Source organism: Myotis yumanensis, unplaced genomic scaffold, assembly GCF_028538775.1.
Source record: "Myotis yumanensis isolate MYYU_CA2020_CCGP unplaced genomic scaffold, mMyoYum1.0.hap1 SCAF_35, whole genome shotgun sequence".
Classification (NCBI taxonomy): Eukaryota; Metazoa; Chordata; class Mammalia; order Chiroptera; family Vespertilionidae; genus Myotis; species Myotis yumanensis.
In genome coordinates this window covers 494,102-561,604 of record NW_027223786.1, presented here as the reverse complement: position 1 = coordinate 561,604, position 67,503 = coordinate 494,102, and the positions used below count along the sequence as shown (strand labels likewise).

General features: G+C 44.5%; 1 protein-coding gene and 1 pseudogene across 1 annotated transcript; one reads left to right on the top strand and one right to left on the bottom strand.

Annotated features, from left to right (window-relative positions):
* Positions 1–15,875: 15,875 nt before the first annotated feature.
* LOC139000855 (nucleotide sugar transporter SLC35B4-like) lies at positions 15,876–54,286 on the top strand. Its single transcript, XM_070402843.1, has 6 exons — positions 15,876–15,952; positions 30,510–30,623; positions 51,559–51,661; positions 53,002–53,051; positions 53,916–53,997; positions 54,173–54,286. Exons 1-6 carry the CDS (start codon positions 15,876–15,878, stop codon positions 54,284–54,286), a joined length of 540 nt encoding a protein of 179 aa, XP_070258944.1.
* A 3,436-nt stretch (positions 54,287–57,722) lies between these two features.
* Positions 57,723–62,393, bottom strand: LOC139000853 (THO complex subunit 2-like; annotated as a pseudogene).
* Between the last annotated feature and the right edge of the window lie 5,110 nt (positions 62,394–67,503).

Genomic DNA, 67,503 nt, shown 5'->3' with positions numbered 1-67,503 from the left:
TGTGTGTGTGTGTTTGTGTGTGTGTGTGGCGGGGGTGGGGGGAGGAGGGGAGAGGGAGGGACCCCGAGAGAAACTCCCCTGTCTTCCTGTTTCTTAAAGGAAGGGTGCTAGTCAGACCCACTACAGATCCTTTGCGTTTTCTGGTCAATGGCCTGGCCTGGCCCGCATACCCCCATGTCCTGTCCTGCCAGACTTTTTTTGCAGAAATACCTCCACCCGAAGAGTTCTTCACCTTTGTTTTAAAAAAGAGAAAGAGAAAGAAAGAAAAAGAAAGAAAGAAAGAAAGAAAGAAAGAAAGAAAGAAAGAAAATGACATCAACAAAGGAGCAAACGGACCCCAGGCCCTCCCCATCCCCTGCAAGCCCCCAGCCAACAAACAGAACTCCAGCTGCTCTCCTCCTACCGCATGCCCTTACCAGAGTCGCTCACTGTCTTAGAAATACGTTGGGGGCCCGCTCAGCGAATGACTCCTGTCCGTCCCCCCGTCCCCCCGACCCCCCCGCCCTCCTGCCTCTGCCACAATTCGGTGCCTGGAACCAAGCCGATCTTCTCCTTTCCTTCCTGAAGTGACTATGCCGCCACCAGCAGCCGCTCAGGCGAGCCAGAGACAATATTCCAAAGTGGCCAGATGGCAAAAAAGACTCCAACTGGACATAAAGATGGAGGGGGCGGGGGTGGGGGGAGAGACGGCGACGAGCGCACACGGGGACTCGTTTTTTGCACTTTAGGCAGGAAGCCAGCTGAGAGGCAGAGGAATCTGTAGGAACGGGCCTCCCTCATCTCTCCTTTCGCCTCCCCGCCTACTAAGTGGCTTGCCCACAATCGCCCCTCTCTTTTCAACCCAGTCTGAAAAAGCGTGGATGCGGCTCTTCCACGGTCTCCTTAGGAGCGCTCCCCTTGTCACATCAGACACTTGAGGGAAAGAAAACGTTGCCCTCATGTCTCCCGCCCCCCCCCCCCCCCCCCCCCCGTGTGTCAGGTGAATTTTTCAGGGCCGCCTCCTCCACAAATCCTAAGAAGGTGGAGGTAAGATTTTGGCCTCGGTGACATTTTCCTCTCTGGCATCTTAGAACGCTACCAGTGACTTCCAAGTGTTTTCAAACACTTTTGCACCGTTTCCTACCATTTGTCAGTGTACTGACTGCACTTTAGCAGTGATTCCCAAGTTTTGCCACACGCTGTTCTGCACAGTTTGTGATGTTGATCAGTGATTTCAAAGTGCTTTCAAACACTTTCATATAGTTTCCAGCCTTTTTAAAAATTTTTTTAAAAAAATATATTTTATTGAATTTTTACAGAGAGGAAGGGAGAGAGATAGAGAGTTAGAAACATCGATGAGAGAGAAACATCAATCAACTGCCTCCTGCACATCTCCCACTGGGGATGTGCCGGCAACCCGGGTACATGCCCTTGACCGGAATCGAACCTGGGACCCTTGAGTCCTCAGGCCGACGCTCTATCCACTGAGCCAAACCGGTTTCGGCAAGTTTCCAGCCTTTTAGAAGTGAATCCCAAGTGGTGTCAAATACTGTTCTACAGTGTATCGCTCTTTAGCAGTGATTCCCAAGTGTTGTCAAACACTGCTCTACACTGATTCCTGATGTATTTTTTTTTTAAATGTATTTCTTTGTTGATTTTAGAGAGGAAGGGAGAGGTAGAGAGACTGAAACATCCATGATGAGAGAGGAACATGGATCGGCTGCTTCTTGCACGCCCCCTTCTGGGGATTGAGCCTGCAACCCGAGCATGTGCCCTTGGCCAGAATGGAACCCGAGACCCTTCAGTCCGCAGGCTGATGCTCTATCCGCTGAGCCAAACCGGCTAGGGCTTGATGTGTTCTTTAAAATATATATTTTTTATTGATTTCAGAGAGGAAGGGAGAGGGAGAGATGGAAACATAAGAGAGGATCATGGATCGGCTGCCTCCTACACACTCCGTACTGGGGATCGAGCCCGAATCCCGGGCATGTGCCCTTGACAGGAATCGAAACTGGGACCTTTTGGCTCTATCCACTGAGCCAAACCAGCTAGGGCTCGTTTTTTTCTTTGTTTGTTTGTTTTTGAGAGCATGGGGAAAAAAAGGGAGAGTGGAAGGGAGGAGAGGAGGGGGGAGGATGAGGGAGGGAGAGAGAGAAGTTGTTTATTCATTCGTCAGTAGCTTTTAAATAAATATAAATAAAAATGCAAATGTTCGTTTGTTCAAAATCTTAAATCTCTGAAAGTTCTTCACCGATTGCTTTGAAATTTTGGCACAACATTGCATTCGAATACGCGTGTGTTTCTATATACCTATATACCTACTATTATATAGATGTCACACCAGTGACAGGTAAAAAATGTTTGTGGAGTTTATTTCTCAGGGTTACCACATAGCTCAGCACTGGCATCCATAGCACATTGCACATGAGAGTGAGGAAAATTTACAGAGCCCATGGTCTGGTTGTAGGAGAGACAAAGCTACAGGTGGAATATCAAGGAAGAGATGCCATCACCTCACTCCATTAAGATATATGTGAGGGTCTTACCTTCAGATGATCCAAGTGCAAATACTTCCAGCATCACTTTGCAGTACAGAAGTCTCTGAGCCTCATCAAGAATTCCCATTCCCCTGGAGAGAAGGCAATGGCCACATCCTCAAAGTTCATATCATGTCATAATGGGGACAGTTCAGTCCATTGTCAGCTTCTCTCCTAGGATTTTACATTTATCATACACCCCAACTTCCATATCCATCTGCTCCCTAGACTTCTGACTACAGAGAAGATATCAGGCCTTTGTTTCATCAAAGACACTTACTCCTTATATTCCTACTGATGCAGTGTCTTCCGATGACAATAAGGGCAAAGAGCATATAGATCCTACCTGCTCTCTAGTACAAAAATGTTGTACACACTACGCCTTTCAATACAGTGGGTGTCATGAACATAGGATATGGATTGATGTTGTCCATAATGAGAGTGTGAGTGATTTGACACTGTTCTCTCAGGCAATAACCCTGTTGTTCCCTAGAATCTCATCCCAATTCCCTGTAAATTTTGGCATCAGACTTTACCCTTTTGAAACCAAGCTTAGGTTGCTGAGGCCATCAATTTGCACTTCCTGCCACACATAACTCTTTGAACAACACTTCTCTCACATAGCTTCATTCCCAGAGGCATAATGCCAAAGGTAACACAAATACGACATGACTTGGACCATTTTTCTTAATCATCTTCTTTTCCAATACTTTAATTCACCCCTTAAGTAATGTATTTCTCTCTTACCCTTCAACCTTCTCAACACTAGCCATGATGCCACTGATATATGCTCTCTCATTCCTATTGATCACTGTAACTGCCCTCCAAAAAAAAAGCCACAACCTCTCCTATTGAGATCCACATCAAATCTCAGATATCCAGAGCCTACCTCTTCTGGTGCTGCACTTGATGTCCCTTCACCAGTCACAGCACTCAAGTCCCATCACCTATGGCCCTCTCTCCCAGGTCCGGTGTATCTCACATATGACCACTCATTCCCGTATGTAAACCAGTCAGACTACTGACCACAAAAAGGCTCTCAACACAATCCTGGTGTGTGATTCACAAGCAAAGATGCAACAGCTGCCGTCTCATCTTGTTTTAATTTCTCTTTGCTCTCCAATTAAACAGAAAAAAAAGTTTTTAAGAAGATGATCTACAAGTCTACCCGGGTCACTGCACTCCCAACTTTAAAGACATTTTCAACCTGAACTTCTCCTCAGAGTTCCAGATGCTTATGAAGTGCTCTCTGAAATATCGCACACCAAAACAGATAAAAAATAACAATTTTGTATCCCCAATGAACATTACACTTCTACTCTGAATATCTGCATCTCAGTTGACAGTGCTTCCATACATGCAGCTGCCAAATTCAAACTTTCAAGTCATTCCTGGCTCTTACCTCTCTCTCAGACTCAAAATTAGAAAATCCAGTTGGCCACACATAAAACACCAATCCAGAAAACAAAAGCTTATTTCACCCCCACAGTCACCATCATGGGTCACTTACCATCATGCTCACCACAGCAACCTCCAGTCTAGACTTTCTACCACCTCCCTCACAGCAATATGGTTGGTTATGCTTCAGCCACAGGAAGTCTAATTAGACCTGGTTCAGATCACCTGCCTCTGCTGCTCCAAATCTGCCATTACTCCCATCACCTGCAGACCAGACTCCAAAGGTTTCACAAGCTCCTCTAGACCTCATTCCTGTTCAAGTGTCACCAGTTCCTATTTTAAAAAATGGACACAAGCTCCAGCTTGTTTGGCTCAGTGGATAGAGCACCAGCCTGTGGATGCCGGTTGGTACCTGAATGAGCTCAGTCTTCACTCTAAGCCTTTGCACATAAAGGAACCTATGACTGGAAGGTCGACTCACATCTTATTCCATTGTTTGCCAAAAACAGGTGTCATTTCAGACAACCTTAGACATGTACTTAGAATTCTGGGCTTGGTGTCTCATCAAGGTCCCCAGATATAAGGGCTAGAACAGAGGCAAGACAATCTCAGGATACCACTATCACAGAAGTTGTAAGAGTGTGAGGCCCTGATATGAGTTCCACAAAACAAAACCCTTAAACCACTCTGCATTTGCAGGAATCTGTGTTCAGAGAAAGATCTGTTGAGACTCTGGCCACCAACCCCAGGATCCATGGGCTCAGACTGCTCAGTACCATTTCCCAGTCAATAGGCCCATGTGTCCTGGAGATGACCACTTTCCTTCAAGACTCACTCCTCAGTGCACAATCTTTCCAGTTACCTTATCTTTTATAGGACTTTTGCCACCTGTCCCCAGCTTCTATCATCTCTCTTCTAGTCTGTTCCTCTTCTGAGCTGCTTTGGGGAAAGTTTACAGAACTACCTCACACAATGTCCCTCTTTTCGTCAGGACCTTTCATGTCCCCAGATTCCTGAGAATGAAAGTAAAACTCCTTGTGCAAAACTCTGCCTCATCTTCTTTGTTGCCTATATACACAAAACAAGTCCTACGTTTCCCAAATCCTCCTAGTTCAGTCACACCATCATGTCCTCACATGGAGGTATTGTAACCTGTTAACCTCTTTTGCCATCACACCTTTTGCTACACATGAACTCACTGTTCCTGGCAGTGGGACCGGGACTGCAGGACCCCAGAGGTGCCCACACACCAGGCTGGAGGGTTAACTCAACAAGGCATCGTCGAACTCTGTAAGCAGAGAGGTGTCCAGGAGTCACAAAAGCCCAAATTCTGGCGTGTTGGGGCTCAGCAAACCTCAGACACACCCCTTCATAGGGGGATACTGCCTCTGATGCCTTCTGGAGACCTGGCGCTGGGAAGCCTCACTCTCTGTGAACAGACCAAAGAGGTCAATATGACCACCAGGTAGATGCAGGAACTCCCACCCTCAACCATGTACACCTGGATAATATGCCTCTCCTGGGTTGTCATTGGCTAAACCCAGCTATCATTAGGGGCATAGCCCTTTGGGTAATATACCTTTCCAGGCCTCCCAGGTGTAAATAGGATCCCAGTCACTCACTGACCATTGAGAATATAGGTGTTTGGAAGCCAGAATGTTGCTGGGAAATGACAACATTAGGATCGGGTGGCTAGTGGTAGTTTCTGGGGTTTGTTGTCTCCAACTGATTTTTTTTTGGTTAATTTGTTTTTTGAGAGATAGGATGGGACAGGGAAAATAGAAACATAGATCAGCTGCCTCCTGTCAACCCCTCACCCTCCCACTGGGAATCCAGCCAGATTCCTGAGAACAGTGCCTATTCAGAGGCACTAGACTGTGCCTCATGAATAATTTCACCAGAAACCTTTCTGTGCATGGGAAGATTCTAAATCCTCTGGGCTATACCAGCTCTCAGATTTTTTATTTTTAATAAAAAATATGACATTTTTAAGAGACAAATCAGGCTATGAGAGAATATATACAGTACAATTTCATTTGTTTAAAAACAACATTTGAAATGCTACAAAGAACAAAAGGTTAACCCTTTATACAATGTTAGAATGTTTGTATTCAGTACACATTGTGGAACTATGGAGCTAATAGCTACCGAATGTTTACTGCATGTGCCAGACCTGGAATTCAGTGCTTTACATGCATTATTATGTCATTTAGTCCTTTCCGAAAACTGAGATTTTATGAAGAGCAAATTGAGGCTCAGAGGCTTTATGTAAATTGCCTGATAGTAGAGTTAAATAAAGACAGGGCTGGAAGGCAAACCCAAGTGTTTCTAATAACAGAGATCTGACTTAAAACGTTAGACTCTGCTGCCTCCAGGAGAGTAGAATTGTTAAAGCACACCCATTAGGACCAGCTAGATCAGTGGTTCTCAACCTTCCTAATGCTGTGACCCTTTAATACAGTTCCTCATGTTGTGGTGACCCCCAACCATAAAATAATTTTCGTTGCTACTTCATAAATGTAATTTTGCTACTGTTATTAATTGTCATGTATCTGATATGCAGGATGTATTTTCATTGTTACAAATTGAATATAATTAAAGCATAGTGATTCATCACACGAACAATATGTAATTACACATGTGTTTTCCGATGGTCTTCAGCAACCCCTGTGAAAGGATTATGTCGTTTAAGCCCCAATATGGTCATGACCCACAGGTTGAGAAACGCTGGGCTAGATGTTATGGTGAGTAACAAACATTCCCAAAGCTTCAGTGGCTTATACTAAGGAAGGCCTCTTTCTTCTTTTTTAAAAAATAATTTTGTTATTGCTTAAATTATTACTAAGAGTATTACATATGTCTCCGTTTTTTGCCCATTTCCTTGACAATGCCCTGGCCTCCCCTACATCCCAGTGTCTTATGTCCATTGGTTATGCTTATATGCATGCATACAAGTCCTTTGGTTGATCTATTACCCCCCCTTCTGCCCCCCCACCCTCCCTGGCCTTCCTACTGTAGTTTAACAGTCTGTTCGAGGCAACTCTGCCTCTGTATCTATTATTGTTCAAAAGTTTATAATGGACTCTATTATCCATGAATGAGTGAGATCATGTGGTATTTTTCCTTCATTGACTGGCTTATTTCACTTAGCATAATGCTCTTCAGTTCCATCCATGCTGTTGCAAAAGGTAAGAGTTCCTTTTTTTTTTTTTATAGCAGCATAGTATTCCATTGTGCAGATGTACCAGAGGTTTCTAATCCATTCATCTACTGATGGGCACTTAGGCTGTTTCCAGATCTTAGCTATGGTGAATTGTGCTGCTATGAACATATGGGTGCATATATCCTTCCTGGTTGGTGTTTCTGGTTTCTTGGGATATATTCCTAGAAGTGAGATCACAGGGTCAAACGGGAGTTGCATTTCCAGTTTTTTGAGAAAACTCCATACTGTCTTCCATAGTGGCTGCACCAGTCTGCATTCCCACCAGAAGTGCACAAGTGTTCCTTTTTCTCCACATCTTCTCCAGCACTTGTCATTTGTTGATTTGCTGATGATAGCCATTCTGACAGGTGTGAGATGGTACATCATTGTTGTTTTGATTTGCATCTCTCGGATGATTAGCGACTTTGAGCATGTTTTCATATGTCTCTTGGCTTTCTGAATGTCCTCTTTTAAAAGGTGTCTATTTAGGTCTTTTGCCCATTTTTTGATTGGATTGTTTATCTTCCTTTTGTTAAGTTGTATGAGTTCCCTATAAATGTTGGAGAATAGGTGCTTATCAGATATAATGTTGGCAAATATATTCTCCCATGTAGTGGGCTTTCTTGTTGTTTTGTTGATGGTTTCTTTAGCTGTGCAGAAAATTTTTATTTTGATGTAGTCCCATTTGTTTATTTTCTCTTTAGTTTCCAATGCCCTAGGATCAGTATCGGTGAAGAAATTGCTTCAGCATATGTCTGAGATTTTGTTGCCTTTGGATTCTTCTAGTATTTTTAAGGTTTCCCATTGTATATTTAAGTCCTATATCCATTTTGAGTTTATTTTTGTGTATGGTGTAAGTTGGTGGTCTAGTTTCATTTTCTGGCATGTATCTCTCCAATTTTCCCAACACCATTTATTGAAGAGACTATCTTGACTCCATTGTATGTTCTTGCCTCCTTTGTCAAATATTAATTGAGGGCATTGGTTGGGGATGATTTCTGGGCTCTCTATTCTATTCCATTGATCTATATGTCTGTTCTTGTGCCAGTACCAGGCAGTTTTGAGAACAGTGGCTTTGTAATCTGGCATTGAGATCCCACCTACTTTGTTCTTTCTCAGGATCGCTGCAGCTATTTGGGGTAGTTTTTTCTTCCAGATGAATTTTTGAAGAGTTGGTTCTAGGTCTGTGAAATATGCCCTTGGTATTTTAATGAGAAGTGCGTTGAATTTATAGATTGCTTTGGCAGTAGAGACAATTTAATGATGTTGATTCTACCAATCATTTCAGCAGCGCTTGGCGGTGTGGGACTGATGAGCAGAAGAATTCCTGCTGGATGGTGATGGCTCCCCTTGGAGCATCCAGGAGAGCGCCTGGTTCCAGGCCGATGGGCGAGTGCGCCCCCTCTCCCGAGCCCAAGCCCGCCTCAGGGACCAGAGACACTGGCGGGACCGACGTGGGCTCGGGCTCGGGTTGGGGCTCCAGCACCGAGTTGACTCTATGCAGGGCACAGCCTTCAGCCACGACCAGCACTGAGGTGAGCGCATCTGCGGCCCAGGGCACCGGGGGGCCTTGCAGGCTGGGCGCCATCCATCTTCAGAGGCCGCGGGCTCCTCAATTCGGCAGCGCTTGGCGGGCCGGGGTCCTCCCGAGGCCGGTTCACACTGGGGCGCAGCATGGAGGCTGGGGCTGAGGAGGCGGCTGCCTAACATCCCAGTGGCGTTGCGGGCGGTGCTTCTGGAGAATGGCAGAGGGCGAGTGTCACTCACTGCCTGCAACTGGGGGGCAGGCTTGGTGAAGCGTCTGGCGCCCACACCTGTCAGGTGCGGGGGGGCAAGTCCAACTAATCAGCAGCCTAGCCAGGTTCTAGCCAGGTACTCCAGTGGCCTCTATGTCCAATGACCGGGTCTTGACGAGATCTCTCCCCTGAAAGCTTGCTTGGTGAACTTGGTCGCTGACCAAGACAACAAGCCTAGGGCTGAGAAGCTTGGCAGAGTAGACCGAGGTTTCTTTTTTTTTATTTTTTATTTTTTTTATTTTTATTTTTTTTATTTTTCGCTAAAAGTATTACAAAGGGTATTACATAAGTGTCCTTCCCCCCCCCCCCCCCGCCCTTGACAAACCCCTGCCCTCCCTTACCCCCCAGTGTCTTATGTCCATTAGTTATGCTTATATGGATGCATACAAGTCCTTCGGTTGATCTCTTAATCCCCTCCCTCCTCCCCCCCAACCCTCCCTGGCCTTCCCACTGCAGTTTGACAATCAGTTTGAGGCAGCTCTGCCTCTGTATCTATTATTGTTCAAAAGTTTGTAATGGTCTTTATTATCCATGAATGAGTGAGATCATGTGGTATTTTTCCTTCATTGACTGGCTTGTTTCACTTGACCGAGGTTTCTTTTATAGCCCTAGACCGTGGTGGGAGGAGCCAAACCAGCCGCCTGCCCGCTCCACCAATCAGCCGCCCCCAGGAGTGAAAGCATCAACTGTTGGGCGTCAAGTTTCAGGTGCGGGCGAACATGCCCTAAGCTAGGCCCCGCACCGCATGCCCCTTTAGGTGGCATTCACCCAAAGGACCGAAAGGAAAGGTTCCGCTGAACGTGGCTGCGCCTGGCATTCATTCCTCGAAGGGAATGGGCCAGGCGAGGGTGGGGTGTGGGTGTGGGTGGGTGGCGGACGGGGGTAGACCGGAGACGCAGACACACCGAATGAAGCTGGCCTTGGAGGTCATGGGAGGCAGAGGCTGAAGTTGATGTGTATAAACTGTGTATGGTTTTGTATATTAGCGAGCCCCTTGCTTGTCCTTCCCCGCTCAGGTCAAGTCCAGGCAGCGGGCTCTGGCTGCAGGAGGGCGGCTTGCATTGGCGCTTCTCGACCAGCACAGGGCGGGACGGCCCCGCAGGAGCTGGGTCACCTGGTCGACAACCGCCCCGCCACGCTCCCTCTCTGGATGGCTGGTCAAGCCCCCACCTAGAGACCAAGTCCGGGCCAGGCCACATGGGATTGCCTAAGCTTCTGTGCATTGAAAGGCTGGATTGATGTCATTTCTAAGGAGGGTTTTTTTTTTTTTTTAAAAGAGTTTATTTTTTTAAAGAAGGATTTTATAAGGAGGGTTATTTTTAAGATTTTTGTTTGTTTGTTTGTTTTTTTCAACTCCCTCATCGGACACAGCACCCCGCCAGCTCCCCCTCGGTAAGCAGTGCAAGACAACGTCCTGGCCTAGCTCCATGCAGGCACGGACTTGCCGGTGCTTTACCTGGTGGTGACCATTGATCCACAATTCTGCAAAGCAGCCTGCCTCAAAAGAGCATCTGTCTTTATTCATTGTTTTCAGATGTGTGGTAAACTCACAACAGCTATCAGAATCCCTTCTCCTGGTCCTCAGCCCCGTAAGGAGGGATTGCATGCCGTTCATTCCTAAAACAGGCATTTCCAGGCCTTGGGAGCAGGCCCCAGAGCGCGCCGCCAGGGGCGGCGCACACAAGGACCTGGACTGGGGCTGGGGGACGGGGAAAGAGTTTGGAGCGGTGAGGTGGGGAAGGCTCCCACAGGTTGAAGCTCAGGTTGGAGTAGGGCCCAGGCGCGTGTCTCTCTGGACTAGGCGTTAGGGCTCGAGGCCATGGCCCTCGGATGGGGCCGTGCGGGAGTGGGGGGCTGTCTGACCAGGTTCCAATGAGCCAGCCTGAAGGGAGCATCAAGGGAGGCTGGAACCAGGCCGACACCTCCTCGTCCTGTTGGGGGGCCTCTATTGGGAGGGCGATGTGTGGGGTTGACGTGCAGAAGAATTCCTGCTGGATGGTGACGGCTCCCACGGGAGCATCATCCAGGAGAGTGCTGGGTTCCAGGCCGACCGGCGAGTGCGCCCCCTCTCCCAAGCCCAAGCCCGCCTCAGGGAACAGAGACACTGGCGGGACCGACCTGGGCCTGGGTTCGGGTTTGGGCTCCAGCACCCTGTTGGCGCTAGGCAGGGTACAGCCTTCAGCCATGACCAGCACTGAGGTGAGCGTGTCTGCGGCCCAGGGCACCGGGGGGCCTTGCAGGCTGGGCGCCATCTCGTCTTCAGGGCCCGCAGGCTCCTCAATTCGGCAGCGCTTGGCGGGCCATGGTCGTCCGGTGGTGGTTCACACTGGGGCTCAGCATGGGAGCTGGGGCTGAGGAGGCGGCTGCCTAACATCCCAGTGGCGCTGCTGACGGTGCTTCTGGAGAATGGCAGAGGGCGAGTGTCACTCACTGTCTGCAACTGGGGGGGGGGGGCGGACTTGTTGAAGCGTCTGGCGCCCACAGCCATGGGGTGCGTGGGGCAATTCCACTTGATCAGCGGCCTAGCCAGGTTCTAGCCAGGTACTCCAGCGGCCTCTATGTCCGGGGACCGGGTCTTCTCGAGATCTCTCCCCTGAAAGCTTGCTTGGTGAACACGGTCGATGACCAAGACAACAAGCCTAAGGCTGAAAATCTCGGCAGAGTAGACCCTGCTTTCATTTATAGCTTCCTTGTGCTTTTCCCATCGCATTTTCTGGACTCGGAGGATTCACCCCCTTCTCGCGAGGGCAACATTGAACACTGGGAAGACGCATCATGTCTTGTTGGGGGGGGTATTTTACTTATTTTATTTTATGTATTATGCCGTATGAAATGATTTATTCAATTCTGCTGCATATACTTTTTATCCCATACTAATAAAAGTCTGCACAATATGTCGTGCTTGTGATTGGGTTTCATTTCTGATCATGTCAGATCATGTTTGGCATCATGGTTGTGCCACAAAGCTCAGGTCCCTGAGAGGAGAGTGGAGTCTGATGTTCCTTGAAATGACAGTAGTTTGGGCTCCACCTCTAGGTCCATGCCTAATCCCCCTCTCACAATCAAGGTCATCCCCACCCTCAGGGGCACTAAAAGCCCTTAGGAATTCACCCTCCAGAGGTGCCTCTCCCTTGTGGTCCTTCGGCAGCCTCAGTGCCCCTCCCAGAACCTCTCAGTCCATGCCCACCCCAACCCCATCTGAGGATCCCTCCCTGACCTTGACGACTTCAGAACATTTCCAGAATCCTACCCCTGCCCCCACTATGCGGTGAGAATGAGAGCTCTCCACAGCTTCTAGAAGAAGGGTGCCAAGGGCTGATAGGAGTGATGAATTTACTCATAGGCCAGCTGTGTCTCCACATTCCTCAGTTCATGTAAGAAAGAAACCAGATGACAGCCAACATTGCGGAAAGTCACCTGGACTAGACGAATGCCTTAGTAGACACAATGACATGCACACAACAGTGTGACACTGGGATGCCCTTCAGGAGTGTTTTGAACCTCAGAGGGAAGAACATGACGCACCCTAGAGAGAAACCATGTGAACGTCACCTATGAGGGAAAGGCTTTCTGCAACTATCTGGGCTTAGAAACCACAATGAAATGCACAAGGGAGAGAAGTTTTATGAATGTGGTGAGTGTGGGAAAGCCTTCCATCAGAGTTCTTTCCTTAGACAGCATGAGACCAGCCACACAGGAGAGTAACAACATGAATGTCCCCTATGTGACAGAGCTCTCAATCAAAGATCTTACCACAGAAAAGCACGATTTAGTCCATCCGGGCAAGCAATGCTATGAATGTCACTATTCAAACCTCTGGCCTGAACCAGCACCGGAGAATGCACACGGGGCAGAAACCACATGTATGTCCCATGTGTGGGAAGGCTTTCCGTCAAAAGTCTGAGCTGACGACACGTTCCCACATAACACACACCAGAGACAGCCCATGTGAATGCGGGTCAGTGTGGGAACGCATTCAGTCAACATGCGAATCTCTTCAGACACCAGAGTCCCTACACGGGAGAAGAGCCCTAGGCATGTCACTTATGTGGAAAATCCTCCAGTCATGGTCCTTCACCGAGAAAACATGACGGAGCTCAACAAAGGAGAGGGAATCGTGAAAGACCAACACTGTTTACACATTATTCACTCGAATGAAATGATGCAGGGTAAAATCAGGTGAAACCTTTCATTCATCAAACAACACTGGTCATGTACGTGACCATTCACAGAGTAGAAACCACTGTGTCTGAAAGGCGAGGCATTCGCTGATCTCTTACTCCTTACTCAACCTAAAATATCCCACACCAAGGATACAGCAATCCCAAATGGAAACACACATACATAGTTGTTTTTATATTAGAAAATATGAGGGCATGTTTGCTGTGTGTGTGTGTGTATCTGCCTGTGTGAACAGTTGTAAAGAGCCCTTGAACACACAGCTGAGAAAGTAATGAAATGTCTGTGGAAATGAAAGTTGTTTATAGAACTGTGAGATCCATTGCGGCAAGCTAGGGTGATCTGGCAACTTTGAATGTAGAATTTTGTAAGAAATTCATCTTTCAGGTCAGCAATGCTTGCCCATATTTGAACAATATAATCTGTTGCGAAAGAAGCAAAGTGTTGTTGTGTTAGTTTTCCTTATGCAGTTTTGAACACATACATTCAGGTTCACACAGCCCTTTCCCCTATGGCTGCTTGGAAACATGGTAGCTCCCTCCATCTATGTTCTCTTCAACACGATCTGTTAAAGACACAGCCAAAATCTTCTGCCTCAGGTGCTAGGTGCTTCTGCATGGCACGACCCTGCTCAGGAAAGTTCATTCGGGCATATCAAGGGCTCTCACGGAAAAATCTTGGTGGGACATCATTCTCTGTCTCTGCTAAGTGGGGCCAGGAGACAGAGTTCTAAACACTTCTTCTTTTTTTTTTGGTTCTTTACGCACCCTGTTTTTCTCTTAGACATCATGGAGCAGGGGGCCTCCAGTCCCAATTTACAAACCAAGGAATCGGTTGGGTTATCCCTTGTGGATGTCAGGGCCGTCAACCGTCGTGGAGACCAACGTGCTCCCAGGAAACAGAAATCATGTCCAGTTAGGGAGAAGTCACCCTGACACGGGAAGAGGCAGTTCAGATGGCGAGCTGAATCTAGCAAGGAGATCTCACAGTGTCGTTTCCTTTGGCATTCCATCACGCAGGTGATCGTCTCTCACATGGATTCACATAAAAGCCCCCTGGGGAACAGCACACTACCGAGTCCTCTTGAGAGCAGGGCCACGGCTGTCTGGCCACCTATGTCTGCCAGGCCCTAGGACAGGCGCGGGTAGCTGCTGGGTCAAAGGACTAATCAATGATGGCGCCTCCCCGAGGGCCCCGTCCGCGCCCCCCCGCCCCCACACCTACGCACCAGCGCGCGAAAAACCACACAGGCACTCACGCACACACTCTGAGGATATGGAGGCTTTGGCAGCGGCACTCAGGGCTGCGCCCTCGGAGGCAACCGATGGACAGGCAGGAGCACTGGCCGCCATTCAAAGCAACAGATCGCGGCGGAGGAGTTGGACGCCCAGCTGGACACTTACAACTCGATGAGGGGCACCAAAATGTTAGACACCCTGAAAAACGCTTACAACCTGATGAGGGGCACTGAGCAATTGGACACCCAGAAGGACGCTGAAAACTAAATGGGGCGCACTGAGCAGTTGGACTCCCAGCTGGACGCTTACAACTCGATGAGGGGCCCCCAGCGGTTGGACGCCAAGCAGGACGCTTACAGCGCGATGAGGGGCCCCCAGCGGTTGGACGCCAAGCAGGACGCTTACAGCGCGATGAGGGGCACCCAGCGGTTGGACGCCCAAAAGGGCGCTTACAACTCGATGAGGGACACCAAAAGGATGGACGCCCACCTGGACGCTTACCATGCCATGAGGGACACCAAAAAGTTGGACGCCCAGAAGGACGCTTACAGCTCCATGAGGGACACCGAGGAGTTGGACTCCCAGCTGGACGCTGACAGCGCCATGAAGGACGCCGAGGACTTGGACGCCCTGCTGGACGATGACGATGCGATGATGGACACCAGCTAAAGCTCCAGCAAGTCAGTGTGCGCGAGGATGGCCGGGGACCTGGGGCCAATGATGGAGTTGTTTCTTCTGTTTGGAAATAGGATTTAAAACTCCTGGAAAGATTTTTCGTTAACTTGTATTTTATTCAATAACTCTGAAAAAGACCTGTTTTGTGCCGAGTCATTTTCGGGATTCATTTTACCTGTTGCTGTTTTCACCTTGACTATAATCACCCGAAAAGGTGTCGGATAAACAAACACACACACACAGACACACACACAGACACACACACACACAGACACACACACAGGCACACACACGAGAGCACAGGGTCCTGCTAACAGGACATCTGCCGAGTGAGGCACGCCTAGGAGATTTTCCGTGGTTTGTTTCCTTTTGGCCCGTCCTGGGCCCACGGGAGCCTGTCTAAGTATGTATGGTCCCCTGTTCCACCGAGAAAAAACGGCGCTGTGTTTGTTGAGACTGGGACGCTTGCATCCCTCTCTGAGCCCTTGGCTTACTCGCCAGAAACCACCTAGGCAGGGTTGAACTTCACTTCCCAACAAACCCTGCGGCTTCCTATCGCGAGAGGCTTGAGGAGAACGTTTCTGCTCTCTCTTCTGGAGTGGAGTGTCCCAGCAGAGGCGGGACACCTCCCAGCACCGTGTCAAGTGCGCGGGGCATCCTGGGATATGTAGTCTGGCTGGGACCAGATCGCCCCCTCAAATGAATGGGGTCGTGGCTGATAATGAACTACAGCTCCTCTGGCTGGGAGCGTTGGTGGCGGCGCCGGTGAAGAACAGCGCTCTGGGAAGGGACGAAGTTTTGTGCCACCGCGGAGGTAGTGGTCTAGGCGGGCGCTTCCTCCGCGTGCGCGCTCCCCTTCCCTGCGCCAGCCATGCGCCTGCTCTTTGCGGTGGGCATGGTGTTCGCTGGCTGCTGCAGTAACGTGATCTTCCTGGAGCTCCTGGTGAGGTGAGTGCCCCCCTCGGTTCCCGGGGCTGCACCGAGAAAGCCGGAGGGGCGTCCGCACGCGTCACCCCCACGCGCCGCGGGGTCGGCTCTGCGCGCCTGGAACCCTGAGAGTCCACTCCTCCATCCTGCGCTCCGCCCGCTGTCCCACCAAATAGTTTCACAGCATCACTCGCAGAAACACTCGGGGTGTTGCTGGCATCACCCCCTTTTCACACACCGGGGGATTTAATCCGGGGGGATTTCTCACGTGACTGGCCTCAGGTTGGCAGGAACTTGTGGCAGACGCCAAGGTTCCTCTAGCTTTCTTCTCGGGTAATAATGCCATGTTTGGCTAAAGTAAAGCTTTTCGACTTATAATGCAGTCTGGTTTTGCACACGCTGCAAAGAAAGTGTCATGTGTATTAAAGTGCCTCCAAAGCATTTGATTGCTACCCTTACAGATCAGATGGCCATGAGGACTTTGCTCAAACATTACCTCTCAGTGATGTAGGTGAATCAGTTCTTATTTATGTATATGGTCCATCTGATTGACCTAAGAGAGCATTTCCAGCTTTAAGATATTAGTCTTTAAATTGGGAGGCATGTATTTTGAGACCTAACTTTCTGAATTAAGATTGGGGTAGTGGATAAAAACAGCTGTGGTACATTTATACAGTGGAATGCTACTTGGCTGTAAAAAAGAAGGAAATCTGACCTTTTGCAACAGCATGGATGGACCTGGGGAGTATCATGCTGAGTCAAATGAGCCAGTCAGAGAAAGACAAATACCATATGATCTCAGATGTATGTGGAATATAATCAACACAATCATTTGACAAACAAAATGGAAAGAAGCATAGGTACATAACAGATTGACAGCTGTCAGAGGGGAGGAGAGTTGAGGACTGGGTGAAAAAAGGTGAATGTATTAAGAAAAAAAAATATATATGACACATAGAAAGGAACAACAGCATGGTGATAGCCAGGTGGAAAGGAGAAGTTGGGAGGTAGAAGTGGGCAAAGAAGAGGTAAGTGGGAACAGAAATATACTTGACTTTGGGTGGTGAGCGCTGGATGCAGGTGATGTTTTTATTGAGTTGTACACATGCAACCTGTATGGTTTTATTAACCAGTGTCACCCCAATAAATTCACTTAAAAGAGAAAAAAAGAATGGGGGTGACAAATGGAAGCTTCTAGTGGTGAGCAGGAGGTACTACACACAGATGTCAAATTTTAATGTTGCACACCTGATACTTATGCAATGTTAGCTAAACGGAAGGAAGGAAGGAAGGGAGGGAGGAAGGAAGGAAGGAGAAAAGAAAAGAGAAGAAAAGAATATAAGAAAAGAATGGCTTCACCAAAGGGAAACTAGGATGGCATGCAAATAATGTTGAGTAATAATGTACAACATTCAATAGGTACAAACTGTTACAGAGAAAGCACCAGGTGTCCTGAAAAAGGCTCAGGACTGAAAAATCTCAAAATTATGAACTTCATTCTTGGCTCTGTCATACCCAGATTGGGTGACCTTTTCAAATCATTTCGCTTCTCTGGACCTCCTCCTCCTGCTGTAAAATGCTATTTATGGCGCTATCTACCATCATGTTTCTGAGTCTACACGTTATCTCCATTGACCCTCAGGACAATCTGTGTCCAGTATAGGTCAAGAATTATAATGTCTGTTTTACTGAAAATGGAACAGTTCCCAAGAAGTTAGATCATCTTTTACTTCTTGTAAGTGGCAGAGACAAAACTGGAATCCAGGGTATCTAAACTCCTAGTCCAGCGGTTCTCAACCTGTGGGTTGCAAACAATGAAAATACATCCTGCATATCAGATATTTACATTACGGTTCATAGCAGTAGCAAAATTACTTAAGTAGCAACGAAAATAATTTTATGGTTAGGGGTCACCACAACATGAGGAACTGTATTAAAGGGTCGCGGCATTAGGAAGGTTGAGAACCTGTTAATTTTGAACTTGAGCAGCTTATAGGTTTTGGTCACCCAGTTTCTCATGTGGTGCTCACTAAAAATGTATTTTATTTTCTTGATACCGTTGATTAAGTCATTCTGAATCAACCACTTTATTTAAGGTAAACTCTGTGTGGGGTTAATTTTTGCAGTTACTGAGCTTGAAATTTTGTTACGCAGACAATGTTGATAAAGATCTGTCATTTGTCACTCTTTTCTTTTTAAAGGATAAAGTACTTAAAAAAAAGAATAGCTTATTGATTTTTAGAGAGAGAGGAAGAGAGAGAGGAACATCGATATGAAAGTGCAACATCGATCAGCTGCCTCCTGCACGCTCCCCACGGGGGGTCCAGCCCAAAACCTGGGTATGGGCCTTGACCTCGACTCTGACCGGCAGCTTTGTGGTGCACAGGAGGAGGCCCAACGAACTGAGCCACACTGGCCAGAGCCATTTGTCCTTCTTGAGAGTAGGTGGCGAGGGATATAACAATGTATCCTGCTGTAAGCTGGTACATTTCAAAGGAAGATTACTTTGGAAATCATTTTTTTAAATGATTTCTGTTCTTTTCTCTTTTTTAAAAATTTATCTTTATAGTTGAAAGTATTACATATGTCCCCCTTTTTTCCACATTGACCCCTGGCCCAGGCCTTCACTGCACTATTGTCTGTGTCCATGGGTTATGCAGATATGCATAGAAGTTCTTTGGTTAATCTCTTCCCACCCTCCATCCCCTCTAACACCCTGCCTTCCCTCTGAGATTTGTCAATTTTTTTCCATGCTTCTATGCCTCTGAATCTGTTTTGTTCATCAGTTTATTTTGTTCATTACATTCCACATATGAGTGAGATCATGTGATACTTGTCTTTCTCTGACTGGCTTATTTGGCTTAGTATAATACTCTCCAGGTCCCTCCATACTATACCAAAGGGTAAGAAATCTTTCTTTTTTACTGCTGCATAGTATTACATGGTGTAAAGGTACCACAGCTTTTTTTATCCACTCATCTAATTTGGGCTGTTTCCAGATCTTCGCTATTGTAAATTGTACTGCTCTGAACATAGGGGTACATACATTCTTTCTGATTGGTATTTCAGGTTTCTTGGGATATATTCCTAGAAGTGGGATCACTGGGTCAAATGGCAGTTCCATTTTTAATTTTTTGAGGAAACTCCATACTGTTTTCCACAGTGGCTACACCAGTCTGCATTCCCACCAGCAGTGTCCTAGGGTTCCCCTTTCTCCAAATTTTCACCAGTGCTTGTCCTTTGTTGATTTGTTAATGATAGCTATTCTGACAGGTGTGAGGTGCTACCTCATTGTTGTTTTAATTTGCATCTCTCTGTTGATTAGTGACTGAGCATTTTTTCATGTGTCTCTTAGCCAGCTTTATGTCCTCTTTGGAAAAGTGTGTATTTAGGTCTTTGCCCATTTTTTAATTGGATTATTTGTAAGCAATCTATGAATTTAATGCAATTCCTTTAAAATACCAATGGCATATTTCACTGATATAGAACAAATATTCCAAAATTTATATGGAACCAAAAAAGACCATGAATAGCTGCAGCAATCTTGAGAAAGAAGGACAAAGTGCTAGGGATCACAATACCAGATAACAAGTTATACTACAAAGCCACTGTGCCTCAAAACAGCCTGGTCCTGGCACAAGAATGGGCATATAGATTAATGGAACAGAACAGAGAACCCAGAAATTGACCCAAGCCATTATGATCAATTAATATTTGACAAAGGAGGCAAGAACATATAATGGAGTAAAGACAGTTTCTTCAATAAGTGGTGTTGGAAAAATTGGGCAAATACATGCAAAAAAATGAAACTAGGCCAACTTACACCATACACAAGAATGAAGTCAAAATGGATAAAAGACTTAAATGTAAGTCATGAAACCGTAAAAATTCTGCAAGAAACAATAGGCAGCAAAATATTAGATACCTCTTATAACATGTTTGCTGATAGATCTCCTAAGCCTTAGGCAAGGGAAACAAAGGAGAAAATAAACAAATGGGACTACATCAAATAAAAAGCTTCTGCACAGCAAAAGAAATCACCAACAAATGAAAAGCGAGCTCACTGCATGGGAGAACATGTTTGCCACACATATATATGGTAAGGGGTTAATTTTCAAAATATTTAAAGGACTCATACAACTTAACTAATGGAAATTGATTTTAAAATATAAAGATGTGATAAAATCAGGCCAGCCAAATAAAGGTCAGAGAAGAATAGTGTCACATTTGTGTTGAATATGCCATTAAATTAAATCTTCTGAAAGGTTGTGTGAACTCAGTTACGCTAGCAGCTGAAGGTCTTCTTTACTAGTTATGAGCACTCGGCTAAATTACTTGATCTCCCTGGTCTGTTTGCTCAACAGTAAAAGTGGGGTGGGGATGTGATGGCTCCACCTGCCTCAAGTGGATTTGAAGGAGATTCACGTGCAAAGCCTGAAGCACATTCAGGCTTCCCCTCCCATCTAACAACTTTTATTTCAGTGCAGGTCTGCCTTGTTTTATGGGTTTGTTCCTGAGAAGTTGTGGATAAATCTAACTTTATGGAATGTTTTCATGCATTATGGAAGCTTCTATTTAGAATACTTTGAATAATGTGTAAATAAATCGTCACTCATTTATCCCTTTTGTAAATCGAGATTTTTGCATACAGCAGTGGGCTTTCATAAGGAGAGGGGTACATTTATGACTTTAATGAATGGTACATCAGATGAATAGCAGCTTTTTTCCTGATTTGCTTGGGCAACTCACGACTTCTCATGTTACAATAAAATAAGAGCTGGTTGGACTGGATGGTCTTTAAAGTTCTTTCTAGTTTTGGCCTTCTCAGAATTTGCGACTCCGTCTTGGGACATCACAGCTCATAAATCTGTATAGAGCAGGAACTGTGCTTTTTATATGGCTTCCTTGGAACCCTTGGGTGCTGTAATAAATGGAAAGTAGAAACATGGAAATGCTAAAGTGAATTGCAGGGAGAAGCGAACATTTTAAATCATTTTTTCCAAATTGGAAAAACAAATGTAGGTTTTTTCTTTCTGATGTTCATGCCTATATTGAGGATCTAAAATAAAATACAGGCCACAATGCAGTGTAAAGAGAAGATGTGAATGACTGAGGGGATATGCAGCAGCTAACTGAGTAGGCAAGGTACTGTGTGTTTTACATGAGGAAAACACTCTGAAACATTTTCTTTCCCCCATTTTATTCCAATCAAGTGCCTGGTATTGAATCAAATAGAAAAGTTTCCTAAATCTAGACTATGAGATAACAAAAGGCATAAAATATATGCCCAATTCTTTCTGTGGATGAAAGGGGCCACATGCCCCTCAGGAGAGGTCTGCATGACAATTTTGCAGACTCAGAAACCTAAAGTAACCACAGAGAATGGTCTGAAATTAAACCTTAACTAAAAGCAGTTATGGTGGGCAGTTACGTTCTAAGCCGATATCTTCACAGATAAGGTCAACCTTTACCGTAACTGAGCCTATCTGTCTTTTTGCATCTATGATAACATACCCTTGAAATGTCTGGGTAACTCGTAATTTCCCTGTATCTGAAGCCCCTAGGGCACAGCCAGGTGTGCTGGGCCCAGGACAGATACAGCAAATTCTTTCATCTATCATGTTAATTGTTCCTGCACCCACCTAAGTATGTGTCCATTTTACTTTTTATCCTATCACGTAGGTTCCCCCCCCCCCCCCCCCCCCCCGCTTCGCTTAATCCCACCTCCTTAAATCTGTCACCAATGAATTTCACGTATAAGTACGCATGTAACCCTGCCATTCTCTGGAGCACTATCTCAATTCCTTGAGTTTCTGCTTTCCGGCATATGTTGACAGTTTGGCTCAAATAAACTCACAAAAATTCTTTACAGGTTTCAATGGTTTTTTACGTTAACATTTCTCTTCAAAGTTGCCTTTTTTAAAAATAAAAATTTGCCCTGTCCCACATGGCTCGGTTGGTTGGAGCATCATTCCATCATGCACTGAATGGTCATGGGTTCGATTCCTGGTTAGATACATACCCAGGTTGTGGTTTCGATCCCCAGTAAGGGTGCATACGAGAGGCAACCAATCCATGTTCCTCTCTCATGTGTATGTCTCTCTCTAAAATCAATGAAAGCATATCCTCTGGTGAGGATTTAAAAAAACTTTATATAAAAAGTTAGAATGAAATAAAATAAATTTGGATTCTTGCAAAAGAGAATTCAAAGTCAAAGAAACTGCTTGCAATTATGACTATAATTCCCAAAAATGAATTTCAACAAAAGAAGTGATTTAGGGAAAAGGCTCTTAAGTTTTCACTCTGAAGTTTTAAAATGAATTAAGTTAAATAATTCCATTGATATCTACACAACAGTGTGTTCCTAAAAAGCTCTGTAAGATCATTTTTAAAAAATGGAATCATGTGAGTGCAGTAGGGAAGTTTAACAATGCTATGGAAATAGAGCACGGAGATTAGAGTTGTCAGGGGGCTGATTGGATTTGTTGTTGGAGGTGTCCTAAATCCAGATCATGTTTACTTAAAGCGAGGCATCCCCACATTCATTCAGGTGCTTGAGTGAAGGCCAGACACTGCCCAGAGAGTAGGGGCACCTTCCTCTAGTCATCCCTCTGTGGCACTGGGTCCTTACTGTTATGCCCAGATTTCAGGATCCCCAAGAAACCACATCAGGGAGCCAGCCATGTCCGATGCAAAAGCATAAGAGTCTTTATTCGAGCTAGCACGGCTCTCCCACCTTGCCGACACAGCGACAGGAAGCAGAGAGAGAGATAACTCTGTGTGGAGACCGGTTATATAGGGGAAGTTGGAGGAAGGGGAGGAGAAAGGACTGTGCTCTGCCGATTGGTCAGGCACAAGTCTGTGTCTTGTTCCTGGGTGTGGCTAGCAGAGGCTTAGATTTCCGGGAAGAAGCTCCTTGCCAAGCATGTGGCCAAGGTAAGATGGAGCACTTACCCTGGGGCAAGGTGGAGGGTGTAGCCCTTACCCTGGGGCAAGGTGGAGGGCCTAGCCCTTACCCTGGGGCAAGGTGGAGGGCCTAGCCCTCGCCCTTTCATTCCCCCCTTTGTCTTGGAACTTCCGGCTCAATCATGAGACGGACTGCTTTTCTATTCCACCGTTGCTAGAGGTCCGTACTGGGCATATCTTAACAAATGGTCTGGTGGAAGGGAAAGAAACCATTTTAGCTTTAACAACTTCTATTGAAATAGGATTTTTCTTCTTAAAATTCCTCCATGGCTATCAAAAAGCCAAATCAAGATTAATTTATCTACTGTCCTGATGTTTGCATAAACACAACAAGAATGGTAACTGACTACCTTTGCTGGAATCTCATGGTTGAATCTTAATGTGCCCCATAGGGCCAGGAAGCCGTGCCACCCAGCTGCCATCAGGCCTGCCTGCAGTATCTGCTGAGTTAGGTGAATCCCTCACCTGTAGCAACTCCACCTTAGCCCACGCTCTAGGCTTTAAGCCCATCTCAGTAGCCCTCCTACTTGTTGCGGCCCAGAGTGTGTGGGGGTTCCGCAGGAACGCAGAGGCATCCCTACTGCTCCCCTTCTACTCTTACCAACCGCCAATAATGGTAGGGCATGGGCCTGACGCTCCAGCGCCAGCCATCTTCAGGGCTTCCAAGCAGGATACCAGGCTTTCTTCGTGGCATTTTTACTGGCTTCAAGTCTTTAGAGCTCAGACAGGACTCTTTAAAACATGATACTCCAGTCAAAGTTTTCCATTAATAAAACCACTATTAGGTACCAGTCTTATAGAATCTATGCAAAGAAATGTATTGCCATGACTTATTTAGCATTGCCAATATTTCAGAGGAATTATGTAAGGAGAGAAACATACTGATCTGCTCTAAGATTTTTCTGATTTTTCCTTGCAAATTCCTTTTCATGGAGTTATAACAAAACAGTAACTGTTGGCATTAAACTTTCTTTCTATGCATAACCATGCCTTAGACCTTCTATTCCAAACAGGCCTTTCCCAGCTTTCTACAGTTGAGGTTTGTACTACCCCTGACATGGGCATGGTTACGCAGGCCTGCAAGACAATATACAGGCTGCCAACCATCAACTGTCTCTCAACAGAGACCAAAACCTGATGGGCACCCTTCCCTGCCCAGTTGGGCACCTGCCCTCTTGGCAGCCAGACACCCTCTACTCTTGGGGTTCACCCCACACAGTCCCCTTCCAGGACAGTCAACATACATTCAAACCTGGAAGAGAATCAAAGGTCAATATAACATATCAATACAATGAAACATAATATTGGCATCATGGCCGCTTCAGGCAGCCAAATCCTACTAAAGTCTATTCTTGACCTTCCTATAAATTGTCCTTGTCTCTTTGGAGCCATGTCCATGAAGATGCAGGCATCATCTAAGTCTATTACACAGTATTGTGGGGGCTCCCGGCAGCAGGAGTGATCGCGAGCAATGTTACCAGCATCAGGCAGGTCGAGCATGCCGTAGCTTGAGCTTGAGCGGGTTGCATTGATCTCGATCGACGCTCCATTTGATGACGAAGTCTTCCTGGATCACAGATGGACCCAGGTCACGACGCCGTCTACCTTGAGAGCGGTGGGGGTCGTCAGCACCACAGTGTAGGGACCCTTCCAACGTGGCTCGAGGGTCTCCTGGCGGTGCCTTCTGCTGTAGACCCAATCTCCTGGTCTGTGCTGATGAGGAGGAGTTGGGGTTGGGGCTGGTCTCGTACAGATTCTAGGGCCCGTTGCCTTCCTTTCACAGGCAGGGGGAAGGGCCCATGAAATCTCTGCCTTGAGGAACTGTGAGCCCCATCCTTAAATGTCCCAATCAGACTAGAAAAGCCACAAATACCTTTTAAATTTACCCCAGAATTCCAAAATCCCAACCCAGCACAGAATATCACATAGCAAATCAAAGTTCCCAGCAAACAAACAGAGATGCTTACAAACATCAAATAAACATTTACACTTACACCTTTTCAGTGAACAAGTATTTTTACAGTCTTGGGCTCTTGAGCTGATAACAGGAACATCGCCCAAGTCCCCTGATGGGGGCCTGACAGGAACAGATGTGGGGGTCTTCCCTTTCCCACATTCCAGGACAGGATTCTTGACCTATGTCTCATTCAGATAGAAACGGTTTTCATCACAAACAAAAACAAATCCAAAACCAGAAACCAAGAAAACCAAGGCCAGAAGTACCCTCTGATGTTTCAGGGGTACCAAGGAAGGAGAAGTTAGGCAGTGTCCAGCCCTTCTCACAATCCACCACCAGTGACCAGTTCCAGCTTACTGGCCTACCATCCATTCAAAATTTCTTTCCTCCCATCACACCAAAGCCATGCTTTTCAGTTAGTTAAAACTTTTAGCCTTAATTTTTAGGTGACATGTAAATAATTAACATTCCTCAGATTAACAATACATTCAAATTTAACAAGGATACATATTTAAGCAATAAGGACAGATCAATTTACAGAAGCAGACACAGCATGCAATCCAAACCACAGCTGTGGTTAAACAGATTATCTAGAGTCCTTGGGTAACCTAGGTTCAGCATGAAACCACAGTCTCTATCTGACTTTAGAAATTGGATTACTGCTCTCAGTCCCTTTTAAAGACTTTGACATAACCTTTGATTGTCCTTAGTTTAAGGAAAGCAGGATTTTCTAGATTTAAGAGATTAGCTTAAAAAATAAATCCACAAAGCAAGCACATTTGCAGCCCCATAAAACTTTGCCTTAAAGCTCCACCCCTGACTAAATCAGAGGGCGGGGCCTTTGCTGTTTCAAGATGGCAGCCCCCAGGGGAGCGGCAAACATGGCGGCTGCCAAAGCTTGCAACCCAAAATGGTGGCTGTACCAATAAGCAAAGGCATTTAGTTTCCACAATAACACAATTTTCCCCAATTCAATCCGAACCTTAAACTTTTAGCTGGCAAGTCAAAATATTCAGCATTTCTCAATCAGTCTAGAATCTAGCTAGCATCCATTTTTTTCTTTGGGTAAATGATCAGTCTTGGGCACCATCCTGCACATCTGCAAAGAGACTCTAGCTCAAAACTCTATCCAAAATCGGACAGTGTGCGCATTAGTTTTAAGCCAGCTTTTCTCTCTACACATGCACAGAAATCCCAGACGCATTTACTTGGGGAGGGGGTGACCTGTTTTCACAGATCCTCACTCAGATGCCCACCTGACCAAAGTCGTGGAGCCACACAAAGAGGGGGAGAGGGCAGACCCCCTCCCTCCACACTCACACACTTTCACCAGACATTCACTCAGAGTTTAAACAATAACAACTTCCCAACTCCTGAGGGAGCTCTAGAGCCTCCCCCAATCTCCTTGAAATGATTAATCACAATACCCAAAGGAGCAGTCTGAGTCCGTCCCATAACATCCGTCCAGTAAGTCCACAGAAAACAGAAAAAACACAGACACAGACAAACAGAGGGCCCCAAAGAACAGCCTTCCAACTCCATGGAAGCAACTAGACGATGGCCTTACGCCAAACCGGCGGGAGCGACCCGCCTCGTCTCAGATTCTCAGATTGAGGGGGTTCCTACAGACCTTCCAACTCCGCGGAAGCAAAACTACACCCCTCCAGATGGAGGGTCGAGGCGTCCCCCAACTCCTCCCGCCCTTGATCCCCCTGTGCGTCCACTTAGATCATTGTGGGCGATTACAGATTTCAGAAGTGAGCTCACACAGAACAGATACAGAACAAGTCCCTGAACAGAGGCAGTAGAAAACTGCCTAGGAATGCTGCTCTTATACCTTTTTTAAAAGATAGGCCAGATTCGAACCCTTAGCCAGTCCGAGTTTTGACGGTGAGTACCATCTAGAAGCCATTCCTCCAGATACAGGAAAAGTCCCTTAGAGATAACATATATCACACAGAACAGAATACACAACACACAGACACTTACCGCGGCCAGTGTCTTCGAACTGGGGGTCCCTGGATGGTCTTGGGAATCCCGGACGAGCCCCCAAATGTTATGCCCAGATTTCAGGATCCCCAAGAAACCACATCAGGGAGCCAGCCATGTCCGATGCAAAAGCATAAGAGTCTTTATTCGAGCTAGCTCGGCTCCCCCACCTTGCCGACACAGCAGCAGGAAGCAGAGAGAGAGATAACTCTGTGTGGAGACCGGTTATATAGGGGGAGTTGGAGGAAGGGGAGGAGAAAGGACTGTGCTCTGCCGATTGGCCAGGCACAAGTCTGTGTCTTGTTCCTGGGTGTGGCTAGCAGAGGCTTAGATTTCCGGGAAGAAGCTCCTTGCCAAGCATGTGGCCAAGGTAAGATGGAGCACTTACCCTGGGGCAAGGTGGAGGGTGTAGCCCTTACCCTGGGGCAAGGTGGAGGGCCTAGCCCTTACCCTGGGGCAAGGTGGAGGGCCTAGCCCTTACCCTGGGGCAAGGTGGAGGGCCTAGCCCTCGCCCTTTCACTTATTATCTCATACTCCCTCATCCTGTCATCTAGGGGGCAGGGATCAGGTCTCATTCACATGGGAGCTTCCTGGCAGCTAGCCCCTAACTTTTCCCACAATAAGTACTCCCTAATTGTTCTTTAGTTGAATCCTAGGCTTTTGGTAAAGAGAAATGGGAGGGAAAGCCAGGAAGCTTCTTGAGCCCTCGGGCTAAGTCTTGGGCTTGGCACTTTATGTATATTTTTTTCATTACATCCTCATGACAAGGTTAAAAACATGTCCCTTTTGATTTATAGGTGAGAAGAAAACGGTCAATATAAACACATTTTAAAAGGTTACTATATTCAATTGAAGACCTTCTCATATGCAAGATGCAACATTTTGGTCATCCTAGAGTCCCAGTCTGCCTTTTTCCCTGCTTGGCAGGCACTGTGGGAAGTGCTTTTCAGGGACTGGCTTATTTGCTCTGCAGTAAAACCAATGAGATAGTAGGCACTCCTACTGTTCCCATTTGAAAGATAAGAAAACTAGATGTAGATAGGATAATCAACTTCCATGTCACTGGGTAAGTGACAGCTGCGTCTTGAATGTCACTGTGTATTTTTAGCCACTGGAATGCAGTAATTCTCAACCCTGTGTCAGCACATAAAGATTGCCTGTGCATCTTACACACACCTTCACCCCTCCTGTCCTTTCCCCCAGACCTACCTTAGGGTTCTCAGCTCTGGCTGCACATGAGAATCAAGTGGGAAGCTTACAAAAGTACAGGACTTACCCCAGACCAATCCAGTCCAAACTGGGAGGGGAGGCTCCCAGTGCACATGGTTTTAAGGAGCAGCCTAAGTGTGAAGACTGTGCCAGGAACTATCTAGAGCTCAGGTTCCTTCTCCCCTAACTCATAGTGAGGCTAGTGGCTTTAATTAGCTCCTTCAATGAGGTAAATGTCTTACATGATTATTTATGGATTCCTGCAGCCTTTAGCCCTGTCCCTTGAACGTAAGAGGTGCTAAAAGAAATCACCGAATTGAATATAAAGCTGTAGTTTTCATAGGCAGTGGAGCCTAAAGAGTAGCAACAGCTCTGCCTTAGATGTCAGCATAGCTCCATACAAGAAAGGCTTGTGCTTAGAGCTATTTATTTTTATGCCTGATGGGTGTATTTTGGAATTTGTATGCTCAGCACTGCTATTCAATACTAAAACCACTAACAGAGGATGGAGTTTTTTTTAATAGCATTGTATTAATATGTAGTAATATAATTACACCCCTCTACTCAGTACCTGTGGGTAAATGCCTTGGGTGAAGGTGAAGATGCAGGATACGAAGGCTGAATTTTGTAATGTGGGGATATGGGTAGTATGGGCAACCAGGAAGCTTCAGGAAAACAAAGGCAGCTAGCTGCTCACTTTGACCTTCCTCCAATGGTTGAGCAGAGCCTCATGGAGGACAAGCTCAAGAATAACACACACGGTTTGAGTAACTCCTTTCAGCGTGCCTCAGGAGGGATTCCAGAAGGAATTCTTCTCTTGTACATTTTTCCCTAAGTCACCATGAAAGATTCCCCATCCCTTCTAGATCACTGAAGAGCTTCGATTGAATTTCATGAACATTCTGTTATGGACCAATGTTCGCGAGAGTAAGACCACCAACTCCAATTAGGTCTTAAGCAGGATTTATTGAAAAGCTGAGGATTTATTGAAAAGCTGGCCAGCGGCTGCCACAGGCGTGTTCTCCCACGACAGCACTGACCCTGGTTCCATGCCAGCCTTTTATTCCCAAAAGCGGTTGGCTAAACACACACAAAGTTACCTGGGGTACATTAATCAACACTGTCCCGTTTCTCTAGCTACTAATACCAACTTGCCCCATTTCCCAGACTACCCTCGAACATAGTTGGTTCCATTTCCCCAGCAACTGCCAACATACCTGAGAGGGACATTCATAGGTTAAGAGATTTTACAAGGGGGGCTTAACTGTAACAATTCACTGAGTGCCTAATCCTGTTGTATCATAAATCAGCGAGCTAGACAAGACGCCTTAATGAGTCAATTAGTTAGGAGTCATCTTTATTGCGTGCAGGTTCAGAGCAGAATACCGCTGTCAACTTCTGAACCCCCAAACATAGAGGAAGTTCTCTCTATTTATATCTTTTGATCGCTTTGCAGATTTTATAAAGAGCTTTGTGTAGGTGATTTTTGCAGACAGTTTGTAACTTTGGATACATAATGAACAAACACTTGGCATGAGAATATGGGAATCATTGTCAGTATTCACCTATTACGTTAGACAGCTAGCTTGCAAGGTCAGACAGTTAAGTTTTTATCTTTTTCTATTATTCAAACTAAAACAATTCTTTTATAGAAGAAGGGACTATCTAAAAATAACAGAGTTGACCTACACAATAAGAGACTGTCTAAGAATAACAAGTAGTTCAAACAGCAGTTTTCTAAAGGAGGAATTACTATGCTTCAGTATATTTGTGTTAAAGGTTGTGGAGAATAGTAGACTATAGCAGTGTCCTCATTCTTTTCATTATTGCTTCTTACCACTCTCCCCACCCCCTTCTAAACCCCCCTTTTAGACATTTTTTTCCTAGTCATCCCCCCACAGACACACTGTATATGGGTTTATGTACTGTACATATATCTGTACTTTATACTTACAAAATACAAAGCTTTCTCCCACCTTAAGAACCAGTTTTTGCCCCTATACAGGAGCGAAGGCAATGTCCCTGGATATGAGTCTTTGACTGACTGTAGTCTTGGAGATTGCTGGTCAGGAGGATATATAAATGTTTCTAGGAGACCTGAGCATGAGATGTATAGGCTGACTAGGATCCTAAATGAAGTCCTCTTGGTTACGTAAGTGAAGATCTCAAAAAGAACATCTGTCTGACCAACTTCCTATAGTTTACTAGGAAGGTTGTGTCATAGTTCCAGGAAGAGTGTATCAGAGTGGTCCTTCATGATGGCCTGGAAGAGTGAAATAAGGCTTGACATTCTTCTCTGTGAGGTATATTGCTCAATGTATGTGATCCATGGGACATGAAAACTGAGAGGACATTGGGTAATGGAAATCTATCTCCCTGTTACTCTGAACTGTTAATATAACAGTGGCCTTTATCTCAGTCTTTTGTGTCTTTTTCTTTTTGTCCCTCACTATGCAGAAAGCATCCAGGATGCGGGAACATTGTGACATTTGCACCATTTTTATTTATTGCTGTGGAAGGCTTCCTCTTTGAAGCCAATTTGGGGAGGAAGCAGCCAGCTATTCCAATAAGGTATGTACATTGAAGTCTCTTTTAACCTTGTTTGTCTTAAAATAACATCGCCTAAGAATTCAGAAACACCAGTCAGAAAGAATATATCCACCCCTATGTTCATAGCAGTTCAATTTGCACTAGCTAAGATTTGTAAACAGCCCCAATGCCCATCAGCGAGATGAGCAGATAAAAAGGCTGTGGTACCTTTACACTCTGTAATGCTACACAGCTGTAAGAAAAGAAAGAACTCACCATTTGCAACAGTGGGCATGAACCTGGAGAGTATTATGCTAATCTAAGTAAGCCAGTCAGAGAAAGATAAGTATCACATTATCTCACGCATTTGTGGAATCTAATGAACAAAATAAACCAATCAAGAGGCATAAAAGCATGCAACAGGCTGACAAACTTCAGAGGGAAAGGAGGGGGTTAGGGGTGGAAGGGGAAGATTCTCTGGGGAACTTATATGCATTTATGTATAACCCAAGAACACAGACAATAGGGTGGTAAAAGCCTGGGAGAGGTGGGTGCTGGGTGGAGGGGGTCAATGGGGAAAAAACACATACAGGACATTTGTAATGCTTTCAACGATAAAGAGAAATTTTTTAAAAATTAAGAGCTTTTCTGGTACTTATATAAAAGGAATATGAGATCCATTTATAAGATTTGTATCAAAGATATTAGTAGAGTTTATATTCATTTTCTGAATTTAATATGTTGTGAAACTCCAGGAGCCTATATTTAGAATAAAATTGCTGCCACAACACTTTAAATAACTGTGATGGAGACAACAGTATCTACACTAATAAAAGAGAAACATGGTAATTAGCGTACGACTGCTACCCTTCCCATTGGCTAATCAGCGTATCCTTATGCAAATTAACTGTCAGCCAAGATGGCGGCCGACAGCCATGCACTGAAGCGAGCAGGGACGTTTGCTTGCTCCAGTGACTGTGGACTCCAACGTTCCCCGCCTCACTTGCCGGACTCTCAGCTGCAACTCTAAGCAACTATGTACTATGTTGCAAATAAGAAGCTAAACAAAACCCCAGAAACCAGCCAGACTGAAAGCCAGCCGGACCGCAACATTGCATCGATGTTTCCAGCAGCGAGGCGGCCTCAGAGCTAAAGCTGGCCGAGCTCTGAGGCCTCGGCTACAGAAAGCAGGTATCTGGTTTGTTTGGGTTCTATAATCGAAACACTGTTTCAACTTCAGTTATGAGATCCCGGCTGGCTGAAAGCAGGTTTCTGGGGTTTTGTTTAGCTTCTATATTTGTAACATTGTTTCTTAGAGTGCAAGCTCAGAGGCCGGCAGCGGCAGGCGGGGAACGTTGGCTTCCTCCGTCACTGAAGCAAGCAAGCCTCCTGTTCACTTCAAGCTGCCTGGCTGCTGGCCGCCATCTTGGCTGGCATTTAATTGGCATATTGCCCTGATTAGCCAATGGGAAGGGTAGCAGAGTTACGGCTAATTACCATGTCTCTCTTTTATTAGATAGGATAGGATGTCCCTATTTCCCCCCCTTTGCCCCTTCTACCCAGCTCTTGTCCCCCACTTCTCTCTGGCCATCACTATATTGTTGTCTGTGACCAATGTTGTGCATATACTTTCTTTGGGGCTGGGCTGCCTCACTGCCCGGGGTCTTAAGAGCATTTTTTTTTTAACAAATGAACACAGTGAGGAATCACACACCCTTTTTTTTTTTAACATGAGGCACAAAAAAAGATTCTCTTCGTGTGCGCTGTTTTACAGCTACAGGCTGAGGGGAGAATGGCTTCCAGGGAGCAGCCTTGAGGCAGTCACAGCCCCCACCACCTGGGACAGAGGACAGGGAGGCTGCAAAATGGCCTCGTCCGAGCTCAGATGAATGCCTGCTCTGGGCGCTGCCCTGGACGTTCCCTGTGCCTATGGCCCGAAAGTGGGCTGAGCCCTCAAGGGAACTGTTTGCCCCAAGCCTTCCATCTTTTCAGGGCTAAAGTCTCACTCTTCCTATCGACCAAGTGTAGCAGCCACTTAAAATCTAAGGGGTGACCCCAGAACCAAACCTCGTCTGTGCCATGAACGTGAGGCCTGGCTGCCCAGGGGTTGGGCATGACTTTAACAGCCAAGATGAGGGGAAGGGAATAAACTACGTGCAACTACAACATCTGAAGTAATATTTACATTTGAAAACCTGGGCCGGGAAGCTTGGAACGGTGTCGTGGCTGGGCGACCTGCCCTTTTCCTTCACTTGCCAGAAGCCGCACCTCCTGTACCTTGCACTCCTCTCCTGCCTCTCGCATTCTGAGGCGAACACCTGGCCTCAGCAACATTCTCTCCAGACGTAGCGCCACCCTGCTCTGAGCCACGCCCCCTCTCCATATGCAAACATGGTGGACCTTGTGCTTAGCCACGCCCCCTGCCTTTCAGTACAGAAAATGGCACCTCCCACCTTGGGCTTAAGCTTCCAGGTGAAGAGCTGCCTCCTGCTCCCCACGCGGTTCCAGATCGGGTCCCCAGCGGCAACACAGCCCGGCTTCTGGGTCTTCTCTGATCACCAATCTCCAGTGATCAGTAATCGGAGAAGCCAAGCGGGGCAGGGAAGAGGCGGCTGCTGGCGTCCGCCTCTTCCCTGCCCTGCCTGGCTTCTCTGATCACTGGCCGGGGGGCAGGCAAAGGCGGCCCGGTTCTCCAATCATGGTCCTGGGGGCCGCCTGGGTTTCCAATCACTGTCAGCAGCAGGCGGCTTCTTCCGTCCTTCCCCTTTCGCCTCCCAGCATTGCACCTACGTATGCAAATTAACCGTCATCTTTGTTGACAATTAATTTGCATATCGCCCTGATTAGCCAATGGGAATCGTAGCGAAGGTTTGGTCAATTACCATGTTTGTCTATTATTAGTGTAGACTAGAAGCCTGGTGCACAAAATTTGTGCAAGGATAGGCCTTCCTTCCCCTGGCTGCCGGCACCGGCTTCCCTCTGGCACCCTTGACTCAGGCTTCTCTTGCATCCCGGCTTTGTCCAGAAGGTCGTCAGGAAGGACATCCGGTCTAATTAGCATAGTATGTTTTTATTATTATAGATACTAGAGGCCCAGTGCAAGAAATTTGTGTATGGTTGGGGGTCCCCTCAGCCCAGCCTGCACCCTCTCCATTCCAGGAATGTCTGACTTCTGGTTTAGGCCTGATCCCTGGGCCTAAACTGGCAGTTGGACATCCCTCTCACAATTCGGGACCGCTGGCTCCTAACTGCTCACCTGCCTGATTGCCTCTAACTGCCCCCTTTGCCGGCCTGGTCTCCCCCAACTCCCCCCCCCCCCCACCAGCCTGTTCACCCCTAACTGCCCTCCTGGCCAGCCTGATCATCTCTTCCTGCCTCCCTCTGCTGGCCTGGTCACCCCTAACTAATCCCCCCTCCCCCCGCCAGCCTGGTCACCCCAACTGCCTCCTCCCCCGCCAGCCTGGTCACCCCATGCAGCCCTCTGTTCAGTCATTTGGTCATCCCTCACTAACCCCCCCCTGCCGGCCTGGTTGCCCACGCAGCCTTCTATTCATTCATTTGGTTGTCCCTCAGTAACCCCCTTGCCGGTCTTGTCGCCCCACACAGCCTTTTCGGTCGTCAGCCCGGTTGTTTTGGTAGTGAAAGCTTTTTATATATTAGGATATATAATTTTTGCTCCAATTTTTGCTCCAATTGAATGTATTAGGTTGAATAAAATGAAATTACTGACATTCAATCCTTTTTGACCTACAAAAGTATGGTAATTTCATGTGGTTGAATGTGATATGTATAAAAGGCATCTTAATTTTATTTGGTATAACCTGGTATGTATGAAAGGCATTGTAAAAGTATTTTGTAGTTCAAAGTGGGTTCATACAAAAGTAAAACTATTTAATTAATTTGTTTATTTGTATTTATCTCTTTATTTTTCTAAGGTACTAGGGTTACTGGATTTTCTTTTTAGCTTTTGTGTGGTTCTTTTTATCTATAGATCTATAAGTCTTAAAAACCGGGGCCCTGGTTTTTTTTTAAAATATATTTTATTGATTTTTTACAGAGAGAAAGGGAGAGAGATAGAGAGCTAGAAACATCGATGAGAGAGAAACATCGATCAGCTGCCTCCTGCACATCTCCCACTGGGGATGTGCCTGCAACCCAGGTACATGCCCTTGACCGGAATTGAACCTGGGACCCTTCAGTCCGCAGGCCGATGCTCTATCCACTGAGCCAAACCGGATTCGGCAAGGAGGGGGGGGGGGCTGGTTTTTAAAAACATATTTGTACAAGTTAAATGATGTCCTCATTAATTTGGAGGCCACTCCAAATGCGAGATAATTATTAAGAGTTGCTAGGCTGAAAGTAACCTTTGATTTAGCAAATAATTTCTTTAGAAATAGTGAAAATTAATAGTATAAACAAGTGTATAGAAGAAGTATTTGAGAGAATTAAGCATTTTTAAGTTCTTTAGAGGTATATGAAACTTATAAAAAGAAGTGATACAGTAGTAAGAATTATTCACTTTGCCTTAACCAGTTTGGCTCAGTGGATAGAGCGTCAGCCTTCGGACTCAAGGGTCCCAGGTTCGATTCCAGTCAAGGGCATGTACCTTGGTTGTGGGCACATCTCCAGTAGGGAGTGTGCAGGAAGCAGCTGATCAATGTTTCTCATTGATGTTTCTAATTCTCTATCCCTCTCCCTTCCTCTCTGTAAAAAATCAATAAAATATATATTTTTAAAAAGTCAAAAAAATTATTCACTTTTAGTTTTATTTTTGAAATTAAGTATGTTGAGGTAACAATAAATTTGTTATTAATAGCATTATATAAATTTCAGGCATACAAGTTATGACATCTGTATACTCTTTTGTGTGTTCACCACCCAACTCAAATCTTCTGTCACTATATTTTACTCCTTTTACCCTCTTTGTTCTCCCTTCTTACCACTTCCCCTCTGATAATCACCATTCTGTTGTCTGTTTCTAAGAGTTTGGGGTTTGTTTGTTTGTTTTTTCTTATATCCCACATATGAGTGAAATCATACCGTTCTTGTTCTTCTTTGTCTTATTTTCACTTAGCATAAATATTCTGAAGATCCATTCACGTTCTTGCAAACGGGAGTATTTCATCTTTTCTTATGATTGAGTAGTATTCCATTGTATATATGTACCCCATCTTCTTTATCCAATCATCTGTCAAAGGATACTTAGGTTGTTTCCATATCTTGGGTCTTGTGCAGTGAACATAGGGATACACATATCTTTACAGATAAATGTTTTCCAACTTTTTAGGTAGATACTCAGAAGAGGGATTGCTGGGTCATGTGGTAGCTCTGTTCTTAATATTTTGAGGAACCAGTCCACACTGTTTTCCATAGTGATTGCAGCAATTTACATTTCTACCAGTAATGCCAGAGGGTTCCTGTTTCTCCACATTCTCGCCAGCACTTATTTGATTTACTGATATCCATTCTGACAGAGGTGAGATGATATTTCATTGTGGTTTTAATTGTCATTTCCCGGACGATTAGTCATGCCGAGCATCTTTTTATATCTCTATTGTCCATCTATATGTCCTCTTTAGAGAAATGTCTGTTCAGCCTCAGCTTATTTCTTAATTGGATTGTTTGGTGTTTTTTTTTTGTTGTTGTTGTTGATTTGTATGAGTTCTTTATGTATTTTTGGTATCAGCCCTAATCAGAGGTATCATTTGCAAATATCTTCCCCCATTCAGTTGGTTGCCTTTTTGTTTTGTTGATGGTTTCTTTTGCTATGTGGAAGCTTTTTAGTTTGATGTACTAGTAGACATATTCATTTATTTTTGCTTTCATTTCCCATGCCTTTAGGGTCAAGTTCACAAAAGCCCTTCTGAGACCAAAGTCCACAAGTTTAGTGCCTAGGTTTTCTTCTATGTATTTTATTGGTTCAGGTCTTATATTCAAGTCCTTGGTCCATTTTGAGCTAACTTTTGTTTATAGTGTCAAATAGCAGTTTAGTTTCATTCTTTTGGATGTGGCTTTCCAGTTTTCCCAGCACCATTTATTGAAGAGACTTTCTTTTCTCTGCTGTGTGCTTTTGTCTTGTTTGTCAACTATTAGTTGCCCATAGACTAGTATGTGTGAGCTTATTTCTGGGCTCTAAACTCTGTTCCTTTGGTCTGTATGTCTCTTTTTCTGATTGTTTTAGCTTTGTAGTATAATTTTAAGACAGGCAGTGTGATACATCAGGCTTTGTCCTTTTTTCTCTAGGTAGCTTTGTCTATTTTAGGGTATTTTGTGGTTCCATATAGATCTGAGGATTTTTTTGTTCTTATTTTGTGAAAAATAACATTGGGGTTTTGATGGGGATTGTGTTAAATCTGTATATTACTTTAGGTAATGGTCACTTTTAACAGTGTTTATTCTTCCAATCCATGAACATGGGATATTTTTCCATTTCTTTGTGTCTTCTTCAGTGTCTTTCAACAATGTCTTATAGTTTTCAGTGTACAGGTCTTTCACCTCCTTTGTTAAATTTCTCCCTAGGTATTTTATCCTTCTTGTTGCAGTTGTAAATGGGATTGTTTTGTTTATTTTTCCGGTATTTTGTTGTTAGCATATAGCAGTGGTCCTCAAACTATGGCCCGCGGGCCACATGCAAATACAAATATTGTATTTGTTCCCGTTTTGTTTCTTTACTTCAAAATAAGATATGTGTAGTGTGCATAGGAATTTGTTCATAGTTTTTTTAAAACTATAGTCCAGCCCTCCAACGGCCTGAGGGACAGTGAACTGGCCCCCTGTTTAAAAAGTTTGAGGACCCCTGGCATATAGGAATATAGTGGATTTTTATGTATTGGTTTTTGTATCTTGCTACTTCATTGTATTTGTCATTGTTTCTAATAGTCTTTTGGTGGAATCTTTAGGGCTTTCTATATACAGAATCATGTTGTCTGCAAATAGTGACAGTTCTGTTTCGATACCTTTTATTTATTTTTCTCCCTTAATTGCTCTGGCTCGCACTTCCAGTACTATGTTGGATAACAGTGGCAAGAGTGAGCATCATTGTTTTGTTCCTGATCTTAGAGAAAAAACGTCCAGTTTTTCACTGTTGAATATGATATTAGCTGAGAGTTTGTCATATATGGCCTTTATTATGTTGAGATACTTTCCTTCTATATCCATATAATTGAGTATATTAATCATAAGTGGATGTTGTATCTTGTCAAATGCTTTCTCTGCATCTATTGATATGATTATATGATTTTTATCTTTTATTTTGTAAATGTGGTTTATCACATTGATTGATTTGCAAACATTGAACCATCCTTGCATCCAGGGAATGAACCCTACTTAATCTTTCCAATTTGTTTTTACTAGAGGCCTGGTGCACGGATTTGTGCCCTGGTGGGGTCCCTCGGCCTGGCCTGCGGACATCCCCCGAGGAGTCCCAGATTGTGAGAGAGCATAGGCCAGGCCAAGGGACCTCACTGGTGCACAATCGGGGCTGGGAGGGACCACAGGAAGGCTCCAGGGTGTGTTCAGCCCACCTCACCCAGTCCCAGTCGGCCAGACCCAGCAGCAAGCTAACCTACTAGCTGGAGTGTCTGTCCCATGATGGTCAGTGTGCATCATAGTGACTGGTTGAATAGTCGAATGAATGGTCGACACTTAGCATATTAGGCTTTTATTATATAGAAATTATTTCTGAGAGAGGAAAGGAGAGGAAGTGGGGGATAGAAACATCGATGAGAAATATTGATCTGTTGCCTCCTGCACGCCCCCTGGGGATCTGTTAGGGCTGACCAGCACACCCTGAGTGACAGATGAATGATTACTCTTACACAATGTTTGCTGTGAAAGAGAGGACTAAGGGACTGCCTGGCTAAAGGAACCAGACAGCCTGGATCACCTGTCTCATTAGGCTTTTATTGTAGCAGCAGTTTGAGATAAAGTTTATCTTTTAGATACAATCAGTAGGGTAAGTAATCTTGGGAGGACACATGTGTTTGCAGTGTCCTTTAAGCAAGGACACCCAAAGATTAAGCATAAGGATTCCAGTAAACATCCAGGGGTCTGCACGTGCACAGACTTTTTGTTTGGAAAGGTCAAGGAATAATTAGGGGTGTGGCCTTTGGCACTCCCCTAAGTCGTAATTCCAATAAACAGGGCAGTCTGCCTTCAGCACACTTTTTTTCCCCTCTCAGAATGTCCTCCTTACAAACTTTCCAACCAAGTCTCCTGTGCTCCCCAACAGGGATTGAGCCCACAACCCTGACCAAGAATTGATCTGAGACCTTCTGGTGCATGGGTCATTGCTCAACCACTGAGCTACACTGACTGGGCAACCTCACTTAATCTTGATGTATTATCCTTTTAATGTATTAAATTATATTTGCTATGTAGCAAATTATATTTGCTAATATTTTGTTTAGAAATTTTGTATCTATGTTCATCTGAGATATTAGCCTGTAATCTTCTTTTTGTGTGTTGATATCAGGGGAATGTTGGTCTCATAAAATAAATTAGGAAGTAGTCCCTCCTCTTCAATTTTTTGGAAGAGGTTGAGAAGGATTAGTATTAAGTCTTCTTTGAGTGTTACTGTTTCATTTTCCTTACTAGTGATCACTCTCTTTAGGTTTTCCAATTCATGGTTCAGTCTATGTTGGTTGTATATTTCTAAGAACATTACCATTTTTTTTTTAGTTTTATAGAATTTGGTGGTGTATAGCCTTTCATAGTGTTTTTGTATAATGATTTATATTTCTGTGATGGCCACTGTAACTTCTCTTTCATTTCTGATTTTGAGTCTGTTTACATTTTTTTGGTTAGTGTATCTAACTAGAGGTTTGTCAATTTTGTTTATCTTTTCAAAATACCAGCGATTTCATTGATGTTTTTTTCTATCCTTTTTTTGTTCTCTATTTCATTTATTTCTGCTTGGATTATTATTATTTTTGTTCCTCTACTGACTTTGAGCTTTATTTGTTCTTCTTTTTCTAGATGTTTTTTCTACTTGCTAAGATGAATTTAATTTTTAAAATTTCTTTTATTTTGAGACTTGAGGTCCGGTGCACAAATATTTGTGCACTTGGGGGAGGGGGGGAGAGGGTGTCCCTCAGCCTGGCCTGTGCCCTCTCACAGTCTGGGACCCCTCAGGAGATAATGACCTGCTGGCTTAGGCCTGCTCCCGGGTGGCAGAGGGCAGGCCCAATCCCTAGGTGCAGCCCCTGGTCAGGCTCAGAGCAGGGCCAATTGGGGAGTTGGGGTGCCACCCCCTGTCATGTACAGAGCAGGGCAGGTCGGGAGGTTGTGATGCCACCCCTAGTCATGCTCAGGGTAGGGCCAATTGGGTCGTTGGGGCACCACCCCCGTCACACTCAAGGCAGGGTCGATAGGGAAGTTGTGGCGCCACCCCCTGTCATGCACAGAGCAGGGCCGATCGGGGTGTTGGGGCACCACCCCCTGTCACACACAGAGCAGGGCCGATCAGGGGGTTGGGGCGCCACCACTGTCACAGTCAGGGCAGGGCCAATGGGGAGGTTATGGCTCTACCCCGTCACAAACAGAGCAGGGCCTGTGGGGGGGGGGGGAGTTGGGGCGCCGCACCCTGTCACACACAGAGCAGGGCCGATCAGGGTTTGGGGTGTCGCCACTGTCACACTCAGGGCAGGGCCGATGGGGAGGTTATGGCTCTACCCTGTCACACACAGAGCAGGGCCCGTGGGGCGGGGGGTGGGGGTTGGAGCGCTGCCCTCTATCACCCACAGAACAGGGCCGATCAGGGGGTTGGGGCCCTGCACCCTGTCACACACAGAGCTGCAGGGCGATCAGAGGGTTTGGGTGCTGCCCCCTGTCATGCTGATCCCGGTGCCCGGAGGCCTCGCGTCTCTGCTGATCCTGGTGCCGGTAGATCCTGGTGACCCTTTTACTATATAGAATAGAGGCCTGGTACATGGGTGGGGGCTGGCTGGTTTGCCCTGAAGGATGTCCTGGATCAGGGTGGGAGTCCCCACTGGGGTGCCTGGCCAGCCTGGGTGAGGGGCTGAGGCCCGTTTTCAGGCTGGCGGGTGACTGAAGCTCCCAGTTGCCCCTTTCTTTCTTTTTTTTTTATTCTGGGCCAGCTTTAGCTCTGAGGCCTCGGCTGCTGAAAGGAGCTTTCTGGCCTTTGTTTACCTTTGTATTTGATACAATGTTGCGGTCCAGCTGGCTGAAGCCCGGCTGAGTAAAGCAGGTTTCTGGGGTTTTGTTTAGTTTCTATATTTGCAACATAGTTGCTTAGAGTTGCAGCTGAGAGGCCGGCAAGTCAGGCAGGGAACGTTGGAGTTCTCCATAACTGAAGAAAGCAACCCTCCCTGTTCACATCAGCTGCTTGGCTGCCGGCCGCCATCTTGGCTGGCAGTTAATTTGCATGTCTCCCTGATTAGCCAATCGGAAGGGTAGTGGAGTGACACCAATTTGCATGTTTCTCTTTTATTAGTGTAGATAGGCCTTTAATAAGCTAAACTTCTCTCTTAATATCACGTTTGCTGCATCCAAAAATTTTTGGTATGTTGAATTTTCATTTTAATTTGTCTCTATGCATCTTCTGATCTCTTCTTTTTTTTCTTTGACCCAATAGTTATTCAATAGCTTGTTGCTTTTTTAAAAATTTAATTAAAAAAAAAATTTACATCCCCCTCTCACCACCTTCCCCAACCCTATTTGGCAACCATCAGCTTGTTCTCTATATTTATAGGTCTGTTTGTATTGTTTTGTTCATTCTTTTGGTGTGGTTTGTTTTTAGATTTCACACAGAACTGAAATACAGTATTTGTCTTTCTCTTATTTCACTTAGCATAGTACCTTCTAGGTCCCTCAATGTTGTTGCAAATGGCAAGATTTTATTATTTTTTATTGCTGACTAATATATCATTGTATATGTTCACTACATTTTTTTGCTCATTTATCTATTGATGGGCATCTAGGTTGCTTCTATATTGGCTGTTATTAATAATGCTGCAGTGAACATTGAGGTGCATATTTCTTTCAAATTAGTGATATTGTTTTCTTTGGATAAATACCTCCCCCCCAAAAAACAATTTATAGGTCCTATGGCAATTCTATTTTTCATCTCTTGAGGAATTGCCATACCATTTTCCATAGTGTTTACAGTAATTTATAATCCTACCAGCAGTGCATCTTCACATCATCACTAGTACTTATTTGCTGATTTGTTGATGATAGCCATTCTAACAGGTGTGAGGTGATATCTCATTGTGGTTTTAATTTGCATTTTCCTGATTAGTGATTTTGAACATCTTTCCATATATCTGTTGGCCATGTGTATGTCTTCTAAAGAAATGTCTATTCAGGTCCTCTGCCCATTTTTAAATTGGATTAGTTTTTTTGTTTTGTTTTGGTGCTATGTTGTATGAGTTCCTTAAGTACAGTATTTTGGATATTAATTCCCTATAGGATGTATCATTTGCGAATATCTTCTTCCATTCAGTAGGTTGCCTTTTTGTTTTGTGGATTGTCTCCTTTGCCTTGCAAACATTTTTAGTTTGATGTAGTCACATTTGTTTATTGTTTCTTTTGTTTTCCTTGCCTGAGGAAACATATCCAAAAAGAAATTGCTAAAGAAATGTCAAAGAGTTTACTGCCTATGTTTTCTTCTAGAGTTTCATTGTTTCAGGTCTGATATCTAAGTCTTTAATCCATTTTGAGTTATTTTTGTATGTGGTATAAAAAAGTGGTTTAGTTCTCTCTCTCTTTTTTTTAATGTGTTCATTTTTCCTGATACCTCTTAGTGAAGAGAATGTCTTTACCCCATTGTATATCCTTGCCTCTTTTATTGTAGATTAAATGATCATATAAGCAAGGATTTATTACTCGTTGCTCTATTATATTCCATTGATGTATACATCTGTTTTTATGCCAGTACCATACTGTTTTAAGTATTGTAGCGTAATAATAATAGTTTGATATCAGGTAGTGTGATACCTCTCACTTTGTTCTTTCTCAAAATTTCTTTGGCTGTTTTCAGTCTTTTGTGGTTCCATATAAATTTTAGGATTCATTTTAATTCTGAAAGAATGCCATTAATATTTTAATATTGGTTACATTGAACCTGTATCTTCCTTTAATAAGGACATTTTAACAATATTAATCCTTCCATTACATGAGCAAGGTGTATTCTTCCATTTATTTGCCCTTCAATTTTTTTTCCCCTCCATTGTCTTATAGTTTTCATAATACAGGTTTTGGTTAAATTTATTTCTAGGTATTTTATGCTTTTGATGCAATTGTAAATGGAATTGTTTTCTTAATTTCTCCTCTTGATCATTGGTTATTGGTGTAGAGAAACCCAACTGATTTCTGTGTATTAATTCTATTCTGTGACTTTATTGAATTCATTTATTAATTCTAATTGTTTTTTTTTCTTTCAGTCCTTATGGTTATGTCATCTGGAAATAATGAGAGCTTTACTTCCTTTTCTATTTAGTTGTCTTTTATTTATTTTTTCTTGTCTGTTTGCTATAGATGGGAGTTCCAATACTATGTTGAATAGAACTAGTGATAGTGAGCATCCTTGTCCTATTCCTGATCTTAGAGGAAAAGCTTTAAGCTTTTCACCAATGAGTATTATATTACCTATAGGTTTGATCATATATAGCCTATGTTTCTTGTATACTCACTTTGTTGAGAGCTTTTTGTTGAATTTTGTCAAATGCTTTTGCTGCATCTATTGAGATGATCATATGGTTTTAACCCTTTATTTTGTCAATGTGATATATTATGATGATCGATTTATGGGTGTTGAGTCAGCCTTGTGTTCCTAGGATAAATCTCACTTGATCATGATGTATACTTTTTAAAAATGTATCGTTGAATCTGGTTTGCTGATATTTTGTTGAGAATTTTGCATCTGTGTTCATCACAGGTATTGGCCTGTAATTTTATTTTTTTGTAATGTCTGTCTGAGTTTGTTATCAGGATAATGCTGGCTTTATAGAATGAGTTTGGAAGCATTCCTTCCTCTTCAATTTTTTGAAATAGTTTAAGAAGAGTAGGTGTTGATTCTTCTTTGAAAATTCACCTATAAAGCCATCTGGTCCTGGACTTTTATTTGTTCGAAATTTTAAAAAATTATTGCTTTAGTTTCATTGCTAGTAATCAGTTTGTTTAGATTTTGCATTTTTCCTGATTCAGGCTTGGAAGGTTATATACTTCTGGAAGATTCATCCATCTCTTCTATTTTGTTGAATTTGTTGGAAAACAATTGTTTGTATTATTCTTTTATGAGTTTTTATATGTCAGTGGTATCACTTGTAAATTCTCTTTCATTTATGATTTTATTTATTTGGGCTCACTTTTCTTGATGAGTTTGGCTAAAGGTTTGCAATTTTGTTTATCTTTTCAAAGAGTCAGTGTTTTAGTTTATTGATCTTTTCAATTTTTAAAATATCTATTTTGTCTTTTCTTCTCTGATCTTCACTGTTTCCTTGCTTCTGTTTACTTTGGGTGGTTTTTCCCCCAATTCCTGTGGGTGTGGACTTAAATTGTTTATTTGGGATTTTCCTTTTTTTTTTTTTTGAGGTAGGCCTGCATAGCTATAAACTTTATTCTATAACTGCTTTTACTGTATCCCATAAATTTTGAAAAGTTGTTTTTTCATTTTCATTTGTTTTTATGATAGTTTTTGATGTTCTGTTTGACTTTCTTTTTGATACATTCCAATTTTCTTGCTGGAGTTGACTTCTAAGTTTCATGTTATTGTGATCAGAAAAGATGCTTAATATGATTTCAGTCTTATTGAATTTATTATGGCTTATATTGTGGTGTAATATGTGATCTATTCTAGAGATTGTTCAATGTACACTTAAAAAATGTATTCTTCAGTTTTTGTTTGAAATATTCTAAAAATGATATTAAATCAATCTGGATTAAAGTGACATTTAAGGCCATTATTTCCATATTGATTTTCTGTCTGGATGATCTCTTCATTGATGTGAGTGGGATATTAAAATCCTGTACTATTGTAATACTGTGGGTCTCTCCCTTTATGCCATTAGCAATTACTTTATACATTTAGGTGTTCTTGTGTTGGATGTGATAGTTATGATATTTATGTTTGCTGCATTCTTTTCTTGGATCGAACCCTTTATAATTATGTAATGTCCTTCTTTGTATTCTTAAAATATTTTTGTTTAAAAGTATATTTTGTCTGAAATCGCTACCCTATCTTTCTTTTCATGGAATATCTTTTTCCATCCCTTCACTTTCAGTCCGCATCTTTCGATTTGTAGTGAGTCTCTTGTAAGCAGCATATAGATGGGTCTTGTTTTTTAATCCATTCAGCCACCTTATTTTTTTTATTGGAGCATTTAATCTATTTACATTTAAAATAATTGTTAATAAGTATGTACTTATTGCCATTTGTTAATTGTTTTCATTGTTTTCATAGTTCTCTGTTTCTTCTCTTGAGCTCTTCCTTGTGGTTTGCTGGTTTTCAGTAGTTGGGTTTTTTTTCTCTTTTTTCTTTGTATATCTTTTGTAGGTTTTTGGTTTGTGGTTTACATGAGGTCTATGTATATCTATAACAGTCTGTTTTAAGTTGATAAGCATTTAAGGGTGAATATATTCTAGAAGGACTACATTTTACTACCCCATCCATGCTGTATGCTATTGGTGTTATGTTTTGTGTTTTGTATATCCTGGCTACTTATTGTTTGAGTTGTGTTTGATACTTCTTTCTTTTGATCTTAGTATGTTTTCAATGTGTGATTCACTGTATTTATTTAATATTTGGCTTTACCTGTGAGATTTTTCCCTTTAATATATATATATTCCTATTTCTGAATATGGCCTGTCTTTTTCTGCTTAAAGAAGTCCCTTTAACATTTTTTGTAAAGCTGGTTTAATGGTGATGAACTTCTTTAGTTTTTGCTTTTCTCTGGAAAACTATCTCTTCTTCAATTCTGAATGATAACCTTGCTGGGTAAATTATTGTGTAGTTTTCTTTCTTTCAGAACTTTAAAGATGTCCTGCCACTTCCTCTAGCTGGTAAAGTTGTTGCTGAGCAATCAGCTGATAACCTTATGGAGTTTCCTTTGTGTGTAATTCAGTTTTCCTCTTGTTTCCTTAAAGATTGTGTCTATATTTTAAACTTTTGCCATTTCAGTTACAATATGTCTTGGTGTAAGTCTCTTGGGTTCATCTTTGTTTGGAACTTTTGTGCTTCATGGACCTGGGTGTCTTTTCCTTTCCCAGCTTTAAATATAGTTTCTGTTCCTTTCTCTCTTCTCCTCTGGGATCCCTATAATGCTAATGTTTGGGTTCTTGATGTTATCCCAGAGGTCCTTAAATTATCCTCATTTTTTAAAATTCTGTTTCTGTTTTCTGTCCTGATAGGTTGATTCCCATTGTTTGTCTTCAGGATGAGTTCTTCTGTATTAGCTAATTCCCTCTAATGTGTTTTTCATTTCAGTTACTGTATTCTTCAGACCTGGTTGGTTCTTTATTATCCTTTCTACCTCTTTGTTGAAGTTCTCCCTAAGTTTTTCTATGTCACTCTCAAGTTTGGTGAGCACCTTTATGACCATTTCTTTGAATTCTTTATTAGGCAAATTGCTTATATCCATTTCCTTAGGTTTTTCTTTTTTTCTGCACATTTTTCTTGTTCTTTCATTTGAGAGAGAATTCTTGCATCTTTTCATTTAGTTAAAGTGTCTGTGTTTGTTCTATGAATTAGATGAAATAGCCCTCTCTCCCATTCTTTGTAAAGTGGCCTTATGTACTAGGGTCCTTGGTGTAGGCTGTGTCTGTCGGGTGATTTTGGTCAGCCAGAGGAGCCGAGCAGGTGTAAGGTGTCGTGGACACTGGCCCACTGAGCTGAAATGGCTCCAGGTAGGGAGGCCAGGTGCATGTAGTAATGAACTGTTGATCCTGTTTGCTCCCGTTGTTTGGGACTGAAATGGGTTTGGGTGATGTGTCAGGTACACTCTGCAGTTACCTTGCTGGTAGGCCAGAGTACCTGGATAGAGCCCCTGCCGCCCACTCTGTGGAGGCAGAAGGGGGGGGGTAAGCAATGGTGCTCTTTGGCACCTCCAACAAGGGATAATCCCCGCAGTCTCCAGAGAGCTCCAGTGGCTCCCCAGACTTCTCTATAGAGTCTCTCTCATTTGTTGTACAGAAAGTGGTCTTATGTAGAAGTGACCTCTGGCTTTAGTGCCAACTTGGAGCCCAGCAGGGAGGCCAGGCATCTGCACCACTGAGTTGTTCCTGCTTGCTCCCTTTCCTGGAGGCAAAAGGATTGGGCAGCAGATTTGGGAAAGCTGCTGTGATTTGCAGGCAAGCCACAGCCCCTGAACAGATATCCTGCCTGCCCTAAGGTGTTCACAGGTGCCTCCAGGCTATGGAGTTCCTGCAGCTCCCAGAGGGCTTGTGGCTTTCCCAGCCTTCTCCATTCAGTTGTTGTTTGTTGTTGAGAAACTCTTTATGAAGCCCTTAGCTATCTTGCAGGAGTAATTACTCTGTATATATGTGTATATTTGTGTTTGCTCATGGGAGGGGTTGAGTTCAGACCTCCTATGCTGCCAGCATCTTGGACTTTTTCTTTCTAGTTTTTAAATGTGTAATGCTAGGTGGTTTATTTGAAATTTTGTTTGTTTCTTGAGCTAGACCTGTAATGCTCTAAACTTCCCCCTTTGTACTGCTTTTGCTGCATCCCACAAATTTTGGTATATTGTATTTTTATTTTCATTTGTCTTTATGTATCTTTTGATCTCTTCTTTTATATCTTCTTTGACCCAGTAGCTGTTTAGTGGCATGTTGTTTAATCTCCGCATATTTGTGATTTTCCCAGAAAATATGTTTGGTATGATATCAGTCTTCTTAAATTTATTGAGATTAGTTTTATTATCCAGTATATTATCGCCCCTAACCACTCTGCCTGTCAGCCTGCTCACCCCCAACTGCCCCCCCCCTTGCCAGCCTGATCGCCCCCAACTGCCCGCCCCCCCCCCCCCACCGCTGGACTGCTCGCACCAACTGCCCCCCACTGCCGGCCTGCTCGTTCCTTGAGAATGTTCTGTGTGCACTTGAAAAGAATGTGTGTTCTGGCATTTTGGGATGTAAAATTCTATAAATATTAAGTTGATTCACCTTGCTGTGTCATGTAAGGCCCATTTCTCCTTATTGACTTTCTGTCTGGATGATCTATTCATTGCTCTCAGTGGGGAATTCATGTCCCCTACTATAATATTATTTTTCTCAGTTTCTCCCTTAGGTCTATTAGTAATTGCTTTATATATCTTGATACTTCCAGGTTGGGTGCATACATATTAATAAGTGTTATGTCTTCTTAATGAATTGTCTCCTTTACCATTATAAAATGTCTATTTTTGTCTCTTGTTTCTTTTTTTTTTAAATCTTAACATCTGTTTTGTCTCATATAAGTACAGCTACACCCACTTCTCTCTGGATGCCATTTGTTTGAAGTATCATCTTCGCCCCTTCACTTTGAGCCTGTGTTTGTCTTTGTAATTGAGCAGCGTCTCCTGCAGGCAACATATAGTTGGGTCTTGTTGTATAATCCATACCTCTACTTTGAGCCTTTTGATTTGTGAGTTCAATCCATTTATAATTAGGGTTGTTAATGATATATGAAGATTTACCACAGTTATTGTATCCTTTGTTTTCTTGTTGTTCTATTTCCATTGTTTGTTTTCTCTTATAATTATTTTTGCTATTTTAATTTGACAGTTTTCTATGATTTTCTTCTTCATTTCTTCTTCTTTATTAATGTTGTATCTCAGCTCTGGATTTTTGTTTTGTGGTTACCATTAGGATTGTGCAAAATATGTCATACATACATACATATAACAGTCCTTTTTCTTCTGATTGCCTCTTCATTCACCTGTACTATTCAATCCTCTTCCTTCTCTTTTATCATTTTGTTGTTGCAAATTATCCCTCTTTATGTTGTGAACTTGTAATCTGCAATAGTTTCAATTATTTTAATGCCCTTCCCCCCTTTAACCTTTATGTTATAACTAGTGTCCCGGAGCATAAAATTCATGCCTGGGGGGTGGGTGGATGCGGTATCCCTCAGCTTGGCCTGTACCCTCTCCAATCTGGGACTCCTTGGGGGATGTCCGACTGCCAGTTTAGGCCCAATCCCACACCGGCAGTCGGACATCCCCCTCGCAATCTGGGACTGATGGCTCCTAACCGCTCACCTGCCTGCCTTCTTGATCGCCCCTAACCACTCTGCCTGTCAGCCTGCTCACCCCAACTGTCCCCCACTGCTGGCCTGCTCGTCCCCAACTGCACCCCTGCTGGCATGCTCGCCCCCAACTGGCCCCCCTTGCCAAGCTGCTTGCTCCCAACTGCCCGCCCCCCGTCAGCCAGATCTCCCCCAACTGCCCTCCCCTTCTTGCCTGATCACCCCTAACTGCCTCTGCCTTGGCCCCGCTGCCATGGCTTTGTCCAGAAAGGCATCTGGAAGGTCTCCCGGAAGGTCTCCCAGTCTAATTACCCTTAATTACTAATATTACCCTTTTATTAGTATAGATAGAGGCCTGGTGCACGTGTGGGGGCTGCCTGGTCTGCTCTGAAGTGGGTCCCGGATCAGGGTGGGGGTCTCTGCTGGGGAGCGTGACCAACTTGGGTGAGGGGCTGAGGGCCATTTGCAGGCTGGCCAAGCCCCCGGCTTTGTCCAGAAGGACGTTCAGAAGGTCTCTGGAAGGTCTCTCATTCTAATTAGCATATTACTCTTTTATTAGTATAGATTATTTAATAAACTACTCTGAAATAGATTTTCAGTTTCCTGCTTCTATCTATTAATCATCTTATTCATGTTTTTGTGTACTTTTGTGTTTTTGTTTCCAGTAGAAGACCTCCTTTCAACATTTCTTATGTGCAGTCTTACGGTGGTAAATTCTCTCAGCTTTTGTCTGTCTGGGAAAGCCTTTATTTCTTCTTAATGTCTAAAGGATAACTTTGCTGAATATCTTATCCTTTGCTGATGGGTTCCTCTCTTTCAATATTTTAAATATTTTCGTTCACTCTCTCCTCTCTTGTAGTGTTGCTACTGAAAACATTACAGAAAAGTCTGGTGATGATCATCTAATGGAGTTTCCTTTGTCGGTTAATCTTTATGTTTCCTGGCTGCCTTAAGAATTTTTTCTTTGTCATTGATTTTTGACAGTTTGAATAAAATGAGTCTTGGGGAAGCTCTTTTTGCATTGATATAAGTAGGTGTTCTGTTAGTTTTCTCTATTCTAACATCTAGTTCTTTGCATAGGCTTGGAAGTTCTTGTCAATTATTTCTTTAAGTGGGATCTCTGTTCCCTCCTCTCTCTCTTCTCCTTCTGGTATACCGTATCTATTATCCTTATATTGCTTTTAGTTTTTAAATTTTAACTCTCAGTTCTCTCTTTTCTTCACGGGTTATTTTTGTAGATTTCAGAGAGGAAGGGAGAGAGAGAAAGAAACATCAATGATGAGAAAGAATCATTGATTGGCTGCCTCCTGCACACCCTGCACTAGGAATGGAGCCTGCAGGCTGGTCATGTGCTCTGACCAGGAATTGAACCGTGACCTCCTGGTTCATAGGTTGATGCTCAATTGCTGAGCCATGCTGGCCGGGCAAATTCCCTAATTCTTTTTTCCATCTTGTCTGCTCTGTTTCCAACGCTCTCTAGTGCATTCTTTGTCTCATTTATTGAGTTCTTTGGCTACAGAATGTGTTTCTTTTTTTATAGTTTGAATCTCTTTGTAAAGTACTGCTTTTGCTCATTAATTGTATTCCTGAACTTTTGACTTGCCTTTCTGAGTTTTCTTGTATATTGTTGAGTTTCTTTGTAATTGCAGTCTTGAATTCTCTGTCATTTAAACCACAGTCTTCCATGCCTTTGAGTTTGGTTCCTGGAGATTTTTCATTTCCTTTCTGTGCTCCCAAGTTACCCTGTTGTTCATGGTATTTGATGGGTTGTTTCTCTGTGTGTGCATTTGAGGTAGAGATCTTATGGCTCTGCTCCACCCCTACAGTAATGGTTTCCCAGCCACCTCAATACCAGCTTTGCCTTAATGGGGAGGGCGGAAGGGAAATGCCTTTTCTAGGAAGGAAACTGCTTCTGTCCCTCTGACCCTCCAGGTTGTAGTGTGAGGGCTGCAGCCAGACTTCTCCCCCACTGTTGTGCTCCTTGCTCGCTGGAGCCAGGATGGGCACCAAACTGAATCTGTGGTCACGTCCCTGTCCTTCCCCTGTCCCCCCTTTCCTCCTGTCCTTCTCCCATCCCACCTTCCCTACTCATTTCAACATGCCCACCTTCAGATGTGCTAATGCATAAATATTTCAGGTGTGTTTGTGTGCTGAGCACGGGATCTTTGTTGAGTTATAATTGTCTTGAGATAAATTTAAGAGGAGAAACAATGGAGTCTTCTCACTCTTCCATGATGCTGATGTCATCTCTCCCCATTTACTTTTAAAAACCAATTGCTGCCGAAGCCAGTTTGGCTCAGTGGATAGAGCGTCGGCCTGCAGACTGAGAGGTCCCAGGTTCGATTCCGGTCGAGGGCATGTACCTGGGTTTCGGGCACATCCCCAGTAGGAGATGTGCAGGAGGCAGCTGATTGATGTTTCTCTCTCATCGATGTTTCTAGCTCTCTCTCTCCCTTCCTCTCTGTAAAAAATCAATAGAATAATAATAAAAAAAACAATTGCTATTAGGTAACATTTTTGAAGCCTAATTTTTAGTTGCTATGTATTCTTGAAGCATATTAAAATAGTGTTTCTTGAAACATACTCTACAATTTAAACTTTTTCCATGTTAATTTGGCTTTGTGAAGTATTTTTATAGGTACTTATTATTCTACTCAAATTATAATAGTGATACAATTTTAATAAAGAGGAAATAAGCAAAATACTTTTAACTAGAGGTATTTATTTCCTTCTCTATTTGATTTTCTTGAACTAGTAGATTCTGTGTGGTAAGCTGTTGCCTCTGCATTTCAGATACTATGCCGTCATGGTGACTATGTTTTTCACGGTCAGCTTGGTGAACAACTATGCCCTGAACTTCAACATCGCCATGCCCCTGCACATAATATTTAGATCTGTGAATACTGCTGCTCAGATCAGTGAGCAGAGGCTGACTGTTGTCTGAGAAGGCCGAAAGAGAGCAACGTGAAAGTGGATGGTTTACTTTTATCTATCTCAGGTCTTATGGGTGATTGATAAAAGGAAAGTTAACATTTTCCTGAGAAGCAGATTTTAACTTTTAATTTCCTTCATCTGGTTGATTTTATATTCAAACTTCCTATGAATGTTCTTTAACATTTCTCATCACTTTTTGTTTCTTTCTTACATAAAATTACATTTATTTCTAGTAAATGAAACAGACCCTTCTTTCATTTTGTTTCTCTCTGTGTGTGTGTGTGTGTGTGTGTGTGTTGTTAATCCTCACCTGAGGATATTTTTTCATTGATTTATAGAGAGAGTTGAACAGAGTGAGAGAGAGAAACATCGATGTGAGAGAGACACACGGGTTGTTTGCCTCCCTGTATGTGCCCTGACCATGGCCGGGGATTGAACCTGCAACCCAGGTATGTGCCCTTGACCAGGAATCAAACCCACAATCCTTCAGTGATCAGGCCCACACTCTAACCATTGAGAAACACATGCCACAGCCAGACCCTTTTCCTTCTTGATTTTTTTTTTTTAATCAGAGACTTGAGATAATTAAATAAAGAAAAATTCTTGGAGGCATGCTTCTTCCAAAGCAGTAGAGGTTTTTTCTTTGCCTCATGTATGGTGAGAGAACTGTGTTCAGTATATAGATAAGAACAGTTTTCCCTGGAAGGCAGAAAAGACTTCAAGGGAAGTATAGTTAGGGTTGCAGAAGAATACAAAATGGGTGAGGATTAGAATTATAACATTTTGGTGTGGTCTGAGTTTTTTGTGATATCAAATGTGTTATTTCTAAAGGCACTTCCCAGAGCTAATTATAATGACTAAGATGACCCTCACAGCATTGAGCACATAGTAGACTTTCTATGAGCACTTGATGAAGGACAGACACCTTTCCAGAGAAAAGAGAGATCTCCACATAACTTCTTTCCTCAAAATGCAGGGGGGAGGAGAAACGTAGTAAAAGCTCTTATAAATTAGATGGAAAAGTTGACAAAAATAAGCCTGTAATAAGCTTCAGCTATGAGTAGTTATTGAGAATTGATCATTGCTATCTTCATTGTCAGCTTTAAAAGGCGTAATTATTTTGCAAGATAGATTTTTATGGCTTATACTTTTTGCCATCATAAGAACACCTGGACCTTACTAATTATTCATCCTAATCTCTTCCTGCCCAGATGTTTTCCCCTCTTGGCAATGTTCATTTTTATCTTGAAGTATGTTGTCTTTCCCTAGTGCACTAAAACTTCCTCTTGTCTCCTTTTACAGGGTTCTCTAATTGCCAACATGATTCTAGGGATTATCATTTTGAAGAAAAGGTAAACAATATGCTTTTATAATTTATGTTTAGGAAGCACATTCTTGGCCCCACCTATAGGCTAGGCATGTGGATTACTTTTCTCCTGCTAGAGGGGGCGTGCTCCTGGCCTTCTTTGTTTGAGTTCTCTCTGTGACAATGATGTGCATTCCTGGAGCAGCTGACCAGGTAGGGGGTCCCACCTGTGCAGCAGTGTTCTCTCTGTAGAATTAGCTCTTAGCATCATTGAGTCCTTAGATCCATCCTAACCTATGAAGCCAATTGATTGAGAATTTCAGTTCCCTTGTGGTCACCAGTAGCCACATGTGACTATTCACATTTAACATTTAAATTACTTAAAATTAAATATTTAGTTTCCAATTCTCACTGGTCAGAGTTTAATTGCCCAGTAGCCACATGTGGCTGTTGGTGACCATATTGGAGAGCCCAGGATGGAGCATTTCCAGGCTCATAGTTGTGTGGGACAGTGCAGTCAGAGAAGGTGTTCATTAGTGCAACACAGTGAACGAAGGACTAATCGTGCACTTAGTGCAAAGAAAATTCCAAATAAAGCCCAAGTGGCCAAGAAGATAGAATGAAAAGTGTCGGAACTGTTCTATGTGACTGTCACCAATGGAATGTCATGTCTGGTCTTCCCTTCCCCCCGCCAATGAAACAATCTGTTGGTCCACAAACTTTTAGAAACTATGTTAAGCAACACCAAGGAAGGGTGTGTGTAGCAACCAGTGGGCACCCTGATCCTTGCACATGAAGACTTACATGGGCTCTGCTGGTGATTTATACTCTCAGGCACCATCTACTGAAAACATCCTGTGGAAATTGGTACCTGTGCCTTCCTAATGTGTTCTTGTTCTTATTTCTGCAGATACAGTATATTCAAATATGCTTCCATTGCCCTGGTTTCTGGGGGGATATTTATTTGCACTTCCATGTCAGCAAAGCAGGTGGTAAGAATCGGTTCACAAATCATTTATATTCACTGCTTGCCATGGGGCCCAGGCACCAGGTACTTACTAATAATACAAAGGGGGGAGAGAAAAAGGTAGCAAACATTTCCCTTGTGTCCAGGCCCATTGCTTGTGGTTCTGGTCTCTGTACCTAGTGTTTTTTCTTATTCCCTAGACTTCCCAGTCCAGCTTGAGTGAGAATGAAGGATTCCAGGCATTTACATGGTGGTTACGAGGCAAGTATGCTAGTTACAATAATGATAATTGCCTCTGCAGTTCTGTTTGCTGAGTTTTCTCCTAAGGGACATGTTTCTTGGCAAGAAGTGTTAGCTAAACAAATGATGCCACAGGAGAGAGGCACCTGGGATCATAAGTCTGAACCGCAGTGTTCAAGAAGTGACAGAAAGGAAACGTCGAGGTCATGGTGGTGTGTTCTGTGACATGGAGCCATGTTTCTCTGTTGCCACTGATCTAGGAAGAAAAGCACCTGCCTGCCTGCCCAGCACCCTGTGGGTGCTTGGCTGTCATCCGTCTCTTTATGACCTGTCTGCTGAGTACAGGCTTCTTCAGAAGGGCACGTTGTAGCAGTGGACTCTAAGTCTCCAAGGGACCCATTGCTAAATCTTAGATTTATTTTCTTCAGAAGTTAGCTGTTCCACATGGCAGTGTTCCCAGACCTGACTGGTCAGCAGAATCTCCTCGGAATTGTATCTCTTTGTGGAAGTAATGAGACAATTCCTGTAGTGCTTGGCCCTCCCGTTGTGAGAAAAAGAGGTGATGCTCCTGCCAAGTGCTTTCTGTGCTGGCAATAACAGGTTGAGACTGACTAGGCGAAAGAGAAATAGCAGGGAAGGAACTGGATTCTTGCTTCTTGGCTTTGAAACTTTACACCCCCCCCCCTTTAGATTGCTATTCCTTAACACAGAAAGATCTTCATGAGCTATTGGAAGAACACTATCTATTAGGAGAAATTTGCAAAGGACTTGAACATACCACTTACGGAGGAAAATATTAATGTCCTGTAATTTTTATGTTCAGCCTAGAACTAGTCTAATAAAGAAATGCAACTTGAATACAAAATGCAGTATCTTTTTATTTCTGATCTATTATATTTGCAAGATAATAAATGATTATTCTCTTTGCTGCTGAGGGTGCAATAGGACAACCATGTTCACATAAACTGTTTACAGTATAAATTGACATGCATTTCTGGAAAAAAGTATGGGTTAGGGTTAGGGTTAGGCTTAGGGTTTAGGGTTTAGGGTTTAGGGTTAGGGTTAGGGCTAGGGCTAGGGCTAGGGGCTTGGGGTTAGGGGTTAGGTCTAGGGCTAGGGCTAGAGCTAGGGGCTTGGGGTTAGGGGTTAGGGCTAGGGCTAGGGCTAGGACTAGGGTTAGGGCTAAGGTTAGGGTTAGGGTTAGGGTTTTGGGTTAGGGTGAGGGGTGAGGGGTGAGGGGTGAGGGGTGAGGGTGAGGGTTATGGGTAGGATTTATCATGGTCAGTATTTCCATAACTTGAATAAGAAATGTGTTCTCAATCATGAAGATGTGACAACAGGAGGATGACTGAGCAAAGGAAAATCTGGTGACATATTTAAGGGCATATGAAAGGATCAAGCTGCTATGGCTGTTACCACATGTACAAATGATCTTTCCCAGGAAGTTTCTGGGGTCCAGCCCCAGCAGGTCCAGGGGTTCCCATGGAGGTGTGGACAGAGTTGGCAAAGAATGAATGACACAGAGGCAGCATTCAATTGATCATCATGGTTGGGTTCTCTTTTTATTGTTCCACTAGAGGCCCGGTGCACAAAAATTTGTGCACTGGGGGGTGGGGGAGGGGGTCCTCCAGACCAGCCTGTGCCCTCTCGCAGTCTGGGACCCCTCGGGAGATAATGACCTGCTGGCTTAGGCCTGCTCCTGGGTGGCAGAGGGCAGGCCCAATCCCAAAGTGCAGCCCCTAGTCGGGCTCAGAGCAGGGCCAATTGGGGAGTTGGGGCGCCGCCCCATCATGCACAGAGCAGGGCGGATCGGGGGTTGTGATGCCACCCTCAGTCACACTCAGGGTAGGGCTGATTGGGGGGTTGGGGCACCGCCCCCTGTCACACTCAAGGCAGGGTCGATGGGGAGGTTGCGGTGCCACCCCCTGTCCCGCACAGAGCAGGGCCAATCAGGGGGTTGGGGCGCTGCCCTCTGTCACTCAGAGAGCAGGACCCATCAGGGGGGTTGGGGTGCTGCCCCCTGTCACACACAGAGCAGGGCCAATCGGGGTTGGGGCGCTGCCCCCTGTCACTCACCGAGCAGGGCCAATCAGGGGGTTGGGGCACCACCACTGTCACACTCGGGGCAGAGCCGATGGAGAGGTTATGGCTCTGCCCTGTCACACACAGAGCAGGGCCTGTGGGGGGCGGGGGTTTGGAGCGCCGCACCCTGTCACACACAGAGCAAGGCTGATCAGGGGGTTGGTGCCCTGCACCCTGTCAAACACAGAGCCACAGGGCAATCAGGGGATTGGGTAGCTCCCCCCTATCAGGCACAGAGCAGGGCTGATCAAGGGGTTGGGGTGCCTTTCCCTGTCATGAACAGAGCAGGGCGGATAGGGAGGTTGTGGCCCCGCCCCCTGTCACACACAGAGCAGGGCCGATCAGGGGATTTGGGCGCTGCCCCCTGTCACGCTGATCCCGGTGCCGGGAGCCTCGCTGCTCCACTGATCCCGGTGCCAGGAGGCATATTACCGTTTTACTATATAGAATAGAGGACTGGTGCATGGGTTGGGGCTGGCTGGTTTGCCCTGAATGGTGTCCTGAATCGGGATGGGGGTCCCCACTGGGGTGCCTGGCCAGTCTAGGTGAGGGGCTGAGGGCTGTTTTCCTGAAGCGAGTAACTGAAGCTCCCAACCGCTCCTTGTTTTCTGTTTGTTTGTTTTTTTAATTCTAGGCCAGCTTTAGCTCTGAGGCCTCGCTGCTGAAAACATCGATACAATGTTTCGGTCTGGCTGGATGAATCCAGGCTGAATGAAAGCCGGTTTCTGGGGTTTTGTTTAGCTTCTTATTTGCAACATACTACATAGTTGCTTAGAGTTGCAGCTGAGAGGCTGGCAAGTTAGGTGGGGAACGTTGGAGTCCTCAGTCACTGGAGCAAGCGAGCCTCCCTGCTAGTTTCAGTGCATGGCTGCCGGCCGTCATCTTGGCTGGCAGTTAATTTGCATATACTCACTGATTAGCCAATGAAAAAGGTAGCGGTCGTATGCTAATTACCATGTTTCTCTTTTATTAGTGTAGATTACATCATGGTATGTTTCAGGAAACCTTCTACTGTTCCTAGTTTCATGTCCATAATCCTGTCTCTAGTCTCTATCTAGTGCTCTTGATTTTGATCTTGTCTAGGTTAATCTCTTGTGTTCCATTATAAGGGATATTCCAAGGTCACTCTTCTACTGCTCTACTGATAAGCTACAAGGAAGTGACTGAAGGAGTTTATCCTACCCAGTCAAGTTCATGTCCTCCCAGCCTTGCTGCTTGCCTTCCCTGGGACTTCCCTGTGTCAGTGGATCTCCAGGGGTATAGGTTCTGGTGCTTTCCCTGGTGGGCAAAACCCTGGGGATGTGGGCCAAGCAAGTCCCACATTTATTGCCAATGGTCTTAGTCCAAGTTCTTCATAAGTAGTGCATGGTATTTCTGTAATAATAGGGGGGTTTACTGATTGATTTCCTTCCATAGTCCTGTTAACACCTAAGCTGGGGAAATGACCGTTTCTCGGGGAGGGGATCCTGGTTAAAACACATAGCGCTTAAGAGGGGGAGCAGACATATGTCCTACACGCCAGGTCCCTTGAAAAATGTAAGCTGTGCAGATGTTTCTTCCATGCAGCGACTGCGTCAAGCAGCAAGGGTGGATCGGCTCCCAGTAGGGACTAAAGTTAAATTTTTTTCAAGAAGCCAAAATCCTCACGTGATACAATCAGTCATCCCAATATCACCAAAGGTATAGGAGTTTGCACATCACCGAAGTCTATTCACATCATTAAGGAACGAGTCCCCGGAGGCCGTTTCCTCTCTTTTCTGAGAAAAAAAGGGATGAAATTTTCATCAGATGCTGCTTCCGGGTGTCGCATTTCAAATGAAAATTGTATTCACAGGAACCGTGTTGCAAGGAACTGACTAGAGGTGAAAAGAATATCCTGACAACTGATGACTTTGAAATGACTTGTCTAGAGGATGGTGGGTTGCAGTCATCTTTTGACTTCAAGCAGATTCCCCTGAAATGGGCAACACCAGACGCTCTTAATTATGGGAGATACTGTTCCGAGAGTGATGCATGGAGCGTTGGCATCCTCCTCCAAGGGACCTTCAACTTAGGGGTCTGTGTATACCATTTTTTGCCACTGGGGGAGATTTTTATCCATCTTTTCAGATTTAAATGAATCGCTGCCTTTTTCATTGCCTGAAGAATTTTGACTCCCCCCCCCCCCCTTGTTTTTCTCATTTGGATAAGGATTATCACTTGGATTTTCACTTTTGTGTTTTTAAACCGCCATCGTTCCATTTTCTCCTTTCCTTTGCCTCTTCGTTAAGTCTGGTAGCACTTTCCGGTCATTGTTTGAGTGATGCCGTTTCCGACCTTTTCTGTCCTCTTCATCTTTTTTCTCTCTTTCTCTGGATCTACTTTCCCTTGACGTGTCCAATCCTTTCCTGCCTGTTTCTCTCTCCTTACTCTTGATTAGTGGTGAAGGAGTCATCTCCATTGAGTTATCATTGTCATCAGCACTGCTTTCATGAGATTTAGATGCACTTCCTCTGGAAGATGAAGACCCGCCAACAGGCCCATTGTGTACTGCGTTCTTCGGACTGGGGTCTTTGCGATGAAACTCATTTTCAGGTATCATGTATGAGTTCCTACATTTCAACTACCCAGAGTAGCTGGTAGCTAATGCATGTAGACGACGACTTTTCCCTTTTTCTTCTTGGCAGATTTTATGCACTCTTTTTCCCAAAGCCTGACCCAGATTTAAAACTTTTGGGTGGCAAGGAAGTATTTTTGTTAGCACAATCAAGATATTCCTCATGTGAATATATTCACCTGTTTCAAGGCAATGTACCGATGCCTTGGTTAGTTTGTAGTGCCATTTATGTACCACATGTTGGAAATTTTCATAGTCTAGTTGATCAGCTTGATTTCCCCGATCAAATCCTGTTGCCCGCAGTATAGTAAGGAATCCTGGGTGGTTTCCACATTCCTTTCCATATGTGGCTCTATCACTGTGCCACCTAGTCACAGTCTCTAACATACGGCAAAGAAACCTCCCATATCGATGCGCTTCATTTTCAGTACAGCTTGCCACTGTGGAAAACGATGTCAGAGAAAACTCGATCATAGCAAAGAAGTGTGGAGAAATTTGGAGTTTTCTCTTGATGTACCAATTCAACAAAACGAGCACAGTAAACAGCATCGACTGCTGAAAAAATACATCAAGGAAATATACACAGCTGTAAAAATTTTGTGATGGTCTCCTTTGGTCTAGATTTGGCTAAAAGCCAGTTGTCCTTTCTAGTTTCAGTCTCTGTAGAACTCGCTGTACATGTTCCATTTGTTTCTTTTCTTCTTCAAGCAGCTTGGCCACAGTGCTCCTTTTCTTTTTTCTTTTTCTCTGGAGACATTTCTTAATTGTCATCAAGTGCTTTCATCTGGACTTTAAGTTTACTGACTTCCCGATCATAGCTGGTGTGTGGAACTGCAAGGTCATACGTTGTCAGTGACCAGAATGTGGCATAGAATCGAGGGCTGATGTCATCCCAGACATTGGAAACGTGCAATGAGACTACCGCTTCACGAACAGGCGCCATCACCATTTCACATGATGCTATGTACTTGTGGACTTTATGTTGCTGTTTACTTCCCTTGTCTGATTTTTTAAGTTCATCATATTTGGATGAGATATGGCGTGCATACCTTGGCCTAGACAAGAAAAATGCTGCATCATGGGGTATATGAAATTCGTGATAGAGCACATCAATCGAAAGCACTCTCTTTGTGTACTCTTCTGTGCTTAGATTCAGTGCTAAAAATCCACCGAACTGTACCAGGGTATCATGACACTGGTCATAGAGCTTTCCCACCAGTTCCAGATCTTTCTCTCCACCTTCCTGTAAGATCACCCTATCCCCCTGCTGAGCTATCATCAAAACAAGGGGAAGAGCAAGGTCATAGTCCAATAGGGCATCCTTTAATCTCTATGTTTCTGGTCTGGCCACAAGAACCTCCCTCAGCTCTTAGTTGCTCTCCACCAGTCATGGCCTCTAGTTGCTCCGTTGTCATCGTCTCTTCCCCGGTGATTTCTATTCCTGCCATTTTATGTACCACTTTTTGCAATATAAGCAGGCCAGTACTTCTGCCTGCCTTGAGCTGATGAGCCACATATTGCAGAAGACCAGCCAGATCCATTGGATATTTAGGAAAGACTGCAGCACAGAAACTAACAAGAGGCCGAAGCCAGCTTGAACTGGTTGTATCGTCATGTTTCATCCTTCCCTTTTCTGGATTTGCTGAAGCCTCGATGATACAATAGGCCAAGACATCGTAATTCAATGAGGTGAGGCATTCCAGTGAATCTACTACAGGTGCCATCAACTCATCACACATCTGTATTTTTGCCAAGATATAATCAAACAAAATAGTTGGATTGCTGTGGCTCAATTTCCCAATTTGTCTTCCAGAAGGCCTCACATTTTCCTTGGTGAGATGGTTCATGATATCTCTAGCTTGGTCTATCGTTCGAGCTTTAACTTTTACTAAAAGTAGGGACCTGTTGTAAGTTTCATTCTTCCAGTGGCCATACAGATGATATCTATGCTGATATGGAAATGTTTTTAACATCGCCCATAGTTCCTCAGTCATACAAGCATTGCAGTCCATTAGAGAAAGAGATGGAAGTAGGGCCTGGTCAGTAATGCCAAGTAAACACCTAAGAATAACGTCCACTTTCTCTTGAACCTCTTGTTTCCTTCCATCAGACTGAAGCTCCTTCATAAAGGATTGGCCTATGCGCACCACTTTTGCAAGTAAAATGGGATCCCAAGAAAGGTGGGGACCGAGGTAACAGAACATACTGAAGGCATCTGCCCTCAAATCCTCAAAGCTCCCTGCTTGTTTTAGCGCTCTCTTATTTTGCAAAGCACGAACAGGTGACCCTTCAGCACCTTTAGGAACACCAACTCTTCGGTAGAGAGGCTCAATAGTTATGTGAATAAGCTTGCAAATAGCAAGAGCTATCAGCTTGTGGGAAGCAGCATAGTATGGAGGCATCCAATCCATCATGTTCTGCGCATGCTGCCAATCGCCAATCTTTAATAAGGCTTCTAACAAACCAAGTTTTTGGTTGTCAGGTGGCTTTTCTACTGTCTCCTCCTCCTCTTCCTTTGCCTTCTCTTGCTTATCCATTTTTTCAGAAGACAATACAGCCACCATAAGTTTTCGAAGAATGGCCTTAGGTTCCACCACTTCTCATTTATATTCATCCATCATGCAATTATCAGCTGGAAGAAGATGTACATAGAGATCATTTAAATCAATAAGATTACCTTGTAGGAGCACTGCTGCAACTCTGTATAAAGATGAAGGAGTCTTTCCATTCGGCTCCTGGTAACACTTGAATTTGAACCCAAGTATATGACAAAGTGTTTGTGGCTCACACATATTCACACAAGATTCTAATAAAGATATGAAGAAGTCATCACATTCTGGTCTGCATTCAAACACTTCTAAAATGACACCCAAAACTCTATTGGGATCTAGATGAAAGCTTCCTATTAAGGATTTGATATTTTGTAAGATTAAATCACCAGTCATATTTCCCAATAAATCTTGCCCCAATTCAACAATCAGCTTAGCATAGCCTTCATTCTCTTCTCTTAACAAGCTGAACTTTTGCTGCGTATAAAAGAGTTTTGTCTTGATTTTCACTGATCTTTGATGGAATTGCCTTGATTGTTTGATAAGTCCTAATGATTCCAATGTTTCTGGATCCAGGAGTTCCTTTAGAATCGTGTCTGAAACGAAATACAAAGACGCTGATACCAATTGCGTAAAACAGTCTCTCTTGCTCTTCTCTTCTAAAATGGTTGTCTCAATATCTAACATGCAAAAGACATCAGCAAGAATGGAAGGCACATCCTCACGAAATTCGCTGATGTCATTGAAAACATCAGCTGCTTGTTCGGGCTTCAGATTTTCTTGAATGACATGGTGTGATAACTCATAGAGAGCTCGCTGGAAATCTCTGTAAGTGGAACTGCCGTGGCTCTTGTTTTCGCTGAGAAGCCAACATAAGTCCAACAGGTCGCCTCTCCCTGATTTCACTCAGTTCTTTATCCACTCAACCCGGACCAACACGGACACTGCCTTCATCTTCCCCGCCTTAGTGACAGAGGCCCGGAAGTGCCTCACATCAGCTTGGGGTCAACGGGAAGTACCACCCACCAGGAATGCCGGGAACTGCGCCTTCGCTTTTTGAGTTTCAGGCCCCAACAATTTCTAAAATAAGATAAAATAAATAATGAAAGAGCATATTATACCAAAGATCACTCTATTAAAGTGCTCCAAAAGTAGGCATTTTTTTTGAGATATTTACTCAAAAAAATAAAAACATATACATTTAAATTCCATACTCACCAGAGGGCCAGGGGTTCCCAAAGGTTTGCACGGAGTCAGCGAAGAAGGAATGACACGGAAACAGCCTTCAGTTGTTCTGCAGCCTAGCCAGGTTCTAGCCAGGCACTTCAGTGGCCTCTATGACCCGAGACAGGGTCTTTGCGAGATCCCTCCTCTGAAAGCTGCCTTGGAGAGCAACGAAGGCGACAAAGCTCCCAGGCCTGAGAAGCTCTGCAAATAGAAGGCCCTGGGCCGCTCACCTTGCTCCATTTTATAGCCCAAGAGCTTGGTGGGAGGAGCCAGAGACCCACCAATCGGCCGGCCCCAGGACTGAATCGCCGTCATCACCCATTGGAGGTCAAGTTTAGGGTCGGGACGCTCATGACCCAGGCTAGGCCCCCGCATGGCCCGCCCTTCAGGTGGCATTCACCAAAAGCATCTCAAGGAAACGTTCTCCTGAACCTGGCTGCGATGCCTGGTGTCGCCTCTTGTGCGGACTCCTCAGACCCAGGACCCGTGAAGAGTGTTGGGGGGGGGGGGGGGAGAGGTTATTTTATTTTATGTTATTTTATTATTTCTTTGCTCATTTCTCTTCATTCATTGCAATTGATTCTATTTCTGGGCAATGAATGGTTACAAACATCATTCCCATTTGTATTTTTTTAATCAGTAGAATTTCTGGATTTTAAGGACTATTTCAGTGCTTATCGTTGCCTGTCACATATCTGTCTGTGCTTTCCATCCGTGGCAAACGGATGCCCTTAAACCTAATGAGTTTACTAAAAAAAAAACAAACAACAACAACAACAAAAAAACTTAAAAATGACCTTAACCACGTGCTTCATTTGAAAATTGACATATAACTCTATAGAAGCCCTGTTCACTGTCTCTGCTATCCAAGTTGTCAACTGTCCTTGAATACATCTAGCAGTGATGGAGTATGGTGTGAGGTAGGGCTTTACCTTGGGGGTGGTTTGGGGTGTGTATGTGTGTGTGTGTGTGTGTGTTTCTCTTGGTTTTTCAACCTCCAATGTAATTTGTCCTAAGTCAAGAGTCCAGGTAACCACACAACGAAAGTCTATTGGAGGCACTCGAGAAATGAGAGAAAGGAATTCAAACGTAGCACTACAGAAAGTCCTCAACATACAGGACGAGAGAGCAGGAAAACAAAAGAGAAACAGAGGATTCCAAAACACTCAGTAAACCATAACATCGCAAGCACCCTTAACTGGCTATAAGCTCTTCTAGTATAAACAGATGACAAGATCCAATTGAAAGACAAAACGGAGCCCTGCAGGTGTGGCTCAGTAGGTGAGAGGTCCTACCATGCAATGGAAAGCTGAAGGTTCCATTCGGGGTCACAAGGGAATCCTGGTCAAGGGCACACACATGGTTGCACTTACCAGGTTCTATCCTGGCTCTGGGCAGGGTGCTTTTGTGGGAGGCAACCAACCCATGTTTCTCTCACATCAATGTTTCTCTCTCTCTCTCTCTCTCTCTCTCTCTCTCTCTCTCTCTCTCTCTTTCTCTCTTTCTCCTTCTGCTGAACATGGCTGTGATGGCTGGTGTTTATTCCTCCAAAGGAGAGCGTGGGGGAGGGGTGCCGGAAGGGGGATACCGGAGATGCAAAAACACCAAACTAAGCGGGCCTTGGAGGTCATGGGAGGCAGAGGTTGAAGTTGAGGTGAATAAAATGTGTATGCTTTTGTATATTAGCTCTGAGAGAAGTATGCCAGAGGACAACAGAAGCTGGTGGAGGCAGGCGAGGTGCTCCCCAGAGCCCCCAGATGGAAAGGGGTGGCAGAAGGCCTGGCTGTAGGTGGAGGCATTGGGATCTGCTGCTGGAAAGACTTGCAAGGGTCTGTGCTGAGGGAGGATGACGAAAACAAGGCCCCCGTGGTGTAAAGGGCTTCACTAAGGACAGGACTGGTGGGGAGCACAGGGCCAGCGAGGAGCACAAATCCTGCAGGGAGCACAGGACCCGCCAGGAGCACAGCACATGCCATGAACACAGGGGCAGCGCGGAGCCCAGGACCTGCGGGGAGCACTGAGCCGACTGGGAACACAGAGCAAGAGGGGAACACTGGCTCCTCAGGGCGCACAGAAATGGCGGGCAGCACAGGGCTGGCAGGGAGCAAAGGGTCCTCCTGGGACGCAGGGCCAGCAGAGGAGGGCGCAGGCGCGGGCTGAGGGGCGCAGGCTGCCAGTGTCTGAGGCGCAGCCTGGGCTCCCTGGCCTTGCTGCTTGCGCAGTCGCTGAAACCTTTGCTCTTTGGCCCTGCGGCTCTTGAGCCACACCTTCACTTGGTCCTCCTGCAGGTTCAGCCTGGCCGCCAGGGTCTCGCGTTCCTCAAAGGTCCCTTAGGGTTTGCCTTTAAAGAATTCCTCCAGGACTCGCAGCTGTTGTGCGCTGAACACCGTGCAAGGCCGCCGCCGGCGGCATAGCCGCGTCCTCTCCCTCCGGGGGCTTGGGGACAACCGGGAGCCAGTGTGAAAACCGGGGTCTTGCATCCTGGATGCTCCTTGGCCCTCTGGGCTAGGAGCTGTGGCAACCGCCCTGCGAGTGCCGCCTTAAATAGTTGGTAGGTACTCGCCACCCAGCGGTCCCAACCAATGGGGCTCGAGGCAGCGCTGCCCTCAGGCCCCGCCCCTTGTGCAGGTGTGTGCGTGCTTGCATGCGTGCATGTGTGCCTGCTTTTTCGCACGCCTGTGCGTAGGGGTGGGGTGGGATGGGGGTGAGGTGGGGCAGGCGGGTCCTCGGGGAGGCCCAATCATTGATTAGTCCTTTGACCTAGCAGCTGCCTGCGCCTGTCTTAGGGCCTGGCAGACATAGGTGGCCAGACAGCCATGGCCCTGTGTCGTAAGTGTTTCCCTCCACGTCCTGCGTGGTTCAGGGTTCGGGTCTGGAAGTGGAGCCGCACACAAATGAAATAGAAAAGACACAAGATAATTTGGGAATATGGGGGACCAGGCGAGCAAGTCCAACTCAGGGAGAAGGACTTCCACTGTGCTCAGGCCTCACCAAGCTTTTATAGTGAGAGGTAAACAAGGTAGTGATTACCATAGTCACACTGTTCTTGTGAGTTTCACTTGTTTTGACCATGGTTACACTTCCTGCACTTCCTCATCCCATTAGCTTTCCCAGATAAGATCTAGGGAGTGTTATAAGGTCAAGCCTAATTATGCTAAGAGGACTGTGCCCTTCAAGCTAGGACTTGTTTGTGACTTTGCCAGCAGGTCAGTCTGAGGCTTAACCCTATATCAATTTCCTACATCTCACCCTTTTTTTTTTATTATTAAGCTACTATAACTTACACATCAAAAACAAAACTGGCTAATTAAAACAATAACAATGCCAATCCGTAACCCAAAACATTTTAAAACTTAAGCATAACATTTCAAGAACAAAAAATGGTTTAAGTCCCAATTTCAATGTCTAACAGTTCTGAGTCCAAGTTTCAATGTCCGACAGTTCCTTATGTGTAGATGTCAGCAATGATATTTCAGTTCTGGATGGTGGACAAATGGTGGCAATGCAGGTCTGACCCTCTCTGGTTTGATCCTGGGCAACCTGCAGCGACGCACAGCTGCTGACTGCTAGCATGGCAAAGCGTCGTCAGCGTCTCCATCTCTGAACTGTCTCTCCTCTTGTCTTCATGGCTGGAGCATTCCTGAGAATTCCTCTCTGTTGCAGGAATCCACATGGTCTTGAAGTTGTTTTCTGAAAATATACAAACATATTCTCAACCGAAGGTTAATAAATGGAATTTTACTTGGGGTCCTTTTTATATTTGCCCAAATGATTTTCCTTTGGCTTATTTTGACACCTTGTGTGTTTTCCTAGGTGTCTGTTAGCATTATAAATGAAAAATATTTTTTCTAGATGTAATTTAGTTACAGGATATTTTTCCTTACATGGTATTTTTCCACTATCCCCCCCCTTTTTTGACTTAATTATTAGGAGGATTTTTGGAAAATGTATAATGCAGTCTAGATAACTAAATTTTAATTTTTTTTTTTTGCACAAAAATATGACTGCTTTAGGATCATTGCATGTTAAGCAAATTTACCATGAAATGAAAATTTTGGTTAATACTTCTTGAGCCAATTTGAATCTGAAAACCTGACTGCTATTTTACCGTCAAATTTAATACTCTAACAACAATCTTAGTTTACACTGTAAATGTTAATGGAAAGGATTATTTTGCATCCTTGAGAAAGCCCTGAGCATTCCTGGTATTAGGTTGGATGTAGATATAGGGTAGCTGTTGTCAGCCAAGTCTCTGTTGTCTGGGTACTGATCTCAGCTGGGCCAAGTCTCTTTCTGTTACCTGGGTCCTGATCTGGGCTGGGCATGGGAAGCAAGAAGCAGCCATGGGGGCAGGAGACCTCCCTCAGAAGGGGTGAGTGCTCAATCCCCTGCATAGTTGGGGGGGGGGTGAGGATCCGTGCTCCACCTCTGTTGACCCCCAAGTTCTCTTCTGCTGGCCCCTCTGCGACTGTGCCTGTCTTAGGTTGTTCCTCCCCGAGGAATCTTACCCGTCTTTGACTAACCAGCCATCCTCCGGGGCCAAGCAGGGTGATGTGAGGTACAGTTCTGTCTCCTTGGTAGCCTATGCCCCTGTGGCCTCCACGCCCAGCAATTGCCTTGGGATTCCCTCACCTACTGGTGGGGCCCCGGCATTGCACATATCTTGGGGAACCCAGGTTTCTTCTCCAGGGAGGTCCTAGCTCATGCCATTGGGCGAGAGACAGATCCACGGCACCAGCCACCATGAGGCTTCAACCTCAGCATGAACAGAGCTCAGGCAACAGCTGTGGGCAATTGGATTGTAAGAAGAGGGACCCTCTTGACAAAAAGAGCAAGA

What these genes read in the sequence shown, in the direction of transcription:
- LOC139000855 (XM_070402843.1), top strand. Translation starts at nt 15,876, where the DNA reads ATGCGCCTGCTCTTTGCGGTGGGCATGGTGTTCGCTGGCTGCTGCAGT. An exon ending in TTCCTGGAGCTCCTGGTGAG is followed by an intron (nt 15,953 to 30,509) that starts GTGAGTGCCCCC and finishes CTCACTATGCAG; the next exon opens with AAAGCATCCAGGATGCGGGA. An exon ending in ATTATCATTTTGAAGAAAAG is followed by an intron (nt 53,052 to 53,915) that starts GTAAACAATATG and finishes TTATTTCTGCAG; the next exon opens with ATACAGTATATTCAAATATG.